Raw genomic sequence first — 64,838 nt, 5'->3', positions numbered from 1 at the left:
ACTTCAATACTGCAATGGTTAACCAGGTTTTCTGTGAAGGCATCAATATAAAATAGGTCATGTTTATACCTATTTTGGTACTTTAGTAAATAACATCAGCAGGAAATATTGGAGATCTTCCAGAATTTCTTCTACAATTTAATCAATTTCCTGGTGACTTTCTTCCCAGAGCTGAAGACTAAGGCTGGATGAGAATAGGGCTAATAGTAAGGTAAAAAAGGAGCATGGTGCAGGATGTAGACATTAGAATACTAGTGGATTTCATTTAAAGTCTAACACCAGCCAAACATTTTGTTTCTCCTCTCTTCCTCTTAGTACAGGAAGTGGCATACAAAAAAAACACATTAAAAGTAAAAAAATCATGTCCTGATGATAACCACTTTTAAAGCTATTTATTTGCATGTCACAAGGGCAAAAAGTAAATGGAAAATATCCTCATTGTGCACCAGGGGAGGAAAAAAACTGACAGTGATTTCCACTTGGCTTCTATACTATAAAAATATGGCACATAGGCTTTAAATTAGGTTTAATTATACAGCATGCTTATTTATTAATTTATGAACTTATTTCTTATTTACATTCTTAAAGTGGACGTTGATTAAATAATATATTTTGAAAAAGTCTGGTAGGGCTCCTGCTTCTGGAAACAGGTGTCAATACCAAAAAATACAAATTCCCTCACTGGTTAATAGAGCGCTATTTTTTTACGTGATAATGTTTGATATGACTCTTTTTGTTTATATCATATAGAACACCTAAATATTTCAGCTGAACATGTTATATGAAAAGTGGAGGAACTGTTTCTAATTATACCATTAGACTGTCCATCTGCAGCACATCCGTTCACAAATATTTGGATCACCTCCATGAAATGAGGTTGGGAATGTTTTTCAGGTTTTATGGGTGCTCACAATGGAGTATGAGATGCAACCACTGAAATCATCCTGTGGTTAACCCATAATCATTATTAGATGGTATTTAAAATGCATGTTTGGTTAGCATAATATTGAGTTAAACATTAGTTACTTTAGCATGATGAAAACAAAGGATTGTTTTAGCTTTATTACAAGGAACATATCCTCTCTAGTTTTTAACTTGTAGAGAATATTTTGGTTGGTGAAGCCATTCTCAGACTTCTAGCAACCTACACGTCGCTTAGCCAAATCAATGTTCAACTTTTTATTTTACCCCAGGTTATTTATGTAGCTTTATGGTTGGAAAGTAATGCTGCAGTCATGCTTTTTGCTCACAGATATTAAAAAGCATTAACCTGCCCAACAGATGTAACATTGCCTGTTTGGGTAGGGCTATGAGTTCCCAAGACATAAGAATGTCTACCAACCCAGTCAGAAGAACATATCAGGAAACCAATTCTCCAAAAGTCCTCATGTACAGCTAATGTATTACAGCAGGGGTCGGCAAAGTTTTATGGCCACTAGGTCATTTATGGGGTGGGCGGGAGCACACTAGGCCAGACTCACCATAATGGCTCCACACACTACCAGGGAATGCCCCCCGAAGTGAAATCCCACTCCTCCATATGCACTGCGTAGGAGAGGGATTTACCTTCAGGGAGCTTTCCCTTTTACCGCGGTGGTGGAAGTATCAATGCCGTCCGTGGTAAATAGGGAAGCAACTGCAAGGAGGCGGCACCAGAGCTCCGGCGGCTCCGGAGCTCCGGCGGCTCTGGCTCTGGTAGTTCCCAACGCCCCCTAGCCGATCCGCCGGCAACCCGCGGCTCCAGGCCTGCGGGTTGCCGGCCAGCATTAGGCCAAATCAGCCAGGGGGCATTAGGCTGGAACAAACTACCGGCTAGGCCATATATGTCCTAAAGGCCGGAGTTTTTCTGACCTCTGTATTTCAGGATCCAGAGAAAAACCTACTGAACAGTTGATTTTACAGCAGAACAAGATCAATGTATATAATGAGAACAGAATATAGAAATAGAAAACTATGAGGGATGCAGCAGTATTTCTCCTTCTAAAGAATCATGTGACTATTTACTTAAATTTACTTACAATTTAAGAACATATTGTTCATATTGAACTCATCACTTTAAACATGATTGATTATGTTTAACAACTATATAGAGACAGTATATTTTAACTTTATGCAGCAATGAAGAATAATGTTTAAAGTAGAATTTCAGGTATATTCTATTTACATTTAAATTTGGTGTGGGGTTAGAGCCACTATAAGTATGTATACCTGTTGGGGGATTTACTCTTACTTACTGTCCCCAAAACAACAGGTTAAAGGAGGAAACCTACTCCCAAAATGAAGAAGGCATACCTCTAATAGCTGTTGTGGAAAAAGGTGTCTCTGATTTCATAATCAACTAGCACATGGCTGGGATGTGCCAATTTTCCGTAACCAGAACAAAGAGACCAAAACCAGCATTCCAGGATTGTTAACCCCTCCTTACACTATTCCACTATGGCTGATGATAGTAGGTGACTGTATTTGGGAGTACGTGCATACCAGCAGTAATTCCTAAGATCTGCCTAAAACAGTGTAGGGTCTGTCCCAATGCACTAATGTTTAGAACTGCTTTTGAAACCGTTAATAGGAATGCAAAAACAACTTGTAGTAGATTAATGCAGGCTACAAGAAGGAGAGCAAACTACCTTTCACATTGACACAAGCCCAAAGACCATCAATATATTTACTTTAGCTTGTGAGAATTATAGGAAGTTTAGTGTAATGCTACCAAGTCTAAATGTGAAGAAGGAGAAAGAACCCCAGGGACATTGCACGTGTTATTTGAAACCCTGCTTCTGAAATTTTTGGTAAGGAATGAGAGAATTAAATGTTTATTCAATTTCAAATCCAATTCACTACACCTAGGTAAAGGTAGGAAAAAGCTTAAAGTCAGGTGACCTGGTAGCTACAAGTTTTGAGAGTTGTCTCATAATGGTGCCATAGTGCTATATGGACTATTCAGTGTAATGAACATAGACCACACTTCCCATGTGCTGAAAAAGTAGACTTCAACTTAAAGGTACAACTGAGAGAGAATGCAAAGTAAAAATCTCAAAGAAGCAATGATGGTTGAGTTTATGTTTTGAGAACCTTCTGAAGCAAGGCATTGATGTTCACAATAACAAGTGCAATTTCCTGTGTTAATAAAGGTTTCCTAAGCTAGTTTCTCAAAACCATGCTTACAATGTGATGCTGATCACTTCAAAAAACCTCATCCTCAAACATATTGTGGGACTAGTAACCTTTACATGTCAGAATTATTTTCTAACCCTGATGTCCCATATGGCATTTTACTCATTTCTTAGCCAAGCCTCTATTAGTAATTATGTCCTGCCATGTGGCCTATATGGAAAAGGTTTTTAGGGCACTGCAGACTGCATAGTTCTCAACTTATATTATGCCAGTGATGTAGACTTATGTAAAAGAGCTGTTCAATGCTAGAAAAATGATTTTTTTATGAAGTTGCAACTTCATCATAAAGACACAAAATTGCCATGCTCTATTGCAATATTCAAATTTAATTAAACTCAGATTATTCTTGCCTGTGTTTTTCTCTTTTAGTGGTAGAAAACAGTCATTTTATATAGCAACATATAAGTATTCATTTCCTTTCTTCAGTCTTGGAAACATAACCCAAAATTAATATTGTTTTACTTAGTGAATTATCTGTAATTTAGGGTCTAACAGGCAATAATGTGGAGTATGAGATTGCTTTCCATGAACTGACATAACTGTAATATTGCTTCAAATCCCTTTATCCACCTGCAAGCATTTACAAGGGTAAACATAGTTTTCTGGTACTTGGCAATAACAGTAGATTTTGTCCATAGGAGACCTTAGCAACATGGTCTGAGGAAACAGCTGACTGTCAGCGGCCTCACAATGATATTTCTGTATTGACTGTTGGAGATGTTGATATGTTTTCTTTGCAGACCTTGTTATCTTCTGATGGCGTTTTACTCTACATACAATTGTCAATAAAGGAAGATTTTTATTTTTTTTTACAACAAAATTCCAAACTAAGTAATTATAATTACTTTAGGTTTATAACTGTAAAGATGGTATGTAGTGATTCATAGCAAGTATTAAAACAAATTCTAAACACATATACATGGCTACAGGATGCTTTTATTGGATACGTTCCTTTATAGAAAAAAAACTTTAATTCAAAAAGTTCACTTCTGCTTTCTGATTACAACCCCATCACCTTCAACCTATCGAACTCTTGCCCTCCCTTGCCACATCCCAGACCTGGTCAATGGCAGAGAAATATCCGTAACTTTGACCACAACCTTTTCTCAAACAGCCTTGCGTCCCTAACCCCCGCTCTCTCCAAAATCACCTCCCCAGATGAAGCTGCCACCATGTTAAACCACTCTCTTTCCTTGGATTTGGATAAATTTGCCCCCGCCACCTTCCGCTAGCGCCGCCCTGCCAACCCCCGACCCTGGCACAACACTCACACCAAACAGCTACAAAAGACTGTTCGTGCAGCTGAGCGTAAGTGGAGAAAATCTGGCCTCAGCGCTAACTTCAAGGACTACAAAGCCAAGCTACAAAGCTTTAACACAGAGCTCACTGTCACCAAACAAAATTATTTCTCCGCAGTCATTTCCTCTCAAGCCTCCAACCCACGCAACCTACTCTCAACATATGACTCCCTCCTAAACCCCACACCTGCTCCCCCAACAACATCCTTCTCTGCCCAAGACATTGCCACCTACTTTACAGATAAAATAGACAAAATCAGACATGATGTCTCTGCTCACCAGACCACTCCAACCATACCCACCCCTTCCACCTGTAAATCATCACTGGCCTCCCTCAGCCCTATTACTGTGGACGAAGTCTCTTCTCTTCTCCCATCATCTCCATCTACTACCCGTCCGCTTGACCCAATTCCCTCTGATCTACTCCGTGCCCATTCCTCCACCCTGGCCCCTGCCCTGACTGAACTATTCAACCTCTCCCTTTCTACTGGTAAATACCCCTCAGCTTTCAAACATGCCATATTTCTCCCTATCCTAAAGAAACCCTCACTGGACCCATCCCTACCCTCTAACTACCATCTTATCTTCCTTCTCCCATATGTCTCCAAAGTTCTTGAACGCCTTGTCTACAAAAGACTCACCCATTACCTGAGCACCAACTCTCTCCTTGACCCCCTCCAGTCTGGTTTTAGAGCTGCCCATTCCACTGAAACAGCCCTTACTAAAGTGGCCAATGACCTCATCAGAGCTAAATCTCAAGGGAAATTTTCCCTGCTCTTTCTCCCCGATCTTTCCTCTGCTTTTGACACTGTCGATCACCCCCTTCTAATACAAATCATGCACTCCATTGGTATCTGTGACACTGCTCTCTCTTGGTTTGCTTCCTATCTGTCTGACCGCTCCTTTCAAGTTTTTTCACTGGTAATTCCTCCTCGCCCACTCTCTTCCCTGTTGTTGTTTCCCAAGGGTCAGTCTTTGGACCGGTTCTCTTTTCTCTGTACACCTCCTCTCTCAGTAGTCTCATATCCTTCTTTGTCTCACACTACCATCTGTATGCTGATGACACTCAAATCTAAGGTCTCATGCTGCCTGTCAGCCATCTCATCATGGATGTCTGATCGATTTTTGAAACTCATCCTGGATAAAACCGAACTGCTCATAATCCCCCCCTCAAATTCCAAAACTCCCCCTGACATATTTCTAACTGTTAACAACACTGTTATTCGTCCCTCCCCTCAGGCACGTTGTCTGGGTGTCACCTTTGACTCTGCCCTCTGATTTACCCCCCATATCCAGAACATTTCCAGGTCCTGTCACTTTCATCTACGTAACATTTCTAAAATCCGCCCCCCCACCTGTCCCCTGAGACCACCAAACTCCTTGTACACGCTCTTATCATCTCCCGTCTGGACTACTGTAACCTCCTCTTCTCTGGTATTCCACTAACCCAACTCTCCCCTCTACAATCTATCATGAATGCTGCAACCAGACTCATTCTTCCTTCACTCCGCTCCTCTTCTGCTACATCTCTTTGTAGTTCTCCTCATTGGCTTCCATTTCACCTTAGAATCAAATTCAAGCTCCTGTGCTTTGCCTTCAAATCCTTCCACAGTTTTTGTCCCACTTACATTTCTGACCTGGTAAAAAAATACTCCCCCAGCCGCTCTCTCCGCTCCTCCAATTATCTACTAAAAATCTGACTTTCCCATTCATAACCTCATCACACGCACGGATACAAGACTTCTCCAGAGCTGCCCCAACTCTCTTGAATGGCCTTCCCCATCCTATTTGGCTTTCTGCTCATTTAAAAGAGCTTTCTAAACCCATTTTTTCAAACTTGCCTACCCATATTCTTCTGTCTTTTGAAACTATCACTTCTTCCCACCACTACATATCTCCCATCCTATTGTGTATGAAATTCCCCCACCCACTAGATTGTAAACTCCTTGGGGCAGGGTCCTCTCCTCCTGTATCACTGTCTGTATTCGTCTGTCATTTGCAACCCCTATTTATTGTACAGCCCTGCATCCCTACCCTCTAACTACCATCTTATCTTCCTTCTCCCATATGAAGAAGAAGAAGAAGAAGAAGAAGAAGATGAAGAAGAAGAAGATGTGCGCCATATACCTTTCAACAGCTAATGGAAGCCTCATGGAATAAATCCTAACAGTATCACTAAGTAAATGTAAGGCATGCAGAACAAATAAAATTTGAATGCAACCTTTTGAAGTTGTTTAGAAAAGTATCAGGGTTTGGGAAAATCCATAACACTTTGAAGGGTGTCTTTGTTAAAAATAGTTTAAATGTACGACAATGTACATGCATTATCTTTGAATATCTTTTGATTAATTAAAATAGCAATGGAGTTTTACTAACTTTATTATTAACCTATTACTAATATTCTTCTACTACTCCTTTCCCCAGCTCTACCCTTGCAAACATACATTTCCACAACCTGTCATTAGGATACCGTCCTGATGCAAAATATTGACTCCCTAAAGCGGTGTTTCTCAACCAAGGTTTCTCTGTAGGTTTCTAGGGATTCTTTAAGCCATGTGTGACTCAAGTCAGTTTAACAGATACCAATGATCTTTTTGACTTGAAACTTCCTCCAAGTTAAAAGGATCAAGAAACATTGCCAAATAGTGATTAGTGAATGTAATTTGTCCTTTAAATGTTAACTTACAATGTAAACTGTTTCCAAATAGATGTGAAAAATTCTCCAATCATTTTATCTCGTAAATATTTGATAAGACAAATTTAGTCTGAATATATATACTCTACCATGTAAAATAATCATCTTTGCTACTATATTTGTATTTATTCTGTTTATATAGAACAAGCTGCAGGGAGTGGCAAAAGCAATATGCAGGAATGTAGAAAAAAATAGCTGACATTTTGAAAATTTTATTTTTGAATTGTGTGGACATAAGATGGAAAAGACAAAACAAAAACTATGTTCCATTTGGACCAGCTACACAAGTTGTCATGGCAGTTTGATAAAAATATAAAGGGCTGCTTGACTTAAGAATGTAATGTATCAGCTGCTAACATAATAAAAGTTTGTGGAAACAAAGGAAAAACAGAGGGAGTAACAGCAGAAAGATTAAAGTGATGCAATGTAATACTCTCTGGCATTGACATGGTTATGTGTTGTTTGCTCTATGGGGATAAAAACCATACAATGATTTGCCATCTTTTTAGCTCTTTCTGACTTAACCTCAGCAATTCTAACTGAAATACTGAAACTCCACCAAGAAACACTAAACAACTTGTGAAAAATGATCCAAGTGCTGAAAAGAATATCTGTCCAGAAACAACCCTGCTGGAATTCTATAGCTGTATTTATTAGCTTCATGTTTCTCAGCAGAGTATTAGAGAAATTGTTGTTGACTGTAATTACTGTTAAGTGCTGATTTTCTGTACAATATTATTATAGGCAAAGAGTTACTGTGTTCTGAAATTGCCTGCAGATCTGCTTATTTTTAGTCGAATAATGGCCATACAACATTACCAGTCTTCTAAGTTCTAGATTTTATTAATAACTTGTTTTCCCATTACTGACACCTTTTTACTGTTTGACGGAAGCTTTTTTGTTAATTTTTATTTGTTCATTTTTGGGTTTTACTAGCGTGCCAAGTACTAGCAGTAGTAATATGGCGGTGGTGGAGAATCTCCATACAGACAAAAGCTGGAGTCCTTTGCAGCAGAATGACAAAGTCCAGACAGAACTAAGTGATGGATAGGAGGATCGTTCTGCAAGGTTTTTTTATTTTATTTTCTTCTTGTGTTGTTCAATGTTCTTTGCTTAAAAAGAGCTGCACAGTTTTAGATAACTACTTTTTTGGATCTACAGGGTCCCTATGCAAAAGAAATTGGACATCCTGAAAAGCTTTAGAGCTCAAACAAAGCACATGGACAAAACTTTACACAACTTCAAAATAGGAAAAAAGATATACTGTATGAACGTAACATGGAAAAAAAAATATGTCATTCAAGTGTTTTTTTTTTTTTTAAGGTTAAAAAAACAGTTTAACAATGTGCTGAATATACTTTATACCACCGCTCATTTCCTGGCAACTGTTCATAATGAAGATATTTATTATGAAATTCTCAATATCTAAAACTGGAAAAATTCTTTTAGTGGCACAATAGTCAAACTTTTTTTTTTTTTAATTTGAAATGCTGTTGCACCATGTTGAGCAACAAATTAGTGTGTGCAATGATGATTATTTTTATATATATATATATATATATATATATATATATATATAAATAATCACACACACTGCAATACTTCGTCTTCTCCAGCACATCCCAAAGCTTGTCAGTGGGTTGAAGGTTTAGACACTGGTGGTCAACATGTGTGAAAATGATGTCTCACTCCGTGAACCACTTTCTCTCAATTTGAGCCTAATGAATCCTGGTAGTCATCTTTAAATATGCACATACCACCAGGAAAAAAAATCCATTCATAAAAAAAATGGTTATGAAGTATATTCAGGAAGTCAACTGACCTCATTTATGGGCACATAACGTTGCTGAACCTGGTCCTGACCAACTCAAGTAACCCCAGCACATAACACCAGCCCACAGGCTTGGAGACTTTTTTGGCCAGTCAGTGTATGGCAGTAGTGGCATTTCATACTACGTTATAGAAAACCGGTTTATTTCAAAACTGCAAAGCAGTTTATGCTCATTGGCGATTTGTAATGCAGTGCATTGAAAGAATGGTTTCAATGGAGTTGGGCATGTGGATCATTGGGAGAGTATATCCCCAATGGGTGTGGGGTTGACAAACTGAAAAGCTTTCTGAGCTAGTAAAAAGCACTAGAACCAAATATTTAAAGGAAATTTCACATTTTAAAATAGTGGGTAAAGACACTCAAATATGGCATATTCCAAACAAATATAGGCTGAACAGCACTCCATCACTTGCCATCTACACTTTATGATATAATTGTAAGTAGTTATAATAAATTTTAGTAACAGTGACATTACTATAGTTCACCTGCTTTTGTATTTTGACATTTCTTTGTTTTCCTAAATTAGGAACTAGAGCAATAATATGCCACACTAACTATTGTTTAAGGAAAGACTCCTACAAATCCACATGTACAAATGAGTGTCAAATGCAAATATATCTGCAGTAATAAAATACAGAACAGTTTACCAACAACTATACACCGATATCAATAGTGACATTTGCAAACATGGATTTTTAACAATCAATAAAATGATCTAGGGTATGCAAACCACAAGAAGGTTTTCCTGGTGGATACATTCTTATACCATTAATCATATTTACAGAGTATCTAAGTTCTCCTGCAATATGGTCACTGAGGTTTTCCACTAGTTTTTTTTTTTTTTAGCAGAGATTCTGAAAGTCTAACTAATGGAACATTTCATGTCACTAGACTGTAACTACCACACCCAAAAACCACAAGGAAATTTCCTAGAATGTACCAGTCTGTTTCTTAAATGCCAAATTACTTTAGGCATTCTATCTAGCTTAGTATCAGGTTGGTATGACCTTTGGCTTTTACCAAGTAAGTCTGTTCAAGAATCTTTAGAACAGCGTTTTTTTTTTTTCTTTAACATCAATGTTTGTATCAAATGTATTTTTCAGAACCATTAACATATTCACAGACAATTTATGCTGCAGTGTTAAATACTAATCTTGTGTTGCTATTACAACAAATAGAACTTTTATAATGATCTGGAAGGCATTTAGTTTTGGTGGTCTATTGGAAGTGGAGGCTTCTACACCTTGAAAGCAGATCCTCAACCCACATTTTCATCTCCCACTAGGATAACCCCAGTGCAGAGGCTGAAGAGTATATATGACCTACAAGTGCAGTATAAACCTACATGTTTTGTCCTGCATGATGATGCAAATTATTTCAAAGGACAAGGAAGTTTAAAACAAAGTATATTGACTTGTGGTTGCTCGCCCTGCAGCCTAATATTCACCATAAGGCAAGCAGCTAGTAGAACCCACTTAACAGCTGAGTACATGTTTCTGCATTTGCTGCAACAAATAAAAAGCATTGGCTAAAAGTGTTGCAAGAAACCACAGACAGACCAAGATTCAGTTAACTGAATTTTAATGAAAAAAAAAAAAAAAAAAAAAATAGAAAATATTAATATCCTTTACATTTTAACAGCTGTACATACATGAATTACGATCAAGCAAAAAGCATGCAGGATGGTTTTGCAATGTTGTGTGGCATTCATAATATATTATATGGCTATCAAGGACTTGTTGTGGCTTGCATAAAAGTTTTTTTTCCCCAGCCCAATACATTTAACATCCGAAAACTTCCCTCCATAAATACCATACCCCCTGGGCCTTCTGATTGCATTTCCAGTTAACCAGATTGGTTCTAACCAAAGAAAAAAGGTCTACAAATGATTTTTACATTATTGCTAACCTATAATGGTGTGTGTGCCATAGGACTGACTGCATGAATCATCACTGCATCTATCATATGTCTAATACTCTATGATGGTGCATTTAGACAAGGATACAAATCACATTTTTATATATATTTTCGTTACTAGAATCGCCATTCTTTAAGTATGCAAAATCATTAGTGAACCAATTTCTGGGCTAGATATTATATTCATGGACTTGTAAATATTGGTAAATTCAATCTTACAACCTCAGTGATGTCATATATAGCCCTAGTGATGTCAGACATTTTTTTACTGCAACTGATATACCATATCATATTATAGGGCTATCACACTTCAGCAGGTTCTTTAAAAAAAAATTAACAATTTATCTTTCTCAAATGTAACGTATTATAGGCGTTAGGGAAGGGAGGCAGCATTCTACCAATCCTTATAATCCCTTTTATGGAGAGAACAAAATGAGTATTTTGTGACACATAACTGCATGCAGCTAAAACTAGAAAAAGGCAGATTATATAGTGGTGTAATGCAAATACGTGGAATAAAATACATATATATTTATATACACACACACACAAACTCATGCAGTACATATTTAGAGCACAGAGATTAGGAACAGGGAGACCTAACCTTGCCTCTATTAAAATAAAATGAAAATATATACAAAGCTAAAAACCCATCCTATAGAAACTTTAAAACAAACTTTAAACAAAGTCCAAAGAAAAAGCATTTGTGTGTAGGAGTACAGCAAATTTAAATCTGCATTTTTTTTTTAGGGTTTCCTACAATGCTGCATAATGGAACCTCTTAAAAAAACAGAACTCTTCCAGATTTTATTAGCCATTTTTCAAGTAAACATTTAAATGTCCAAAAAAATGAAACATCTGCTTGATTTATCTAGTGTCCTTTTTATTGAGCAATAAAGCCAGTAATGGAAGCTTTAATATATCATTTAGAATTCTATGACCAACATAGAGCCTTTAAAGTAATCAAGAACAGAACTACTAGAGAAAACCCTGCCCTCCTTATTCATTTTAAAACCATAATTTGTAATAAAAATCTTAAAATTAAAATCCCGTTTAAAAATATTGGCTAGATGACATTAAAGTTTAGGACTTTAATAATAAATAGGATAAGTTGTCTGGCTTTAAAACTCACCATTGTAATACTCATAAGAATAAACTTAGTCAAAAGTGGCAAAATCTGGAAGACTGCATTTTTAAGGTGACCATTGATCAACATGCTAGCAGAGAATACCAAATATATTAGATACATCAAAGAGCTAGAAGACCTATCACCAAACAGATAAGCGAAAAAAAAAAAAATTAATATCTTAAAACAGAGTTCATCTATTGTAGATGGCAGTAATTTGGCTCCCTTATATATTAACTAAAGTATATTAAAAGACCTAAGACTGGCTATTACACATTGTCCAAATTTTAACTGGTAGATACAGAAACAGCATAAAGAGGTCATTGTATAATGATTTCTGTTCCTGAGTAGTGGTCTGAATGAACTTGACAGAATGTGTGGCAGATTTTTTACAAAAAAAAAAAAAAAAAGCTGGTCACTAGATGCATCCTAACTTTTGGTCCAGTCAGCATCAGTAAAGTGTTATGAAGTGCCAACATCTTAGTTCCTTTTAGCGAGCAATGGTCATCTTTATCGTAGTATGCTGACTTTTTAAAAATTCTTAGGAGTTCTTCTGTGGGATCTTTATGGTCACGGTCTTTGCTTCTGTGTATTCCCGCAGCCCATATTCACCCCTTGAAAAGAGAAAAGAAATGTGTAATTATTCCCTTCGCGTATGATTATGTTAAAATCATTGGATTGCTTTCTGATTGCCTGGTGCAAAATGTAGGACTGACAAGACTTGCCAAACAATTGTGCCAACATACTGGCCAAACAATATGGCTCTAATATTAAGTGGGTACAAATACAAGATTTTGCAACATAAAGGTTTCCATTGACACAACAACTTTGAAAATGATACTACATATACATTCTCCAGTATTCATACATCTTCTAAATAAATCCAATGTAAAAGTAAAAAAAAAAAAAAAAAGTTTTCTAAAACCATTGGGTAACACTTGGGTAACAGACGCCTAAACCAGAAAGTCATAAAATGTAGATTTTCTGACTAGTGAAGTTAGCAAAATCCCTGTGGTTACCACTAGACAGGAAATTTTTTATGGTTTTAGTTATTTAGTTTTTATATTTTTAGTTATATCTGTGTGATTGAAACTCATATTACTGGACATATGTGTTCTATGCTGCCCTTGGGTAAGTTAGCTTAATTGACCCAAAGTTAAATCTGCCGCTTACGTTTGGGAATGGATACTGCCATTGTAGCCTCTTTATACAAGTTTTGACTTTGTGAAATATACTCTGTATATTTATTTTTCTAAATACCCCATTAAAGAGGTACTGTCAAACTTTGACATGTGAAATTTGACTCCCAAAATAGTTGTAAAGATCAGGGCCCAGGAAACATTAATAAACTATTTTTTATGGAGCGACATGGCAGCAAAATACAATGTTAAAAAACATGTCTTTGCTAAAAATGTTAAGCCATGTAACTCATATGTAAACATGATGGCTTGATGCAAGGAACTTTGTGAACCAATAGGTAGACTTACATTTCTCTTCCATTTCCAGACATTTTGTATCCACCAAATGGGCTTTGAGCATTTAAAGCATTGTAACAATTTATCCTGCAAAAAAAAGAGGAAAATAACAAATTCACATTAAAAAAATATAGAATTTGCAATTTGTCAGTGGCTAATATTCCCTGTGCTCTAGATGTATTGTTTAGCACTAACCGTAAACAGTCATAATTCTGCCGGAATTAAATATTACTCTTTAAGAAGAGTATAAAGTGGTAGCCATTAAAAGTTTGTAAAGTGTTAACTCACACATACAAGGCTGGCCTCCCTTTTGTACATGCTTGCCTTGTCAATACAATAATTCTAACAAACATCACAAGGCCTGCAATGATTCAATTATTCAAATCAGACTTCTAATTTTTTTCTTCCTTCTGACACCTTTTCTGTTTATTGCATTATACTTGGATCTCCTCTCTTTGATTACCTTCTTCAGTTTATGCCATTTGTGTTCTTTTGTCAAGTGTTTGAATTCTATTAAATAATTATTTTCTAAAATTGTACACTATGCTCAAATACACAAGTATTTTACCTCAAGTTCCAATTTAAAAATTTGGCATCAGACAGGGCTTTAATGCAGAAAGGGACAGGTGATGTCCCCTTCTGCAAAATTCCTACTTGCCCGATCGCCATCCCAGCTGTCAAAATTTGCTGAGCAGTTCACTTTTGATTGCCATGATGCAACTGGCTTCCTCTACAAGTGCCGGGACTTCCCTGCCCAGCTGATCAAGATTACTGACGAATGAAACGAGGAAGAAAAGAAAGAAGCCAAATAATGAGCATAGAATTTCCAGCAACTGCAATAGTTGTGAGTATTACTGAAGCCTGTTCTTCTCCAACATATAGAGGAAAAAGGTTCTATAGTCCTCAGAGATAACTAGGACCTAAGTTCATTGTTAATTCCTTTTAGGAGAGCGGAGTATGATCCTTACAGTTTCAAGGGGCTCCATTTTTCATTTTGAGGTTCTGCTAAAATTTCTTTGCACATTAACTATAAAATTCAGTTTATGGTTGTTGTTATATAGCTCCTTGGGCTATATAAGCGGCATAAATTGTTGTGAAGCTAATAAGTAAAGCTGACGTCATTTGTGTTTTAATTAGGCTTCATTGCTAATAAAGTATTTTCATGAACTTAGACAGGGTCATATTGATCTGTATTTAAAGAAATGCCCAGAGGCAGAATATACCAATATGGCTTTTATTTTTTTTTAAAAGAATACATGTTAAAAAGCACAATACTGTAAAATTGCAAAGTTATTATAAATAAAAGTATTTAAGATTTTCAATAGCTTGAAATAATATTTATAATAATTTAAACCTAAATGATGTTTAATATTTTTGGAAGGTTTGATTTTGAAACTATAATGTACAATTACAATGAAAACAGAACTATATAAAATCTGGGGAAAAAAAAAAAATCTGTTTTTCTTACCACACTGTTCCAGCCTGCATTGCAGAAGACACGGTAAGGGCTTTGTTAATGTCATTGGTGAATACAGCTGCAACCAGTCCAAAGTCTGAATTGTTGGCTCTTTCTATTGCTTCCTCCATTGTTTTAAACCTTAGTATTTGTTGGACGGGCCCAAAAATCTGAAAGAAAGTGTTTTTGTTTAAAGAATACTTTTACAATGTACATTTCTTGTTTAGAAAAGCAAACAAAAAAAAGAATGAATAAAAAACAATTTTGGATCTGCTAGAGCAGTGTTTCTTCACCTTTTTAACATGGGGGAACAATTTAAATAGCTTAAGATCTTCAGGAATCCATTTCAATAATTACTATCTGTAGCGCACAGTATATTAGCCTGTTGGTCAAAAGGACCAACTGTCAAAAAAAAAAAAAAAAAAAAGACACTCTTACAAATGGCCAAATCACCATCAGTGTAAGTAAATCTGACACAAATTGCTCATCATTCAAGGATCCCCTAGCAACCCTGGTTGAAAAAACACTGCTCTAGTGACAATTCAGAAGATATGGGATCCCAGAAATGCATGCATTGCTATTCTTGTGAGTTGTCAATCTTTACCTCCTCTTTAGCGATTCTCATGTCATCCATCACATTGGAAAAGACGGTTGGCTCTATGAAGAGTCCTTTCCTTCCCAATGGTTTGCCACCACATTCTAATTTTGCACCTTCCGCAATGCCATTCTGAATCAGTTCCAAGATTTTATTGTATTGCTTCTTATCCGTCTGAAAGAAAAATATATATCTCATTAATAGAAGGCTGTAGAAAAACAAAAAAAAACAAAAAAAGGCATTTTGTGTTAACAAGTCTTGGTCAACACCAGGCTATACCAACTGTCTTTATTCACTCCAGAAATGCATTGGTGTTTAAGAAGGGTCAAAAAAAATAAAAAAAAAAAATATGCCAGCCAAAATGATGAAGAGGGATGCTAATCACCTCATAGAAGGCATTAGAATTTAAGGGAAACAGCTTATTACCTTTCCCTAGTCCTCACTGAAGTAATAGTAAACTTCTACTATACAGTAAATGGATTAGGCAACCTTACACATATAAAAGACAAATAACACCCACACATGCCCATTCATTGCTGAAAAGTATGTGGGTTGGTATCACCTTAGCAGAAGGCTTGTGTGTTCACACGGGTCTGATATCCCCCAGCCCCAGATCTGGGGTGGTCTTGGGGTATTTGCCAGTATCCACTACCTGTGAATCAGCTTAATCCATGTCAGATCTTAATTGACCCACATATTTAATAATAGACTTTTATTGGTTGGTTACAAGCTTACATTTTTATAGTCAGTGAAGACTTCTAAAATATGATATCTAGTAATATATATAAATTTTATCATCAGGCTACAATCAATGCCTGTCATAGAATAAGGAGTCTTATATTTATTACAAGGAGTAATATATTTATACTTGCTGCAAGCTGCTGTTTTATGATTTTCCTAATACCTGTGGGCCTTGTTCTGTAGTTGGATCAAAAGGGCTACCAACTACCCTCCTCTTTGCAAGTTCAACACTTTTCCGGACAAATTCATCATAAATTGAGTCTTCAACAAATGTTCGGGAGCCTGCAGTGCAGCATTGTCCTTGGTTGAAGAAGACACCTTGGTGTGCCTGTTCCACAGCATAGTCCACTGAAAGACAGAAATATAAATCAAAGGGGTTCAGAAATATAAAGTTGCTTTGTGAAAGAAACACCAAAGTTGCCTATTTTTCAGTCTACACTACAGGTTCAGAGGATAGAGTTATCTGCTCATTAATGGAGTTTAGGAACAAATTTAAACTCTGGCCAGATCTGCAGTTAGACAGCTGAATAGCTACTCAATCCCCCAAAATGTATGGTGGCCACTAAAACTCGATACATAAAGATATGGTTTAGGATAAACAATGACCATCCAAACACCAACGCAGAAACCTCAACCTGCATTGCAGCAGCAACACAGCCTGCAATTGTAACACCAAATACCTGGTGACCGCTTTTGAAAGGTTCAGTTTTGTTAAACATAATCGAAAGGATATGCGACTTGATCTTGATCTTTTATCTTTAACCATTGATTGTTGTGTCAGACATGGCTGAATACTAAAAAGATATCCTAATAAAGCAGTCACTAAGTTTACAAAACATGGAAAAGTGCTGATAGAATGACCACTATGCATCAGAAAGAGGACAATGGATAATAGATGAAAAGATGTTTAAGGAATGATAACCATACAGCAACAGAGGTTACCTGCCTTATTTCCTGTATCATGAAAGTAATACAATAATATATTTAACTGCTTTAGATCCTAAACATTTAGGCCCACCCCAGTATGAGCTGTCTCCACTAAATATCTACTTACGATCTGCATCTGCAAAAATAATGTTAGGGCTCTTTCCTCCTAATTCAAGAGTCACTCTTTTCAGATTGCTCCTTCCTGCCGCTTCTTGGATCTGTTTGCCAACCTAGTACAAAAATACAAAAAAAAAACCACTTGTTGAATTGCTAATTTTAAAAATCGTTCATCTAGCATGTCTAGATATGTCACTGGGACAGGTTTACATTATTAATACACAGTATTTATATAGCACCATCATATTATGCAGCGCTGTACAAAGCCCATAGTCATGTTACTACTAGTCCCTCAAAGGGGCTCAATTTATTGTCCCTACCATAGTCTTAGGTCAATGTTTTAGGGGTGGAGAAACTAATTAACCTGACTGAAAGTTTTTGGAAGAAATAAAAAACTACTATCTAAATTTGGCATGGAGGGAAAAAAAAAAAAATAAATAAAAAAAATTATGAGGAATGATACCCACTTTAATTTACAGGAAACACCAGACTGCAAGCTATCTATTTGAATTTGTTGATTGACCTTTTCTGGAAGGAAAGGACTATAAATCGCTATATAAAACAGTATAAAATGCACAAACATTTCATAAAAATAAATTATATAACACTAAAAAACATTTTAAATCTACTTTAATTCATATATTGCATAATACTTAATTTAAATAAATACATATATTATTGTTTGAGTATGTAGCATATGGTGGTAGCAATACATAGTATTTTACGTGGTACTGGTTTGTCTCTTTCATCTTACTATATTTTATTTTAGTAAATGAATAGAAAGAAATTAAACAGGACATGTAAAAGCCTTACTTCCAGTCCCAGCTATGAGGATTAGGAGATAATTGTACCAGGTATGGTTCCATTTCTTACATGAAATTAGATTCTTTTACCAGGGTTTTCCTTAGGCCCATAATATGAAATTGCTCAGTAAGGGGTTATGATATCCTGCATTTTATTTTCTTCCCTTCACATAAATCTATTTCATATATGCTCTGCTCATAGAAATATTTTGACTTTATTAACAGAAGTAATTTAAAAAACCATGAAGTCAACTAATGGATGTATATTACATTTAGAAAAAAACAGAGCTATGAAAAGCATATGCACAACGGATAGTAAAGTATTTATTATATAGAAAAGTGAACATATTAGACCAATATCACTAATTATTACAGCTTTCTTTGAACCATACACTGGTTATTGTCACAATATGAACCAATACCAATGTTAAAACGGCTATCAAACAACAGCTTGAAAAATTATGTCTTTTAATACCCTTATATTATAAGATTACTTTCATAACCTAAATAACCAACAGTAACCTAATTGGTCAAACAAGGTAAATTTATAGCCAACTTAAAATGAGAACCCTGAATTTGTTTTACAGTGGGACACACAAAAGCTGCTTGCACATTTCACTAGACAATGTAGCGGCCACATGTGCCCATTGTCAGAACATAAATAAAAGACAGGAGCAGTTGAGTGACCAGAGCCTCCTTGAGCACTAAACACCGCTAAGGCAAGAATCTCTTCTCACTCAAACACTGCTCCCCGAATCTGAGGTTTGTTGGGCTGAATTTATTTTAGGAACAGTAAGATCTGTACTGTGCTGGCGGGTACTAAGGAGAAGATCTTTTTTGGAGGCTTATTAACTCCTGAGCCCTTTATTCTTCACATATACACTTTTGCTTCCTGCATTCCGTGCATCATGACTTGTGTTCTACCGAGCCCTGCGATTGATGTGGATTGCATGCCAGAGCCTTGAAATCATGTTTTACAACCCTGCACTCATTACATATTCTTGAACCCTACACTTAGTATAAATGTTGTATATTTTATACTCTACTGAACTCCTGATCATTAAAAGTACATTAGTTACTACTTATCCCCTTTACTTTTTTCACCATTTAGGTTTTACATATTTTTTAGGTTATACATAGGTTGCTTAACAGTTGCATGTTGCCAAGTAGTCACTGACTATATTAAAACAACTCTTTATGCAGAAAAGCATGTATAATGCAAGAATTACATTTAACCCCTCACTGTTAGGGCAATTTGTCAACACTCATCATTTTGCTAATTTTTTTCTTCTCCAGCCAAAAGGGCATCAGGTCTTTCACACTCTTAGGAATACCCTTGAACTGTGCTGTTTTGAGAAGTTACTTTGTTTTTTGGTACACAAGTCTATACAACAGTTACAACAAACTACGACTGTAGGACCAGTAAGTGCACCACATGCGTCTACTGGAGGTTAAGCCCGATTTTTAATGCATCCTGCTTCTGGCTCATTAGCTACCCAAAGCATTGCACAATAGAGTTAAGAACTCATTATTTAGCCAGAGGTCAGAAGCTCTGTATATACTATACATGACATTAATCTCACTTAAGAAATGAAAGGGAAATCCTGCTGAGTAAATTAGAATCAGTGGTAATACAGCTGTTTGCTACAAACATTTGTTTGGCATTAAACACTTGCAATTCTCCTGTAGTGCACTTTGATGGCTTCACTTGTATCTAGTTGAGTAATGATGAGATCATGGTTTGTATAAAGAAAACACATGGCCAAGCATAACAGAATGTAAAAATAGGTTTAACAGTGTCTGCATAAACTTTTGTATCTAAATCACCAATTGCCTTTTTAGTTTTGTGCTGTGAAAGCAAATTGTAATTTTATATATCAAAAACTGCTTTTTTATTACAGCCATTTAATTTGCAAGTTGAACTTTTACCTTTTATTTGTTATAGCTGCCTAGTACCAACCTTGGCTTTATTACATGAAGTTAAAATGCAGACAACTAGCAAAAATGTTCCCTGTAAACTTTCTGTACATTCTGTTTTTGGGCAGGATTAGGGAACCAGGAGATTAACTAGAGGTTATGTTAAATATGTTTTCATTTAGGAATGTGATGTTAAATTGGTGCCTCCATACTCTTCACCAACATTACCACTTGCCCTTAAAATCATATCTGTATGGATCCCGGGACCAGTAACACTATATACAAGACCTTGATATTTTTACAAGCGATTCTCCAATACTGCTACAATTGTTACTTACTAGAGAATTTTTACAATTACTATCTTTGAGAGACTCAAAAGAAGAAGAAAAAAAAAAAAAACTACACATGCTTGGACCACTGCTGCTTTGGTTAACACTTAGTATAGTTGTCACGGGTAAGAAGAAAGCCTTGCCTTGGATGAATCTTTCTTCATTAAGACATAAGTAGAGCAGCGCTAGGATACAAAATAAACCTGATATACATTTTAAGTTGTATATATAGATACAGCTGTCTGTTTTAATATAAAACCATGAAATGGCAATGCATACTGGTCCATAAAGCTAATCAGTAAAGTCCTTGAAAAAAAAACAAACAATTAACTATCTTCCAGGCAATGAGTTTCATAATCTCTTACAATCCTTGGAAAACAAAGCATGGAAACTTCAGATTAGTTTAAGCTTCAAGCAGTTAAAGCTGAATTCCGTTGTCTTTTGGCCAATATGATTTGCTAAGCTATAGAAATGACATCTCTAAAAACCAGGTACATGGAGGACTTTGTAGCTCTGGAATTTACAAGCTGCGGCTTTAATCTGACAGTTGCTCAGTGAGAAATAAACCTGTCATGACAAAGGGGGACAGTTTTCTTTTCCGCAAATCATTTTTTTATTAATTGAAAATAAAGTCCTGTGTTTACAAATTGTTATTACAGTGGGTGTATTTAAGATGTGATAATGTTGACCACTGTCACAGGAAATCTGGAATATGGAACAGTTTATGTTAGCCTTGCATTTAAAACTCCCATCTGTTCTTGCTTAGCATCTTAAGAGACCCCTTCTCTCATATTAGTGTTGCTTGCCACTTCCTATTACAAAGCCTGTTGTATTACTAGCTAAGAAGCTTCCCTCTAAAAAACTATGACAGCTTTTGATCTTTAAACCCTCTTAACTAGTTTCAGCTGAAACCAAATATTCTGTTATGAAGGAACTGTGGTCTCTAGTCTTGACACCAATAATTGCTTTACAATTAAACTTTTAACCAAAACAATACTTTTTTTGGACACTGGTCAGAGAGAATTATGAATTGTTAAAAGTGTTGTGCTTTGTGGCTTCAAAGCAGAACAGAGACATATGTTGGCACGATAGTTCTTCCTAATGACAGCCAAAGTTTTATTCTGCAACACTTTAAAGAAGTGGGTTTTAGCTTAATGCAGTCACTATGCAAACTAATTTACTATCCCAACCATGACACACAGTGTAGCCATTTACCTGCTACATGTAGTTTGCAAGTCCATTTGAGGGACAGTTCGGACTATTTCAGACCCGTGGTAAGCGGGAGTGTTCTGCTGCGAGCTTAACTGTGATCCCAACCTCTTCCACTTGTGCATTGGAAAGGTTGGGAATTGGTTTTTGCACATACCTACCCGCAGCAAATTGCATTGTGGTTCACAAAAGTGACAAGTCCCTTTTGCCTTCAAAGATGTTGATTGAAGGTATGCACCAGTGCTGCAGCCCCATGCAAACCTGGTTGCTCACAGTGCAATTTGCCTCCCCCTTGCCACACAACAGCAATTTGCTATATAATCATAGGTTGTACACAAAGGGTCCAAAAGGACCCTATTGGACAAGCATGAACCTTGTAAATCATTGCACAATATATTGGTGCTTTGTAAATACAATGTATTAATTATATTAACTTGCAAATGTATGGCCCCTTAAAAAGGACCTTCAGCCTGTGGTCTTACTGGTGCTGAACTCTTTCACATAAAAAGCTTAGCATGCCTTGCAGTGCACCATGTCTGTTCCTGGTAGAAGCAGGGCTTTGCTTCTTTATTGAATAATACACTGGCATAACTAAATCTAATTAAACATGTTGAGCGTCAAGAGGCAGTGGTGACTTAGATCTCACCCTATTTATAAGGCTGTGGGCACAGGAGTGCCTAGGTACCCTCACATAAAATGCTAGTTTTCAGATGAATTCAAGACAAAAAGTACAATTTTCAGAGGACTGTAGTTACAGTAACCATTTTCAGATGGTAGGTATGATCCAGCAAATCTTTGCTTTAGGGTTGAAGCCCACTTTAAAGGCTTATGTACATAAGCAACATAAAAGGTGGTTTGGGCTCCCGTTGGCTGTTGGTTGGTAGGGAGCACGCTCTGATAATACAAATTAGCAATTAGGAGGATTGGTGGTAGGCATACTGCAAAGGCATTCAATGGACAAAAGAATAGGTATTCCCATTACTGCTTGGCCAATATATTGGTTGAACATTGATCAGAAAAGCCCTAGTTTGTAATAGATTTACATTAGATTTTTTTTTAAATGATTAAATATAACATTTATTCCGGTTCAACCAACAATATATGGCCACCTTAACTGCTTGAGCAAGTAAAAAGCAAATCAAGCAACTTAAATACATATGGAATATCAAAGCCGCTTAGCAGCTTCTGTAAAAACAGTGCACTTGACAATAATACTTGTATAAATGAGCCATGCAATGACTGTATTAGTTAGTGCCATGGTGTTTTCAGTAAATTGTGAAAAATAGTAAATTATTGAGTAAATGATTAAAGGTGGTTGTCTAAGACTGGTACTGAAAAAGATCCAGCATAAACATATAATTCTGCCTCAGCCAAAACCTACAATCCCCTAGTTTAAGCATTTAAAATAATGTAGGAGTTCCCATATGTGACGATTTACTATGGTTTCAAAGAAAATAAATTCACACTCCATGCAGGAAGCTAGACCATCCATTTAGAAAATAGCTGAGACAAGAAAAAACTATCATCCTTTACATACAGAAAATGTACATACCTCTGTAGAGCCGGTGAATGCAATTTTATCTATGCCAGGGTGGGAAGTTATTGCTGCGCCTGCAGTTGGCCCATATCCTGGCACAATATTCACAACTCCTGGTGGAAACCCAGCCTAATAAAATAAAATTGAAGGGGAAAATGGTGTGTGAAAAGTGTCTGCATGTTTAATTTAAAGCTTTAGAATTTGCTATAATATCCTAACGGCTGTATTTTTTCTCTCTTTACCTCTTTGATGAGCGCTCCCATATAAAGTGCAGTGAGTGGCGTTTGTTCAGCCGGTTTAATCACCACCGTATTCCCACAACAGAGAGCTGGTGCCACCTTCCATGCAAACATCAACAAGGGAAAGTTCCACTGCAAAATAATTAAAACAATGTAGTCAATATACTAAATACATAGAGGCTGTCCATCTAGCAAAGGGAATGTTCATTCAAAATCTGTTGGCGAGTAAGGTGAAACCATGTTGACCATATCTACCAAATTAGGTGCAATCAGGACAGAAGTAGTAGTACAGAAAAGTTTTCTTCCCCATTTTGTTCTTTGCTTTTAGAAACCTGATCACCACTTATAATACCATATAGAAATGAAAACAGGTTTTGTTTCTGGAAGATCAGCATTACCTTTAAAGAGGCAATTAGAATTTCTTTTTACTTAAATAAAGTAACTGTTAGTCATTAGTTCTATCTGCTCTGGCTAGTACGTGGCCCCTTGAATTTTATTTGTGTCCTTGTGCCATCATTTTTCTATTGCTCTAACTCTTCCCTACAACCTTTAAAATTAATAAAAAAAAAAAAAAAAAAAAAAAAAAAAAAAAAAAAATTCATAAAACACAACTGAACTGGATCTTAGGACACCTTGAACTAGACCACAACATTTTAATTTGATCTGAAAGCATTTTGAAAATAAAAGTACAAGAAGAAAAAAAAAAAAAACACCTTAATATAATGCTTAACTTAGTATCAACTGCCCCTATATTTTGCAATCGTTTCAAAGAATTACTAGAAAACAAACTAATGGTTTCATTTCACCAAACACCTAATTTACTTATAACACACAAATGTTTATAAGATCAGATATTAAACAATTTATGTATTTATAAAAAAAAATTCCATTAAAAAGTTGTATTTAAAACTGATGTGGGCAGCTTCCATTTAGAAGATTTTAGATGCCAGATCTCCAAGTAAGCATTAGGCAAAGGCCAAGCTCCTTGCCAAATACTACTGCTGACTTAAGGGAAAATGAGTGACTACATTAAAGAATGTGGAAAATGTGTTATAGCTATTTTTAACATTGGTGGAAAAAGATGGCCATGCCACCCTTGTTTTAAAAAACATCAAGATTTTAAACTACTTTTATTGATGTCCATTTAGTTCCTAATTTAGAAATATTGTACGGATAATGAAAGCTCTGCTAACCCAAATTCAGCTACAGATACACCTACAATGAATGCTTTAGTGGGTATGCTTTAGGCTTTTAGATTATGTATGATGATTTCTTTCATACAAAGTCAGCCATGCCTTTCAAAGCTCATGAAGGCGAGACCAGAAAGAATGGAAGAGGATTAGAGGTTTGGTTGTGTGCGTCACCCTCAGCTCACCTCCATCGCCGTGCTCTTAGTCATAGCTGGGTGCAATCTGAAGAGTAAAACGATAGGCTTGGAGTCTTTACTTATGAGTGCAGGTTGTTCATGTTATTTCTGCCCACCTTTTGTAAATGAGTAAGGGCTTTAGAAAACCTTACTGTGGTATCAAAACAAATGTGATGGAGGAAAGGCAATATTCTCAGGAAACTACGGGAATAAGGAAAATGTTTACCATAAAAGCCAGTGTTCATGCTTGCTTTGATATTGCAACCATACATGCATTCCTGCCACAAGAATTTTCCATGGGTGTGTTAAGGGGAAAATTGTATAGATCTTAAATGTTCCACTGGCACAATGGCACAGTAATTTCTATATACTAGATCAGTCTGTTTTTGATTATGGACCTTAAGTTAATTGGACTGTCTAATCTCGGAGGGTAATGTCTATAATAAAGAGGGAGGGGAGGAACTGATCAACCTTCCAAAGACTTTTTACAAAAGGAACATGCCTGAAAATATTCTGTAAATAGCAAAAGAATATGAAGGATCTGTAGGAAAAAGAACAATGCAACAGCATTTGTAGTAAGACCACACTGCTGTCTACAGCTATGGGATATGTAGTAACTGCTATACTGCTACAGAGTGAATGCAGTTTCATCTGGTATGTGATAAAAATGAATATATAAGAAATAGGTCTATGAAATAAAAACATGCATACCTGCCAGGCACACATTACATGACATACATGAAGGTACAAGCACATGCATACACACTAACAGTTCCAGGATCTATTTCACCATAAACAGTCAATGTATTTATTTTCATTTTATTCCTAGAGCCATAAGAATCCCAGTGCTTGGGAACAGCTCTCCAAGTTACAGAGTTAAATCCCCATTAACCTGTTTAAATAAGCAGCTGTAGGGAGGCTGATAAAAAATATGCCAATAGAAGCTGAGGATTTTTTTTCTCTCCTCTTGCTTAACAGAAATGCACAGCTGCAAAACCCCATGTTGTGTGCAAACTGCAAGGAAAGTCACTCAATGAAAATAAAACCCTGCGATACTCACCGGGATGATCTGTCCACAAACGCCAATTGGTTCCTGCCTTGTAAATGTAAAATAATCTCCATCTGAAAACATGTTGTTACAATTAATTCAATGGCAATAAAAAAAGAAAAGTATAGGCAATTTCACATACATCAAACATAGTATAGACATATATATATTTATTGTTAATAATGCATGTTTGGCATAGAAAGAAGACCAGAATACCAGTGTTCCACCCGACGAGCCACTCCGATCTCTCAAATAACAGAATTCAGATAACCATATTGTTTATGTATTATTGTATTCATATGACGTGTATGATAAAAGATGTTCAGACTGACTGGTACCATCTAATAGCCATTTGGTGTTCCAGTGCCTAAAGGTCTACCTTTCTAGTCCAATAAAGTTGATCATTAACACAAGTAAAATTCAGGTACCGAATGACTGCTTGAAAGCAACCGTGTTTGTCAAAATCTTGATATTTGGAACCTGGGAATGTCTCATGATCCAAAGTCAAGGCTGCACACTGGGCTTCCAAGTACCTCCATGATGGAATAATGCCACAGGTTCACTTGATGATTTTTGCCAACATGTTAGGTAATGGTAAATAAAAGCAGATTCTGTTTACTGGTGTTATTGGTAGGTTTGTTTTTCAATATATCACTGGAACTGGAGTGTAAGAACCACCCTGATTGCACTCCCAGGGCACACAAGGGTGTTGAACAAAGGAGAAGACCAATGACTGTAGCAGTCTATATCAACCAAATGTCACTACCAAAGTTATGAATACGGACTGTTCTTCCTGAATAAGTCTATTAGGGTAACCAAATAAAGCTGCTGGCAAGTCAGTTCTCATTTTTAATTTCAGTGCCAGTAAACAAATATATCTAAAAAAATTATTTTGTTATGAACACAGTTAAAATGTATATATTTGTTGCCAGTTGTGCCTCCACCCTCCCATATCATTTTTCCTCAGAGTTCCTGACATATTTTATATAACAGTTACAGCAGGTGGTGGGTGGAGGAGAAAATATTTATCCGGTGCAATGACTGCAAGATATTCTGGTGGGTGGAGGAGAAAATATTTATTCGGTGCAATGACTGCAAGATATTCTTTTCTCAACAGTGACATTATTTGGCACAACATTTTACAGATTGTGATCATCATAGATGACGATGCCACTAGAGCACTTCCCTGCTGGGAATGCTTTTTGCAGAACTTTGCATCTGTTTCGCTTCATGTATAATCAATATATACATTTTCTACAAGAAAGTGAAAAAATTTTTTAAAGAACCTTAAATTACCCTGTAACAAACATGAAAGCTCAGAGAGCATTAATAAAGGACAGTAAATATCTCGATAAATAACAATCAGTGGATCCAAAGATGCAACTTTGGCACTTTCAATGCAAAAGGTATGCCTATTCCTTACTACTTTTCAAACCTTCTCTTAGCATAATAAGGGGCTTCAAAGACAAGTAGGCAGCCAGAGATGGTGGTAGGTTTTAGTTTCAATATTGCAGAAAGATCCATAAGCTATCACTACCAATAGCTGTGGACTCAAAGGAACCTCTGACCATACATTGTTTTATCATACGGCCACTATGAATAACCAAGTCTTTGGACAATGTGCAAAAATTGCCAGTTGACAGCAGAAAAGTCAGTCAATGTGATGTCTATGTTGTCTTGGTCTTATCTATGACACTAATCAGGCTTCACATGTTACGGATTCACTTTCTTGGTTTTATTGTCTTTTCCGGTTTTAACCATAGCTGAAAATTTAGTATGCCTGCATTGTGATTTTATCTTCGAAAAACAACCTAAACCAGTGTATTTGTCTCAGTGACTTTTAAATGAATGTTTCACATTATTCTTTGAAGCACATTATTTTCGTCATGCACAAAACAGAAAACGGAGAATGGTGGTTGAAGAAGTGAACTGTCTCAGCATCATAATTCTGTGGCGCCAGTGGCTACAGAAAATTAAAATGCATCCTCAATACATTTTAACTGGAACCAGCATGTTTGATTATTTTAATAGACATTTAGAGATAAGAGTTTGCGTGTTTTAAAGTAGTATCAGCTCTCTATAGGTAGGTAAAACACAAGGATGTAACTAAAGTTTTAAGACAAGGTAATTTACACTGGTGGCTTTTCTGCTGGTGACAACATGCCAAGGTCAGAATTATCAGAATGCAAATGTCTCTAAAGGACATTTCTTGCTTAGTTGGGCAGCAAGCAACGCCAATTTGAGTTTTGGAGATTTTCCAGTGATGACACCTGGGCAGCAAAAAAAAAAAAAAAAAAATCTTTGATAAATGTTGGGTGTATCTTGCGTAAAATCCATCAGAGTTCTGTGGAAACCCAGGGTTCCTCCAGAAGTTGTTAGGGGTTCCTTGAGCAATGAGCAGTTTATGACACTCCAGTCAGTTGAACTTTTTTGCTATCTGCAAGGGTGACATTTTTTCCCCACTGACCAGCAATGTAGAAGGCATTTTTCCTAGTCACCACCAAACTAATGTACGGTGAGCTGTGAACATAGTAATTATAGCAGGGGTTCCCTGAAAATTATTTCAAGAGGACCCCCATGTTGAAAAACCCTGCTCTAGTTGTTACTAGATGTTTAACTGTGGCTGACTGATCCCCAATTTGATGAAGGCATAGTTCTGGGGCCAACATCATTTTATAAAGCCGGCATGACTGCAATGATGGTTTTAGTTGTCTATTTTAAAAGATATTCTACCCACTGCTGTAAAGAGTTTATTCTTTCTAATGGCAATCAATTTAGTAGAGCCCCCCCCCACACTGACTGCCAATAAACTTTACCAAGGGCTCCCCAAGACCAAAGATTATTGTAAGGATTCCTCAGGGGTAGTTTGTCAGTTTACCCCCTTCCAGTTTAAATCGATAAACTGTAAACCTGAAAACCATCAGAAATTAAAGACTTGTTTTGAATGAAAAAAACAAAACGAAGTATTAGCTCTGCAGCAACGAATCCCAGTGTCTGAATCATTCTGTACTAAAGAGGCACCAATTACATGCAATGAGGCTGATGGTGGGCACATCCCATGTTTGTCCAGCTATTCATTGCATAATTATAAAAAGGACAGTATGGAAACATTTATACTAGACAACTGGCCTGATTAGAAAGATAAAATTGGCTACAGATGTCCAGTGAGATTAATTTTGTCTTTCTCTGTGTCAAAAATATTGTGTGATAGGTAGAAGACGGATATATGTCCATATACCCAAACTGTTTTTTGCTATGCCGGTTACCTGACATACAAATGTGTGCCATTCACATAAGCCAAGTACATATAGTTTTGTAGGGAAAATGCAATATGATGTTACCTACCTGCAGGTATAGTCATGCCATGTATCTTGTCTGCCCAGCCAGCATAATAGCGTAGAGTTTTAATCACACCTTGTAGATCCACATAAAATGACTGCAGAAAAGGTTTGCCACTATTCAGCGACTCAAGTGTCTGAAAGGTAAATTGGAATGTTATAGCTTCTAGTTCTTAATAAACTAATCAGTGTAGAATAAACACAGATTTTAGGAGATCAGTTTTCCTAAACTGATTAAATCAAATGAAAAACAAATCAGCCTACTTACAGGAAAAAGGTGTTATATATTGCATGAAATTAAATTAAGCTAATAGCCTAAATCAAACAGTTACAACTGACGCCTTGTTTCAAGAGATTTTATTCCAATAGTTATATTTTCCGCTTCAAATTTAAATGGTCTGTAAAAGTTACAGTAGCAAGCAGTCTAGTAATCAAATTGACTACCTCAAAAAAAGAATTCAACCTCATTTTTAACAGTGGACAAAATGTCACTCCATCAGCTTACTAACATCAGTGCTAAGAGCAATGAAAACACACAGTAACACAACCTCTAGTAATTAAAAACTATTTAACTAAAGTGACCATAAAAAATTAAATTTGCATTTGGTTGCTGAATTTGCCATTTCAGCCTTAGTTGCTTTTGCATAGTAAACCTTACAGTTATATATTATGCTGCAAAAGCACAGTGTGAAATAAAGAGTATGTATGTCCACTGGAGGTCTATAAACTATTTGTGTTTTGTCTGTAAAAGTCATATTGCATTATTATTATTAGATTATTATTTAATAATCTCACCAAGTTCTATGCAGCAAAAAGTTATCCAGACACAGTATCTTTGCCAGTCATGCCTGACATGCTTTAATGAGCATTTACAGCAGAAAGCAACATCTGCTAGTTATTATAGTCACCAAGTACTTTTGTAGAACATGAAAGATTTAAAAAGTGAATGAAGATCCGGCAATGGCAAGCAGTCACTGTTATATGTATGCTGTACAGCATAACCAGCATTAGGCATTCTTAAAACCCTAAAGCAATGTCTTATATGTTATCTGATATAGCACACATAAAATAAAACACGAATGCAAAAAGAACAGTTTATGTCAACACTACTCAGTGAGGCCGATTTATGAAAATTGGAGTAAAATTTGTAACAATTGCAGAGGTGTTGCTCCTTACAACCAATTGGGTTAAATCTTTAGTTTTCAGGAAATAAAAAATTAGAAAGCTGAATAATTTCTAAAGGGTCAGACAGCCTTTTATGTAAAACATACATACCTTCCATAAATCTGCCCCTGAAACTTTTATAGTGAATCTAACAAGCTTAAAAAGAAAGTTGTGGTGCCTGCAGGTAAGGATTGATCAAATATCAAAAATCTGCTCCATCTCTTTAGTAAAATAAAAGTTCTCTAACGTTCTACTTGAACTTGGAATAACAGTGATCCCTATATGCTCTTTCTGGCCCCATGGGCTACTATACTGATTTCTGGCCAATAGAATTCCACGGATGAATCACCCCTTCCCACCAAACTTGGGCTTGGATCCTGCCAGGAATTCTTACTAAAAATCTTCCATTTTTATGTTGTGAAGCATTGCACCGTGACTGCATTAAGGGTGTGGTGCTACTGGTTTGGGGTACTATTTAAAAGACACCACCATTCATCACACATAGCACGCAATTGCAAAGCAAAGGTATGAAATTTTAGCCTGGGTAAACTCTCAGTATCACCTAAACTATTGGCCAATAGTTAGTTTAGTGACTGGACGGATTGATAACAATGGTACATGGAAACTTCTGATATCCTTGCAGCCCTTAATACTTAAATTATTTTCATTTAAAGGTTATATGAGCACAAAGGACTGCATCCAATATCTCCAATACTTCCAAGAATTTTGGTGGATGGGATGATGTGCATTGAGTATTTACTTACAGCAAGAATTGCTCTCTCTCTTTCAACCAGATCAGCTAGTTTATCCAAAAGTCGCCCCCTCTCAGATGCATCCATTCTTCGCCACACAGAGCCCAGAGAAAACGCTAAACGAGCGGCTCTAACTGCTTTGTCCACATCGGCCTTTTAAAAGATATGAAAAATTATTACGGTTACCTTGAAATGGACCACATTAAAAACATTTATAAATACCTAACCTATATGACTGCTTTGGTAGATTTCATTTTATATTCATTGGTTTAGCCACTTGTTTCTACCTCTGTATTTACAGAATATTTTGTTTAGCATATTTAGAACAGATTGACAATAAAATTAAGTTTTTCAGTAGTCTGCCCAGGTAGTTTAGTTCCTAAAGGAAACTAATCACAAGAGAACATGGTAGCCACCTGTACAGATTCGGTATCCCATCAGGGCCATTTCATCATCTAAAAATGCATGCATACCCCAACACTGTGCATGAAGGCCTGAATCACAAGGGCAGTTCTTTTTTTTAACTGGGTGACAATATCTAGCAAGTAGAAACACTTACCTTCTCAGCTTCTTGGACCTCACAGATTTGCTCTCCTGTTGCTGGATTGTAGACTGGGAACACTTTGCCACTCTCAGAGCTCTGCCACTCATTGTTTATAAAAATCTGAGATTGGAGAAACAATAAATTCATCAATATCTGTCACTTAATGTATCAATATAGACATTTTGTATTCCTATTTTAAAATAGATATTTTATATATTCATATAGCATCCAGCTGGGGTGCCATGGTGTCAGACAGGAACTCCACTTAGCGCCAATTTAAGACTGCACTGACAAAGATCAATCAAGAGTAAGCTTTGTGTGAAACATGCAAGATTGAATGCAAACTGGTGGACAATTTGTATTTTAAGCAAGATTTTTGTTCTTTTTAAGCAAGATTTTGTCATCATTCATTTATTTTGGGATCATATTGTGTGTCATTGAGGAGCTGGAAATGCACCCGGCAGAGAGCAAGGGTAGACCAACCTGGGGTAGTTTTGGTGAATAAAAGCAGACAAGGGTTTCAAAATTTGTGTGCATAAATCTTTGCAATGTAACAAAACTAGTTTATCACCCTAATAAAAATAATTTGTAGTATTCTGTACCAAAAAAAAAAAAAAAACAGTATTTTGTTACCTGCCTGCTTTAAAGAAAAAAAAAATCATGAAAATATGAATATAAAAATGTACAATACCTGAGCAATTGGAAGTAAACTATATCACTTTTTTTTATTTTATTTTTTAGACAACATCATTGTTCTTTGCAACAATTGGGTCCCAGGTTCAAATCTTGGCTGGACCGCTATCTGCACAAAGTTTGCATGAGTTTCCCCTTGGCATTGCACAAACATGTAGTTAGGTTAATTGACTTGCCCTGAAAATTGGTCCTAAACTGTTGATTAAAAATTACTATGGTATGGACAAAAGAATGTGAGCCCCTTTGAGGGACAGTTAGTGACACGACTATGGACTTGTAAAGATCTGTGTAATATATCAGCACTATATAAAAGTTATTAAAATACAAAAAACTAATATTTGTTTCTGTAGATTTGTGTACTTTGTATATTTGATGTGTTCTTTATATTTCCTGGTTGAATAAGTTCACGTTTATGTGGTTGCTTGTGGGGCCATACTTGGGAAGATTGTAAAAAAATCTATTGGGAGATATACGGACGTGTGAATGGTCAGCTTCTACTCTGCAAACTACTGCTGTATAAAATGTTGTCACTATATAAATATGTGAAAGTAAATATATAAATACAAACTCTACATAAGCTAATCACAGCAAAGCTCTACTGTACAAAGATAAAACCATATGTCAGGAGGAGATGCCGCTGTTAAGTTTTCCTTTAAACTCAAAGCAAAACACATTATTGCCATTATTTTCTTATTAATACAAGTTGATCACATTTAAATTGGCTGTAAAGTCCTACCATTTACTCCAGTGTGTGTAAAGTACCTCATCTAGCATCCTGGAACAGTTTCAAGTTTTGAAAAGCACCAGCTGTTGGATTTACAAGCAAAACCTTACACTTAAGTAACTTTCTTTTGAAAGTCTTAAGTGTTCTGTGTCAGGTAGTACCAGCCTGCAGACATCCATACCACCAAGCCTACATTCTTTTGTAATAAAAGTAAATTCACTCGGGGCCTTTTTATTCATATACAGAACTCGTCCAGCTATACAGATTCCGATGGTTGTCGATTAAATGTATATGTAGCCAGTACATTTAATCTGACTTTCATTATGGTCACTTCATAAAAATGCCATGTAGTGGACAAGTGATGACACATGGCAAGAAAACACAAGGAATCCCTGCGAAGCTTAAATTAGTTTCCCCACCAACACACGTTCTAATTTATAGAGTGTGGGCTAAGGGCAGTCTGTAAATCAGATAAACTATGACATGAAATCATCCTGTCCACTGAATATATATAGCCATCTCTGAAGGCTGCATGACAAAGAAATGGGAACCCTCGGGGAAGCAGGGCTTGTTTCCATGTAAATCACCCCGCAGAAGCCTTAGAGCCCATTGTTCAAGCTCAATAGCAAAAGCCATCCACTATAGTCATTCTTCTGGATTCAGCGTTAATTAAGGCCGACTTTTTACCATAAATCAGTCCTGGTGTTTTTACAGCTTAATTCAGCATTAAGTACACATATTTAAAGAAAAATAAAAGTAATTGATTAACTACAGCGTGTGGAGGGGTTATTATTCTCCAGTATCATATCTCTGGATAACCATGTTGCAGGTAAAGACTATCAAAGTGTGAGATGAGGAATGAAAACAAAGCATATATCCCATTTCTAAAACTGTCCAAAGCAAGGCCAATTTAATAAAGCAGCAAAAATGGGCATTTGTCCCTGGCCAGTCAAGAGACTTGCAATTAGTGTGATTGTAAAGGAGTTATTTCACCCCCACTTCCCACATCTTGAAAGCCCTTAATTTCAAGAAAGGAGTATCATATTTCCATTATAGGTGCAATTCAGTCTTGAGGGTCATTGGTTAATAAACAAAGTTTTATATAGGTATTTAGTTTTTAACTCAAACCTAACCAGACTCAATGAAAAGTTTGCATAGGTGCAATATCCATAATTTACTTAGATTAGTTTCTATAGTAATCCTAATTCTGCAATTGTAATCTTCATTAGTATAAATGGTTCATAAATATTTTAGTAATGATGAACAGAAGATTTATTCAACAGGTGGTGAACAGATCCACTTTATATTTTAAAGGATGAAAATTGTATGTGGTGTGGTTTGCAGTACTTGCATTATTTTAGAAGGCAGATATACAGTGAAATAATGATATCCAATACACCCAGATCATCATTAATAGTAAACACTTTCTAAAGCACCAACATATTATGCAGTGTTGTATAATAAATAGGGGATACATGGTAATGGTAATATTATTAGGAAATCATATAGCTTGACAAGGAACTGTAGTGTTGGGTTTAATAAAACCTGTACTAAACTATTTGGAATGTTGCAGCTGCCATGCTGTTCTAGAGTCTGACAACCTAGACAAAAATATTCTTACTTTAATCAGTGATTTATTAGAATCGAAAGTCGTGTGCTTACAAATAGAATCTATGACTGAAGTAGCAGAGCATAGGATCAACAGATAGAATGGGAGGACAACCGAGTACAGCGGAATATCCTGGTAGGAATAGATAAAGTGAGCAATGCTAGAATAGCAAAATAATCTAACTTTTTCTAAAATTATTAGACTTACAGGACTGTTAGTCAAAAGCCGATTCATGCCCCTGGAACATTTTATACGTCTAAAGCCAACATTGTATCTCATTTTGCTAAGGTTTTCACTTATGAAAGATTCAGATGAGCATTTTTTGCAAGCAGTTTACCTCTAAAAACCACTTGCAAAAAATATTACCATTATATTGAGTGGGTCTATTCTGTATCCTTTATTTGATGGGTAGTAGCAGCATTGCTCCGATTTCGTGGGCAGCAAACTGTGGTAGTTTGCCGTTAACTGCCGCCTTCATAGGCTTGAATTATGCAAGCTTTTTTAGGTGTTTACAAGCAGTATGAGCAAGAGGCTTCAAATTCACAAAAAGTATAAAAAATGAGTCGCTCTTCTAAACTTTTGCAGCTACTTGTACATAAAAGCAGAGTAGCGACAGCCTGTTAGAGCTCCTGGACTTCTAGTGTTAGGCAACCAGGGGCGGCAAAGGCCGCATTAAAACATTGCCAGTATGAACATTCTCAGTAAGAAGAAATCTTTCCAGTGTAATGAAAATATTTTAGACATTTTTCTCTGATAATAATTGTCCCCTCTTCTTTTTTGGTGTCTTCACAAAATTAGGACTTTTTACGCTAAGGATGAATATTTTTTAAATTATTTTTTCTAGAGTTTATAATTAAACCATCTGCTTTAACATTTAGCTTTTACACAAGATCAATGAACACTGCTTATCGTCACATTTGAACACCGGATAAACTTGATTCTCCATGTCTGATGTTGGGAAGACATTTGGTGCATTTTGCATGTGCATTACACAGGATGGGAGGTCAGTACTGTTTGTTTTCCAAGCCACAGGGGGCAACTGTTGAAAAACACCATGGTACACAAATGTTTTAGCATGCTTGAGTTGAAGTCAGATGGATTGTTTAATCAAACTGCTCAGGAGTTGCTCTGGAACAAAACTGCTGAAGTGTAGGGAAAGGCTGAACATGATGGGCATTTGTCTTTCTTTCAGCCTACATAACAATAAAACCAACAGCTGTGATTAATTTCTTATAATTCCAATGATCAGTTCTAGCTCTGCATTGTAGCTTGGGGTAAAATACAGGCAGAAACTGAAAGCGTTATTAAAAATGTTTTCCATTAAAATTCTGATTTTTTTCTACGAAAAGAAGTCTTGTAATCTGGATTTATTAAAAAAAAAACCCACAAGTTTGAGTTCACCAAACAATATAAATTAATTTACATTTATGTTACACATTTAGACTGGGATTACTGGGATCCAAAAATGAACCATGGGCTCAACCTACATGTTTCAAATGCCACTTACACTTTGGAGGCTCAGATTATAATATCATAACTGCACGATTACGTGGTTTAAAGGATGATAAACCCAAATTTGAGGTTAGTTTTGGTAGATCCTGAAAAGTTAAAGCATGTGACATTTTTATATATCTTATTGGAATTTAATTTGTGAGCAGTGCTACTAAGATCAAAGGTTGGGAAGGGAGGAATTCTGTTTTACCAAATACTACTTTTTGTTACTGAAAAGCAGGAGACAGGAAATACATGTATTTTACACCCTTCCATCATACACAGTTTCCAAAGTGCTCTATAAACCTGTATATTAAGCCAAGCATGCACATTTATTTTAAGAATGGAGTGCTGGAGGAATGAGGGCACACTATTCGCATTGCTAATGACAGAATTGCTACCCCTGTCCAGTTTATTGGCCTCAGCCCTACCCCCATCCTGTTTCTCTTCTGCCATTATTATGCAATAGTAAGAATGACATGATCAGATCCCGAATTCAGAGTATGGTATTATTCTTTTACTGGTCACCATGCTTTAAGCTGCTACAGGAGCCAAAGCAGCATCAGCATGGCCCCTTAGACATTTGTTATAAGCCGATGTTACACAGGAAGGCAAATAGGGAATTGCTCCTACATTCTGCTCATTTAAAAAGCACTCCAAACCCATTTTTTCAAACTTGCCTACCCATCTTCTTCTGTCCTTTGAAACTATCACTACATATCTCCCCTCCTATTGTGTGTTAATGCCCCAAGTACTAAATTGTAAGCTCTTAGGGCAGGGTCCTCTCCTCCTCATGTGTCTCTGTCTGTATTTGTCTTTTGCAACCCCTATTTAATGTTCAGCGCTAAATAATATGTTGGTGCTATATAAATCCTGTTTATTAATATTAATATGGACAGGGATATAAAGTTATCACCCCATATTAGGACAAGGACGTTTACGGAATTAATGAAAGATCATCTAAAAATTACCTTTGAAAAGCAGAGTCATGATAAAAAAGGATTAGAAATTTGTGATTGGGTTTACATCAGATTAAGACAACTTGAGTCATCTGCAAAAATCACAGTTCTGTACAATTTCTTATAACACATTTGATTTAAAAAAAAAAAAAAAAACAATGAAACAAAGTCTCATCATTAGAAACCTTTCTGTAGCACACACACATCTTGCAGGATGTCACTGCTGAAGGTCATTAGATCACAAAGCAAAAAGACCAAAACATTATATACTATCAGCACAGTATTATTTGCTATACAATTTTTTAAGTTTGTTGTTTCTGGTGGAAGTATCTAAATTAAGTACAGATTAATTTACATTACGCTAAGCTGCACAAACAAGCTATTTAATTGAAAACATTCTTAAATTCTGGCTTGCTACCAAGATTATATGAAAAAAAGAGAGCCTTTGCTTATTTTGCAGTATATACATTCTTTCATTGATAGATTGTATATTTTAAAGATGTATTCTTATCATAGTTCTTATAGGATACATTCATGAATTCAAATATCACTTTTAGTATCCAACATATTGGTCCTATTTGTGATGGATTGTATTTGCTAAATTAAAATAAAAAAAAATCTAAAATAAGCAGCAAGTTTACATGCTAGCACGTGCCTTGCTGCAACGGGTCCTTGGCTTGACTACCATCAAGGAGGTCATCTGAATTTAGTTTTATATCCTTTCCATGGTTGCTTGACAAAATATGCAGATTAGCTTCCTTTACAGAAAAATTAGCTTGTGTGCTTATGGCTCTAAGTGCACAAAAAAATTATATACCAACTATTATCCAACCTTTTAACTCTTGGAATAGTTTTTAGGTCTCAAGGAACCCCTAATAAAACCAATATTTGAGGGTAAAAAAAAAACGCCTAAATTGTTGATCAGTGTAAAGAATGTCCCCTACAATGGTAACTAGAATAACACATTTATAGACACCTAAAAGCATCATTAGAGTCATGCAGCTGGTGCTTCCAATGGCCGTTGGCCCCAGAAATATGCAAGCATCAACTGGGAGGTCAATCAGCCACAGTCCAAGGATCCCCTTGCAACCTCCATGGAACCCAGGGGTTTCCATGTTTGAGAATAACCATTGGATATGGACAACTTGTAAGCCTCTTTGGGGAAGGCTAGGTTCAGGGTTTTTGAGGAATGGATTAAGTACAAAACAGTTTAAGTATGCAAGCGTACTTGCATACAGTATGGGAGGATTTTTGTGGATTCTTTTGCAATGCACAGTGAATGCCACTTTATACAATAAACAATCAAAAATTGAGGGGGGTAACAATTGAGCCATGTTTAAACATAATAGATAAAGCATGCCACATTAAATACAATATCACTGCACAAGCACAGGGTGCTGATAAAAAGATTTAAAAAAAACAAAAAAACTCTTTTGTTAAATGCACACTGGCCTCCCTGCTGTTTATGTGACAGAATTATGTCCAGTGTTGCAAACACAATGACACATAATTACTGGAGAGTTAAAACCACCATTGTAGCATTAATCACCCAGATGGTAGAAATGGCTATCAGCATGTAAAGGCATGAATAGCTGTATTAATTACGCTACCCCATGCAGCCACATAACATTCTTTTAAAAGTACACCAATAAATATCCATTTGTGAAGGTTAATTTAATGCAGTTATCTTGTACTATATGTGTCGCCAATTTCATCCATTAATCAAGTAGTAAATTCTCCAGAGGGCTAGCTAAAGTCACATGCTGCTATTCGAGGTTCACAGCCTTTACAGTCCCTTAAGACTGGTAAACTAGAGTGGACTAATCTACAAATCATTCCAGTTATATTTTCTTGTTCATGTACTAGTCTACAGTCGTGTATGTAAACATGTTTTATAATGGCCTTTTGTAGATTGGATGACCAGGCATTGCTGTACCGGCCATCTCTTTAGTCTAGTGCCCAATGTGGACCAATATATTATTCTTAACCTTCAAACCATTCAGTTTAACCTTCAAATGATACTTTATAAGTCACATCTGAAGCATTGAGGCTTTCTGCTCATCTGTGTATGAAGCATGGAAGCAGAACATAGTTATCCTTGTTTTTAGTGACCATGGATATATTTATTTTCCATATTCAGATAGTATGGGGTATATTTCTCAAAAAATTGTCCAATATATAAAAAACCCTTTAAATCCTACACTATTCAAGAGCAGCTTTCATATAAACCCTTGCAAACAATCAAAAAATATATTGCTTTTGGTGGAAGCCAGTTAGTAAACTTGGCAGGGTCTAGAGAAAACAGAAAAAGTTGAGGGGAAACATCAAAAACAGAAGCAAAGCCTACAGACGCCTTGTGGTTAATCCAGCTGATTGCCTAAAAAAGTGTAGAAAAGAGAGCCATCCCCTAGCTTATTGAAAAATGTGAAACAATGTTTGTATCAATCATCCAATCACATGCAAAGGCAAAATCCTAAAAAAATCCCCTGTGCATGATTGGTTGTTCATATCAATTATAACGTTGCTTTATTTACTAAACTAAGTGAACATTTTTCTACTTCATTAGTAAATCATCATTGGTGAGGTTTCAGCCAAGAAACCAAATCTGCAGTATTTAACATGCCTCTGTGTATTTACGGTTCAATGCATGTGCTACAAATTCCCCATAAATTATAAACCACAGTACAAGTGTATATTCACAATTACTGTAGAAAATAACAAATACCTGTTTAAAAAAATTCCACTTGGCCTTCAGCCAAAGGTCATCTGCCCATCTTTACATTGTATATTTTATGCCATAAAATTGTACTTATGACAGCATGTGAGTGTGGCAAGTACAGAATAACAGTGGTTGTGTAATTTTTCTAATACACTACAAATTAAACTGGGTCTCTGCCCTCCCCTCTAAATTCCTTTTGTACTAATGAAAATCATTACAATGTAATTCTACCCATTAATTGTAACTTTTAGCACGTTTTCATTGAGAGCTGCACGATTACTAATACCATAAGGAGTATCAATTTAATAAATTGTAACACTATTCAAAAGAGAATAAATGCATTCAATAGACAATGGCAACATAATTATGTTTGTACTGATAGCTTAATATAGAAATTGGTTTTAAATAGTATCACTAATCCATTAATAAGCTAAAAAAATGCAGATCTGTTTAAAGAATAGATAGAATAATTCTAAACCATGCCAGTTTAAATAATGATGCACCTCCAAAATGTATATATAGATTGTTTCATCCCAAATAAATGAGTTCAAGGAGGACCAAAATGTTCACATGTATCATATTAATTTTAAATCTTTACCTACGGTCTATTGAAATATTCCTGCTTTTTTTAAAAGAAATTCATTTTAAATAAATCTAAATATTAGAATATATTACATGATGTTCATACTAATTTAACACTAGAATTGTTAACTATTTTTAAAATGTGTGCTACTGAACATTTTTATTAATGCCAAAGAGCAGAAATATTGTAACCACCAATACCAAATCTGTTTTTTATATTGATCTTTGTTAATTTAAAAGATAAATATTAGTTAATATCAGTTACTCCCCTTAACATGTGATTATTAGGCTTCACAACAAAATAATTGCATACATCTGAACAATTAATCCTGAGGATTCCCATAATATACAATGCAGTCATTACAAATCCCAACAACTGTTACTTATTTGCAATACAAACGTTGCATCTGTATATTTTAGCACAATTCTACATTAAATGCCGTTTTCCACTTTTATTGCAATAAATAAATGTGTGATCTGGATGTCCTATTTTGGCAGATCTATAGTTACAGGGTCAGTGTAACCTGGGATTTGTGTTTAAACATCCTCTGATCCCCATGCACAGATATGGATTAAATCAGGTCACTTTCTCAGGACCTTCTGAGTTGTCTAATAAAAATCTGGCAGCAGGTTAAATGTGTCATCTTTAGCTTTTAATAAATCCCACCTTTAATTGATAAAAAACAGAAGTGCCCATGAAATTTAAGAGATTTAGATGTTCCTTAATTTACTTTCTGCTCAGTGCGGAATGAAGATAGTAAAAGCAATATTGCATTAGTACTTATTAAACTTATTAATGATCGCATATTTATACAAAGAATTAGAAGTCTAAACGATAAAATCCAGTGGGATTTAGTAATTCTTAAATGGGATCATATAAAAATACTATGCGATAAGAGATCACAGGACAGATCTTGAATAGAGATTGAAGAGATTGAATACAGATTTCACTCATGGACAACCTGCACACATTTCAGATCTTTTTATACAGATTGTAAAGGCAGATCGATCCTCTACTAATGCGTGGCAAATTTATTACCACTATAATAGAATTGCTACCACTTAAATAAATAGAATATATCTTGCAGGTTTGCATACATATCAGCTATTATGGGGAGTTACTAAAAACAAATATACTGCTCACAAAGTTCATTTTAAATTCCCAATCATATGAAAAAAAAAGTTTCTTCACACATGATTGCTTGTTAAAAGTGAACACTTAAAAATGCATTTTAATAACTCCTAGAAATGGTACACTGCTACAATCCTCATAAAGGTTTACATACCAGGACCATTGACTTGTTACTTAGATTACAAAGTAACTATTAGAACAAAGAATAAATATAAAAGTGCCAGTAAAAGTTGTGTCTTTTGATGGGAGATCTGTGTGCAGAGTTAGGGGATGAAGTCCCTGATCTTCCCAATGTTGGCACAGTATAGAGAAGCTGGAGGGAAATGTGAATTCCTGCCTGGGATAATGGGAATGTGGATCAGATTTCAGTGTTACAGCGCAGCCTGATCTCTTCCATTAGGACTGATGGAGTGTGCAGGAGCAGATCCAGGCTGCTCAGCCCCAGCACAAGGCTTCTTACCTTGGTATGCTTAACCTCCAGGTTTGGGGTGGGTGAGGGCAGAAGATGCAAAGAGGCCATCAGGGCAGCAGGGTCAGTCTTCACTTCTCCAGGCATCTCTATCTTACTGGAAGTCATAGCTGGATGCTGTAATGTTCCTCCTAACTAAACCTTCTCTGGCTCTTTTGCAGCTGACCTAATATTTGTTTGTAGTGGGAAAAGATGAGTGTTCTGGATATTAGCTCTCTTCCTCTGTATATAGGCAGGTGTCAAGCTGGCTCTCTTCTTATTGGACATAGTAGGAGAAGCAGGGGGGGCTAGTTCATCCTATGATGATATAATTACAAACCTCTATTTACATAAGCCTATTCAGTCCCCTTGGCCAGTCAATAGGACTTCCCTTCCTTTTAACACATTCAATGCTGTTGAGTGTGATTAGGGTTCTCCTAACACCTCCACTTAGAGTGATGAAGCTCTCCTTGGCTTGCACATTGCTCCATCCAGGCATGGCAGGGGATTACCTGGCAATAATTAAAAACGAATTAGCACCTCAGTGCTGTGTTCACTTCATCGGAAAATAACCAAAAGGGTTTAGACAATGAAAGGGTGTTACACACCTATTGCCCATTACAGACTCAGAACCTAATTAGATACAATCTGTAAATCAGGACCTGGATCCTCTGCAATGCATGGCTGTGAACAAGTGATTCCATTTGTGTTCCTAATCCCTGATGATCACTCTTTATTCTACTTATGAAACTTCTCCAGCATTGCCTTTACCTCTGCACACTTTGGACTGGCAGGTTACAAGCTGTGTGATGTGTAGTAAGTACAAGCTGTACAGTAGGAAGTGTTGAACTTGTGTTTGAGGGTGTCATTTTTAGGTCTGCTCCATTGTACTCCCATTCTTCTAGTTTTTATAGATAGTTTGCAATCATAAAATGTAAGCAGTATGTACTGTGTATGATGATTATATAGATAATACATGAAAGGTTCACATATGCAGTATATTTGATTATTATATATTAAGAAAACAATGTACAGATATGCAGTATATTTAATGATTACAGAAGAAATAAAAAAAAGATGTAGCTGTGCTTTATTTTGCTGGTTATATATGAAATAAAAATATATTAATATATAGGAAATATATAATCTATAAATAAAAGGTGCAGATATATATGACTGTATATGAAATATATGAATATATTTATGGGTATACCAATTTACAACTCCATAAAATAAGGTGCTATAGTAATAAAGTGTAACATTATGGAAACATTTTAGACCACCTGCACCATGGTGATTTGCAATAGAAGAAACAAATCTTAATAAACTGAATATTCACTATATATATATATATATATATATATATATATTGTATACATTTTTAACTGCACATGATTCTATAACTGCAGCAAATAATCCTACAATTTATTGCATGACAGTTCAGCTCAAGTGATCTTAGAATCTTTGAAGTATTGGAAAACATTGTCTTGCTCAATAATATATATAAAACAGTATTTCTGAAAAAGAAAGCAAGAGAAATTTAAGTTGCATGTACTTTTTTTGAAATAACAGTCAATAAAACAAAATCAATTGTCTATCAGCGTCGGCACTATATACATGCAAGTAAAATAAATCAATGAATGTGCACAAATGGAAATTGCATTCAAGTACAAAGTGATCTTCATATACTGAATGATCTCTGGGAATTGTTGCAGCACTGGTAAATCTGATTTGTAATAGGAATACAGAAGGGGTTTCATGTAAATAAAGTTTTGCCCTAGGTTTGTGTGTACTTACATGTTTTCTTGAATGATATAAGTTGTAATGTGATGTTATTTGTGCACAGACAATAGAATTAGGCTTTTGTTCAGTTCAGCTACCACATGGTTTGTTTACAGAGTGACCAAATGGGCGATAGTTGGACAATTACCATTATCATGCAGGCCAAGGCTTGAATGAATTAGGAAAAGATCAGCAATGGATTCTCTCTGCTACAACGAATTTAGAAATAACACCCATTCCCTCCTTTGAAATGGTGCATATCTCAATTGAAGACCTCCCTAGCTTGCTACTGGGGCTGATTTTTAAAAGTTGCATCCAAAAGAAATGAACATGTTTGTCATACTGACCAACCAGATTTCATCTAAAATTATTTTTAGTGGTATTTAGGGAACAAGATATATACTGATATGTTGCTGTGAGAAACAACTCAATTCATCATGAATTTGCTGTTAACATTTGAAATAAATCTGAACCCTTATCAAATAGAAATTTAGCTTGTTACATATAAAAAAAAAATCGCCATTTTTGCACAAAATATTGTTTTTTTTATATCTTGTTCTTGCTGATCTTATCCAACCTGTTTTTACTGCTTCCTCTACACAGCCATTCGCTCAAATGTCCACTGCACATCATTGCTCTAGACCAGCGGGGCCCAACTTTTTTCATCCGGGGGTCAAAGGTTGGGCACCCCTGCTCCAGACGAACTATTTGTGTTGGCACAGCCACTTGTACTCTTCACTAATCTTGGAGCACAACCAACAGACAGTTGTCACCCATAATAGGAAGATGTTAAACATAATATCAGGACCACCAGGGATTATTTTAATTATAGTAAAACATTTAAAATGATTGAACATAGCTCTTAAAAAATAAGGATACCATAATAAATCTTATATGATATGTTGGTAAGCAGGTTTAGAGTTACTAACATAGAATAAAATGTATATTGCAAATAAATAGGGGGGGGGGGGGTTAATCAATTAATAATCCATTTTTGCTGCCCAGAGCTATTTTGCCTGTCTGAGAGATGGTGGATTCAATATTGTAGGAAGGAATCCACATATAAAAGGAATTCCTGCACCAAGCTTTGAAATCTTCACTTCAATTGAACTATTTATCTTCAAGGCATATATGGTGTGTCAGATATATGGTATTGAATTACTTAGAAAGCTTTTAAATGGGAGCTAAAGCTAAAAAATGTGAGTAGGCAAGTTCTCATAGGCAGGCTATGTCACTTCTGAAAAAAAAAGAAGCTTACCTACTTGAAATCCTTTTTATATTGTACACCGAGCTGCACATTCACAGATCACTGTACAATGTTGGCATAGCTGTCTTGCAGGAATAAATGAACTCCTGTGCACATGTGTGGAAGTGATAATGTTCTGGACTGGTCACAGACCCAAAAGAAGACAGGGTGAGAATGCCAGGGGAGGTAAGTTTATTTAAATAATTACAAACAGGCAGGTAAGTTGTCTTATGGCAGTAGAGACATAGTATTCCCCTTCTGCAATAAAGAACCTGTTCTTGTAATGATTGGCATCTGATTTAGTTATCAGTGGTTTAGATACCAATTGGAGGACCTGGGATAATCAGGAACTGTAGGTGTCAGGATGTGTCCCTATTCCTGCCTGCATGGACATAAATGTGAATGCTCTGACTTGGTGACTACTAGTGCCTTTTTATATAGCACTCAAAAAAGTGCATTCAGGCAGTAGGCTTAACATCCAGGAATAGTTCAAACACTGAAAACTAAATAAAATAATAAGATAGTATGAGATATATATGAGGGAAGATGACCTTGCATCAGCATCAGTACCCGAACCTGACCTGACATCAGCCTCTCGCAGTCTCTGTACAGCAGGGCTAGAATGTGAGAGGAAGAAGCAGTACACAAGGCCAATACATGTAGGTGCTGAAAAAAAGCATACAGATACGAAGAGAAAGCAAAAAGACTGAAATTAGCTCATAACTGTTCTTTTAGGGACCAGTCAAAAGTTGGGGCAGTTCCATGACAAACTGGACTCGGGTACAATAAGGTGTATGCTGCAGAGTGAAACAAAATTATGTTTTAATAGTAATTCAAATGTTTAATTTAGTACAGGTGGCCTATAGTCTATCATAAAGCGATGTACCAGTAAAATATGCACTCTGTTAGACTGGGTTGTTATATCTCTAAAGGGATTCCAGTAGTGGAACACATTGGGCCTAATTTATTAAGGCTCTCCAGGGCTGGAGAGGTTAGACTTTCATCAGTGAAGCTGGGTGATCCATTGTGTCAATCCAGCTCGAAATCAAGGTAATCTGTATTCCAAACATATGAAGGCTGCCAATGCTGACTTCTTTTGCTGAAATGGTGGTAGGGATGGTCATTCCTGGGCAGCTCCAGGTGGTTTGCACCTTGCCAGCCCTATGCACCAGTTCCTAATGAACCGTCATTTCAACATTTCATAGGGGGCAGTACTGAACCATTCACCAAAAGGCTCCTTTGTTCCCTTTTGTTAGTCGATAGTGAGAAACTACAATTAGCTATTCGTGGGTTTGAAGAAAAGTGACCACACTGCAACCTCGCCACTGATGTGAACGGTCACTTGAATTATTTAAAAAATAAAGACAACCAAATTTTAACAAAAATTATAAGAATGTAATCTCACAAAACGATAACTATGAACTTTGCTAGTTGCCTTATTGAAAAAAAAACGAATATAAGAGTTTTGCAGGACATTTCATTGAACAACTTTTTAGTTTAGTTTAGTTCATCCAGTTGAAAATTGTGATGTCTGCTGGTAGCAGAGTGTTATTAGCCATGAATCAAAGGAGAAAGGTTGGACTAAATTCTCTACTGTCTCCCAGGAGGAAAGATAAGCCTGCTTGAATTTTTAGAAAGTTATTTCCACACAATATCAAAGATCAGTACTTCAATGTTCATAGACCTAGATGCACACATTGCTAAACTGAAATGCATTTGAAGTATCTTTGTCAGTATTAATGCCCAATGTCATTGGGCATACTCACTATCTACAATTAACTACAGTTATCAATTTTCAGTGAATTTTTCCAGCATGAAACTGCCTCTATTTTAATTCTCTTCAATAGGCATGATATGTACTATGCAAGTTTTATGCCCAGTCTCTGATGCACAAAAGGGCAATATATGGCCAACAGCAAGGAGTCTTTTAAGGAACACAAGGCACAAGCCCTAGGTTTGGACTTTAATTTGGAATTGGTAGAGGATACAAAACAAAAAGTAAAACATTTCTAAGGATTCTGAGATTGGTTTGATATAAGAAAATGTCTTTTATAATAATTCCTTGTGTTAACATAAAACTGTAATTCAACACAGAGCTTTGCATAAAATATTGGATTCCTCATTTACAGCCTGATATATCTTTATCTACAATGTTCAGCACAGCCACATTCAGCTCAGTGCCATATTTGGATAGCAAAACCAATGAAAAGGCTGTATTCTGCTGGGGGCTCCATTAATACTATTACAACATAATTATAATTAATTAACAATAGATTCTACTGGTTTTCTACCACAAGGAATCTTGGGTCAAAGAATTGTAAAATGATGTAAGAAAACATTACAATTGCCTTCAGGGCATTCCTTGAGCCATTGTTCCTTAGTATTACTATGAAGTTAAAGTGGCAGCACCAGAGTGGTTTTTATTTACCTGTATGGAAAAAGAGAAAAGGCATGTAATGAAATATTTATTGTAAATATCCTCATGTATAAATATATATATATATACAGTTAGGTCCATAAATATTTGGATGGAGACAACTTTTTTTCTAATTTTGGTTCTGTACATTGAATGCTGCTCTAAACCAACAAAACATGTCGGTGGTTTACTCACGGTTTACGTCTGTTTCGTTGCTGCATGTCCTAGTATTAAAAATGTTGAGGTTGACCAGAGCTGCTACAGAAATGATTATTATCTTTAGGTTGTAAAGCACCAACATATTATCCAATACTGTACATTTATTGGGACTGATGATGACATATTTGTATTTATAACAAGTATAATTTATGACACAGTAAAATGTCCACGTGATCATCCTTTCGGATATGAATGCAAAGAAAGAATAACATTGAACTTGGTTATCATTACACCATTTCAGGGTTGGTAAGGTAAAACACCTACTGTATTTGCCTTTGACATATTTGGATATTTTCTAGGACTGAATCCTTTAAATTGTGGTGATAAATACTTTGTAAAGTTTGCTGTGGACAAAACAAATGGGTGAGAATGCTACCTTGGAACTGCACATACTGCTGGTTCCAGTATCAAGTACTCATGTGTTGGATAGCTGAATATGAAAATCATGGACACATCATTTAAGCCAGTAGTGATGAATAAAGGTTGGGTGGAAAACTAATTAGTACTTTGCTACCAAGGAATTATGTGCAATATATAAGTCTAAGAAGTCATGCAAGTTTGTTTGGTATCTGTAACCTTTGTTGAATTTGCATTTAGACTCACTGATTAATTTTTGGGTGTGTTTTAGGCTTTCAGCCATGACTAGGCTATCATTTATACTTCATTTACACTGTTAGATTTTTTAAAGTAGTTAAATTGAATGCTGTTTGTAATATTAAATTATTGATTTTTGGCCTCTAGCTCCCTCATATTTCTCCTTTTAAATTCTGTAGTACATGTGGTACGCAGCTTTTGTAATACTTAGTCTCTTGCTTATCACTGGTGGACATACTACCAGAATGGCCCACATTTGTGTGTGTGTGTGACCCAGCCAGGGCTGCATTGATAAAAAAAAATGGGCCCCAGCGGCCAACCCCTTGTAAGGTTCCATCTATGTCAAAGAACACAAGAGGAAGCAAGTAGTGGAGACTTTCTTTACCAGCTAAAGTTGTCACAGCTGTCACATTGGGTACTACATTATGGGAGATCTGGATGGGGTTGACCCAAGCAGCTGCAGAGGGTAGCCATTTTTATGGTGCTTTGTATCGAATCTTCATTGCACCATCATGTGTTGCATTACCTATCCTGGGTTCCTCATCCCCTTTCTTATTCCACTTGGCCCCATTCGGTTTTCCCTGCTATATGTGTTCTTTTCCACACTCCCTACGCCATGGTGTACATTTGTAGGACTTGAAAGCTCAAGTGTTAAACAAAATAATTTATTGTTTCCCATTTGATGCCAATACCTGTGGCAGCTGCTCAGTGTGTCATATGGAAAAGGCTCTTGAGGACGATGGAGGAATGGAGGAGGAGCCTGCAGGAGGAGCAAGCAAATAAAGTAAGAAAACTTGCTAAATGAAGCTTTAAAGCAGGTTGTGATGTTACATTTTCACAGACAGCCTCAGAGCTGTCTTGATGGGGCTTTGGAAAATATTTTTTCTTGTACAAAAGTATTTATGGGTTGCTAAAACAGAGTTACAACATTTTACTAGAAAAGTTTCTGAGCTCCTTTATCTGTCTTGTACAAATAATTCATCCTCCCCATTCCTAATCTGCATATACATATCCCTATTCATTGTTCAATAAAAAATGTCCAACATGTCTGTCTGTATTCACCCTCCCCCCAGCAACTCTCTTTCTCTGAATTCTCCCAGCTTTTTCTGCCTCTACATTCCAAAGATGGAAGCAGTAGACCGAGGTTTCTGGTTGTCCTGATTTAGCATTGTGTCTTCCGCTTCTTCTGGCTAGGTCGTTCAGGTTGCACTCACCGCTCACCATTTTAGTGATCTCCTCAAAGGGTGCCAAAAAGGTGTTCGCATCCTTGACAATAATACACTATTGGGGTAAAACCCTACAAACTACCCATCTTTGTGCCATACTCACAAAGGTACTGTGTAATTGGTTCCTGCTGTAGCCTCTGCAGTATTTTCAGGGTAGTAAGCTAGTAGGCTGCAAGGGTTGCATATTTTTTGACAGCCACCTGGTGTTAGCTCGGCATTTCTGCTAGATAAACTATGGTCAAGTAAAAAAGCTGAAAGGCATAAAAAAAGCTTTACTTGGAATCTAAAGTATTTTAAGAGAAAGTGCTGCACATGTGTGACGTTCTTTAGATCAGTGGTCCCCAACCTTTTTACAGCTCACGGACCACTAAATGCATGGACTCCGGCCCACGCATGTGCGGGGATCTGTGTGTCACTCAAAGGGGTAGAAACTTCCCCCAGAGTGATGTCATGATGCCAGAACCCACCCATTCTCCCATCACAGGGATACCCGCCCATCGCCCTGAGCCTGCCATGACGGGAGACATGGTTCGCGGCTCTGGACGGTGCGTCCCCCCCAGTGGGGTCTTTTTCCTGACCCAGTTGGGAGGTGGACTGGCCCGAGATGTGGCCCACCTGTCAGACAGCCATTAATCGTGGACCGGGAGATGGGGAGCCCTGCTTTAGATGAAGGGTGAACAGCAGTTTGTGCCTTTATCACACATAGCCTTTTCTGTTTTCAGCTGGCCTGATCAACAGTGCAGTTCATTTTGAAAAATACAATTCACTACTATAGTGGGAATAGACCCTGAGTGATACCATAGATGTTCCGAATGTTTGCACAACCTATCCTAGTCCTTTACCTATACTACACATCTCTTCGGGGATATAAATGGGATTTAAAGATTTAACAAAAAGCTCACCCTTAGGATGAAATGTTGTGTTATTCGTGCACAGCATTGCATTAAACCCAGGAGCCTGCTTACCTTGGTAACATCTTTCTGTGCTCTGCATGGCCTCCGCTGGGAGGATATTCAAACAATTTCTTATTCAAGTTCATATTTTTATCAACACCTTCTTAGTTAAGAGAGGAAAGTGGTGATCCAGAGAAAGCTGCTACTAGCTTATTTTGGTATTCTCTCAACTTGATATACTTCATCTATTATACCAATTTACAATATTTGGTGATTCTACTATATGAATGACTTTTTTTCACAGAAAGCAAACATGTTTTTACCTATTTTCCTGTTACATGTTTCTTCCTTGCAACATTTGAGAGTAGTTTGGCCACACACAATTATTAAGCACAATTTCCCACTCTACTTTAACTATTGCTATATTGAAGCTGATATAATAAAAACAGCCATGGAGATGCAATGTACCAAAGACACTGACCTAGTTAGTTGGGTTGGTACATCACGGAGAGCAATGTTTTCTACAAAACCTATTATGTCTGGTGGGAAGGTGTTGGATGTTAGGAAATACATATTTGGTAATGTTGTAAATGTATGGACCTAAAAATATATGCAATGGTTTACTTTATTTTGTAATAGGGTGTGATCATTATAATGTAATGCTAGCCAATAATTATTTCCCAACTAAAAAAGCAAGGAGTAGACAATCATAAAAATATTGACATAAAAATTATTCAAAACTCAAACAATCTTCTTTTGAAGCTGTTATGTTTTTATGTGTTATGTTTATAGTAGATTTTACATAGGTAACTGTGATTCAATTTGCCAATTGTTCACACTGGTAACATTGTTGGTAATGACCAAATGCCAAGAATGCCTTTCCCTCATGATGGAAATTATGGAAATGAAAGTTCATCAAATCTTCTTTTGGAACAGATGAAATGGTTAACTGCTTTTGGCCAGCATAATTGGTTCTATTTATTTTGGAGATTTAGGCTAACAGTTCAAAAGTAAGTGAGTGTGACATCTCATATAGTAAAGGGTATTTAAATATCTTCACTGGTATTTAAAAAGTGTCCTAAAAGTCTATCAGCTCTGTGTAATGGGACAACAAGTGTGCAGTCTCAAAACAATTAGAGACATGATATTATCTGAACTGAACAGAAAGCAAGAATTGCTCACAGGAGTTTATAATCTAATTAGGGTCCTGCTATCCAACTACAATCTACGGGGATGATGGTCCTCCCATTGTTTTGGATTAAACAGACAATAATAAAATAAAGGCTTGTTCTATAACCATATTGCCATGTCTGCCCCATAATCTACATTTAAAGTATTACTTGAGGTCTACACATGATCAGACTGGATTCACAGAACATTTTAATGCCTTACAAGAACATTGAATCTGCCAACATGAACATAGGGATTTACAGTTATAAACCATGATGGTTGTTTTATAACTGTTTATGCTCATAGAGAGATGCATTTGAGGACACATGAAAGAAGAAAAATGAATGTTATGAAATCTATCCTTGGACTAGATTTTTAACAAGTAATTAGAAGTTGACGAAAATTGCTTTGAATGGAAAACGGGATAGGTAAAACATGAGAAATGTTTATTACTAGATCTGTGCTTGTGCAATACGACGGCTGATTTGGATGTAATGTTGGCCACTGGGGTATGAAAGAATATTTTTCAAGGCTCTTTCCAGAGATTTTAAGATGTCTTGTCATTTGGTTTAAAGCTGCATTTCCTAACCAGGAATCTGTGGAACCCTTCAGAAATGCTTCAAGGGGTTCCTTGAACAGTGCTAGAATATTCTCCCTGCATAGGAAGTATGAAGTTAACTTTCCAATGTGAATAACATCCCTTTCTAGACAATTGGCTTGGGAACATGTCTCCCTGTTGGAAGATTCCTCCCTTATTCCAGATCTGTTGGCAAATCAAGATTTTAGATTTACCCTCACTTTCATTCCCAATTTTTCCCTCAAGAGGAACTAAACTGAAAAGTGCCTGAAAAAACAAAATCCACTTACCTTCAAATCCACAGGGCAGTCCCATCCATCCAGAGGTGTCTTGCATCGGGTCCCATGTTGTCCCGGCATCTGTCCCCAAGCTGGTGCTCCGGGTGCTGCCAACTTCTTCTCTTCTTCCTGATACTTCTTCCTCTGTCATCCAACCCTGGCGCGAGACCCAGTGACATACGTTGGAAAAAAAACTTGCCCATCTCACTGCGCATGCATGAGATCTGCAAATTGTCGTCTTTGCACGAAAAGGCATGGCCAAGATGCAAGAGCACCCAAGAGCCGGATGTTGTGACGTAGGTATCCCGGGAGGCTTTGCGCCCCCGTTCATTCTCGATTGCCTAGAATTTTTTCTACCCTTTTATGTAAAGTGAAATTTCTGAGTTTAGGTACGCTTTAATGGGTGACAAAGAAAGCAAAACAAATCTGGCTGTTTTATTCTAATTCAATCTGACTAAAACTGTTTTGGCTTTAGTTAAACTAATAGTTAAATTGATTTTTTATTCAGAAGGGGCATCACTGAAAATCATGTGGAAGAATACTGTGAGTAGAATGTTTTTGCTAAAGTTGCCACATTGGTAATTATCCCTCCACCTCTGTCCCTACTACTCTCACTACTTGGTAATCCTTCTTTTCAACCTGGCCTTATGAATCCTGGATAAAACTATTTAGTAGAGCAGTGTGCTTCATATGCCTCCTCCCTCCTGTATAGAACCTCTTGGCCCTGAATTCTGGAGATAAAGGATGAATCTGTTTTTGCAGCTTTGAGCTTCTGGCCCATTTTCTGTAATTACTTCTGCTTCCAGATCAATTTAGCCGTCTTTTAACTATTTTTGAGCGACTTTGTTCGGACTGAGGCCCTGTGCGTCAGGGGATATCTCTGTCATATGTGGTTTTGATCTCCCCAGACCCTAATTCTCATGATCAGACTTCCACGTTTTTTCTCCTAGTTCACAAATTCTCTTTTAGTACCTCTTACCAGGAGCTGGGCCACAAAATCCTCACTTGGTGGAATAGGAACCTGAAGCTCCTGCACATCTTCTCTTAAGGGTATACAAGATATTTTAAAGTAACAAAGGGTTGGGCACCCTCCTCCACATATTTTGGGACTGTCCCAAAAAAAAAAAAAAACCTTTTGGTCTCAAGTTTATTGTAATGCATAAAAACTTAGGGATCATGAAATTCCTTTTGAACTGGTATTCTCCCTGTTACATATTGTCAACTTCTCTGGTACTGCTTATAGTGGATCCCTGTTTGCTCGTCTGGTTAACACCGCTATGGAGTGTTTCCTGGCTCCTGGGCGTCAGTCGTAGACCCCTACTATGGCTCTGTGGTTTTCCAAAATGAATGTGTTAATATTGATAGAAGAATTGACTGCTAATCTTAGAGGTACTGGGGAAAAATGTGGGTAATAGGTGGTTCTGCTGGGTGACTTTTCGATCCTCTGCAGAGTACTGGTCTCTGGTATCCAGTGATGAAATCTAACCCTGTTGACTTACAGATAATGTGGAACATTTATATATCTGTTTGCTGGTATCCCTCCCTTGGGTGTTTTTTTTTTCTTTACCCATTATTCTTTCCTGGTATTCCCTGCTCTTTAATATGCCATTTATAAAATTCTCTTGTGACCACCAATGTTTATAATATATATATATATATATATATATATATATTATATCTTATCCCCATAATACTGTTGATATTTTGTTTACTTTATTTTGTGCCACTATTTTATTTTGACTTATTGTGCTTCACTTTCTTTAAATTCTCAAAAAAAATTACATCTTTCAAAAAAACCCACTGGCCCACTGGCTTCCTAAGTTCTGTTTGGTAGAAGAAATACTGTCCACAGCTTGCACTACCAGGAGCTAATAAGCGGAAAAGCTGTATTTAAGTTGAACGGAGCATTTACAAATATCCTCTGTGTTACAAACCAGGAGATCCTAATTCACAGTATGCCAGTGGGAATCATTTGTATAAATCTATGTACTATTACTAATAAGAAAACACAGATGTTTATGAAATTGTGACCTCTTTTCTTTAAACAAAACAATACTGTAGTCCTGCTTGGTTCCTGATGGTCCCATCAAAGATCCGGACAGGAAAACCCCAGGCTAATGTTAGATATGCAATCTTTGGTTGATGTTATTTTTTTATCAATATTGCAATATTACAGGTAGAATGCAAAAGAATTCTTTAGTTGTGGCTATTTTATACATAGAATGTGTCGCACCCCTAGACCTGTGGCTCCTATCCTGTAAATGATTTTTACCCCCCAAGTGGAGCAATCTGTGTCAGCGGATGAAAGGCATGGTAACTTGTGCCAAAAACTAAAAAACGAATAAAAAAGAGTGATTAGGAGATAGATAAAAGGATTAGATCACTGATTACATATTTGAATTTTGTGATTGTGTATCTTAATTTCCCTTTAAAAGGAGGTATAAAAAATTGTGTCTCTCTTTTACCACGATAGTCATGCTATTGCATTCAGTAGTCTATAAACCTGAATCTGTGTAATCTTCTTAAACCTCTTATGTGAAGAGGATTTCATTATTTCTTTATTTATTTTGTACAGCTTGGCTTTACTTCCCAAGAGTGGCTAAAGAAAACAAAAATGGCAAAACTTCCCTTCTCTCCAAACTTTCCAGACAATGGAAGGCTTAATAAACACAGAGTTGTGATTAGAGGGCTGAGAGGCTGTAATTTGTAAATCAGTATTTTACCAGATCCTAATCTTGGCACATTATCTGCACTGTCTTTATTCTCAGCAGGCCTGATTACCAAAATGACTTGATTGCTCGCAACACCTTACATCAAAGAAGCCAAACCATGTATGTGACAGTGATTGATTTAATCAAAACACAACAAGATAAATTGAATTATTTTATGTGACCATTCTGTTGAACACCTCCAATTCCATACAACAGATGGTAATGTGGAATTGTTGAGTTGGGGTGCCCTCTTCTGGCCAGAGATTAGACTTTACACTTACAAACTAATGGAAAGAGAAGGAAAAACTTTTATGTGGAGTTAGTAAGGAACACATTATTCACCTTTGGTCACCTTTCTGAAATTGTGTGGTTCTGCCTGTGTTAGGCATGTGGATCAAAGATTTGTAATTTGCTTTTCCCCCTCATATAAAGAATAGCTATATCCAACACTTTTTATTTTATGTTTTCTCTATGCTATGGATAGATTAAGAAAAAATGTGCTCTCAGCAGACCGCACAGATATGCAGCAGATTCCCTCAGGACTGATCGTCTTTCTGAAAAGAAGAAAGTTATGAAGATATTTTTGAGACATAGGCCCTAATTTATTAAAGTTCTCCAAGGCTGGAGAGAATACACTTTCATCAGTGAAGCTGGGTGATCCAACAAACCTGGAACAGATCTGGCCCAGGACTGAAAACATTTGCTAACAAATAGCTTGATTTTAGGAATCCATTCCAGGTTTGCTCAATTACTCAGCTTCACTAATGAAAGTGTATTCTCTCCAGCCTTGGAGAACTTTAATAAATCAGGGCCATAGAATGCAAGATATAAAAAGTTTGAAGATGAATAGCACAGTAGCTCAGAGGTAAGTCCTCTGGCCTAGCAGTGCTAAGTCCCAGGTTTTAATCTTGGCGAGAATACTATCTGCATGGAGTTTGCAGGCTCTCCCCGTGTTTGTGTAGGTTTCCCTTGGCTACTCCGGTTGCCTCCCACATCCCATAAACATGCAGTTAGGTTAATTGGCTTACCCCCAAAATTGACATTAGACTGTATTAAAGACATATGACTATGCCAGGGACATTAGATTGTGAGCGCCTCTGAGGGACAGTTAGTGACATGACTATGGACTTTGTACTGCACTGCATAATATGATGGTGCTATTTAAATACTGTATAAAATAACATTACTCCTCTAAAGTTCAATGATTACAATAATTAATTTCAAAAGATCTATGTCATCCTTTTTATACATATGGACATTTTGTCTTGATAAATATTTAGCTTAAAAGGACTGATCAATATTGTTTTTGTGATATCCCTTGCCTCCTGAGAAAGCAATGCTTGCGAAACGCGTAGAGAGATGTTAACATCTATATTGATATAATCTATGGAAAAATTTTCAACTGATATCCCACGTATGCCTTTTAATGAATATTAAATTATTTTGTAATTGATGTTGTGTAAGAATAATTACTTTTGGTGCCTTTAAAGTCCAAAAAATCTGGAAAATAAACATTGTAGAGACTTTAACTATATATGTGATGCCTGAATTTTATAGTTACCCCCCAAATTGATAAGTTTTTTTGTAGAATAAGAATAGTTAGAACCTTTGCCAGGTTTTACTGGGCTCCAATACAGAGATTTGTTTTCCCTGTAATTGCAACAAACTTTTACCGGATAAGAAGTTGTGGGATAATCTGCAAAAGGGAAATAGACAACAGATTGACATTCTAACATTCCTCTACTTATCTTAATAAACCTAAACATTGTCATTTTTAGGTCTGCCAGTTTTACAGTCACATACTCTGATATTAGCTTACATACAAAATTAGGAAAACTGGGTTGCTATATACCAGTCATGTTATAAGCTATTACCATGTCAAAAAGCCTATGTTTGCTGTCATTCATGAGTTCGGTATTATCTGTGCTATGATATGCTGAATTTCCATATAAAAAAACTGTAAATACAGCTATGCACCACACAAATCAAACAGACAAAGCAGTTTAGAAGAATGCATTTAGATGAATTGTTGCACAAATCTAGGACAATGCATAACAAAAGAAACACATAACAATTCTTTTTTTGAAACTACTATAAATTCATTAAAAAGCTAAAGAAATGTTATCTGAATCTTCTTAGTCCTATTAGTGATGCAGGAAGGTGATGTTGGGCTTGTGCTGTGATATAGAGCTATGGAGTTATTATGTAGTTATCTGCTATGGTTAAACTTTGAGTAACCCCTTAATTAACGCCTATTTTTAGCAGAACAAGAAAGTGTACTGGTTTTTCTATAGATAATTTATAGTTTAAGTGGTTTATTTGAATAGGCTTGCAATTATTATGCTGTGTGACAGCAAATGACTAAATAAATAAACCTGATATTAGATGTAGCTGGACGTTAAATAGGGGTTGCAAATGACAGAGATACAAACAATGGCAGAGGAGGAGGAAAGGACCCTGCCCTAAAGAGCTTACAATCTAAGAGATAGGGGAATACACACTGTATGCAATAAAATCAAGAGTGGATCCTGTACAAGTGTGCAAGACTAAAAAGATAATAACATGATTTGTATATCCTACCCTAAGGGGGTCTATTTATGATTTTTGGGTATAGAGTACTATGTATCCCAGTTCACATTCCCCAGGGTTAATGGATAGATATTTGGGGTGGCTTAAAGGTGGCTTCCAGATTCCAAACAGGCTTTAAACCTTCAGACCCCCACAACACTTGGGTAATGTTGTGGCACTGAGGTCCTCTTCCCCAATGATGGCCCTTGCCACTGTTAGAAGAAAGCGGCATCTGGAGGTTGTAAGCCAAAAAAAAAGGGGGTACATGCTTTTTGGTCTGTGACTCTAGTGTTAATCCAAACTAATATGGTGCAAATTTGGCATTGAATGGGCAAAGATGGGCAGCACGGTGGCTCAGTGGTTAGCACTCTGGCCTTTGCAACACTAGGTCAGGGCCAGGACTATCTGCATGGTGTTTGCATGGGTTTCCTCCCTAATTCCAAAAACATGCAGTAAGTTAAATTGGCTACCCCCAAAATTGACCTTAGACTGTATCAATGACATGTGACAATGATAGGGACATTAGATTGTGAGCCCCTTTGAGGGACAGCTAGTCACATGACTATAGGGGAAAAGGGGGATTTGAGGAAAAGTAAAACTGATAGGGCAGCATAGTGGCTCAGGTATTAGCACTCCGGCCATTGCAGCGCTAGGTCCCAGATTCGATTCCCAGCCAGGACATTATCTGCATGGAGTTTGCAGGTTCTCTCTTTGTGGGTTTCCTCCCACACCCCAAAAACATGCAGCAAGGTTAATTGGCTTCCCCCTAAAAAAAATTCACCTTTGACTATATTAATGACATATGACTATGGTAGGGACATTAGATTGTGAGCTCCTTTGAGGGACACTTAGTGACATGACTATGGACTTTGTACAGCACTGCGTAATATAAACACCGTGTAATAATAAAATCTGCAGTTTGGTAGAATTTCCATGAGTTTTGTTTTGGGTGGGGGAATTTGCTTTTACTTTGCTTTTAAATTCTTGCCTGGAGACATTGGACCTGATGTATTAAAGATTTCCAAGGCTGGAGAGGATACAGTTTCATCAGTGAAGCTGGATGATCCAGCAAACTTGGAATGGATTTCTTCAAAGTCATTTGCTATTTGCTAATAAATGTTCTGAATCCTGAACCAGATTCATTCCAGGTTTGCTGGATCACCCAGCTTCAATGATGAAAGTGTATCCTCTCCAGTCTACCAGAGCAGTCCCATTACAGTGAAGTGGAAGGAAATCTCTCCAAACTGAGAAGCAATTCCCTATTATTTATTGTTATCATTATTTACTTATATTTATATAGTGCTGACATGCCACACAGTGCTTTACAAAGTCCATAGTCACATCACCAACTGTCCCTTCCATAAACATATGTCATTACCACAGTCTGAGGCCAATTTTGACTGGAAGCCAGTTATCCTAACTGCATGCTTTTGAGATGTGGGAGGAACCCGGAGTACTCGGAGGAAACACATACAAACACAGGGGTAACATACAAACTTCTTGCATATAGTGTCCTGACTGAGATCCGAACCTGTAGCAGCAGGCTTTTTTGCCCACAGGTTAACTTTAAGTGCCACTGAGCCAACCATAGTACCCGATTCAACCTTTGTCACCAGAACATTTGTCATATGTCCAAGATTTCCTGTCAACCCCTGTTCCTGTAAAACTGTATTTTACTGCTGGGCTGCATCCTGTTTCCTTTTTATGTCCACAGGTATAGTAGTAGTAGTATATATAGTAGTAGTATATATGTATGCACTGCCTGGGGCCTATGTTGCATACAGGCCTGAAAGCAAAGATGTACATAAGTGCTTCCTTTGTAGACAATGCATCATTACATATAATAAATATTGCGCAACTCAAGCATTAAACATTTCCCTCTCAATCTTCACGTTTGCACAAAAAAAGGTAAATGCCAAGTTACTGGCCCAATAATTACTAATTGGCTGAAAAATGACTGAATATACGTGGCCAGTTAAATTTCTATGTTCATTAATGAGTCTACAAAGTACAGCTTAGCATTTTCCTTTTCTAGTGTAAGTTGGGGAGCTCATTGGCCTTAGCAAGTAGAGGAGATCACCCATACTGTCCTGCTGCTGCCCAGTCTTTATCAAATTATACATTTAAAGTTGTCTTAGTACTGCATGAGAACAAATTTGCCTTTGCAAAAAATACCTGGAAAAAGTCTTGTTTAATTAATATTATTTGAATTATTTGCATCAGGGGTGTCCTGAGTACAGCTAGTATAGGTAAACTGATGTACTTTTGTTTTCAGTCTATAGTGCTATAATATAAAACTTATCTGCAATATCTTTAGGAATTGTGTAATGTCATTTGCTCTGTCATAAGAACAGGCGGGTCAGACTTGAAATAGAACACGGTGTAGCCAAACCAGAATAAAGTGGTAATGATATAAATTACTCAAGTATACTTGCCAATTTATTAGGTTCTAGTGCCTGAATTAAAAAAAATGCACAGACACTGGTAATTTACCATGCTCAAAAGATTATTAGGGACAACAGAACATATGCACACAATTTACTGCAGGTGTACAAAGTAGATGTTTGTTTACAGTGCTATAGGCTGTATATTTTGTATCATGATAGTGACTCGTAAAACTGTAAATCGGCTCTGGATTAAAAGGCATAGTAACTCAATTTTAAAAAAAAATGAATTGTAGAGGCAGACATTTCTTGTGACATTGATTTTAAGTAAGTAAGTGATATGGGATATGTCACTGTGTAATGACTGTGTCAAGTGTTTAGGTCTTGGAACTCATTAAAAGTACAAAAATCACACTGATGGATCACCTTAAAGGTAAGGAATAAATAAAGTTAGCTAACTCCTCTTCCCTCCTGACTATTCCTGGACCTCCTCACCTAACCTATCCCAACCCCTGCACATCTGTGGGTATCAGTGTGAATCTTACCTGTCCTAAAAACCATGGTTTCCAGGACTCTGATTTACCCTGGATCCTTAGTGCAGACTATACACATAACTTGGCCAGTATAGATTTTATCTTTTGACAGTTGAGTTATGAGTAGGCTTTGCATGGTGAGCAGTGGGGCTTACCCTTACTTTAAAGACTGAATCCAATACACTTTATTCTGACTGAGCCTAGGCTTAAAGGATACCACCTGAACCAAGGGTTTAATATGAATGATAACATAGGTACCTGCAAGATGCATTGTTATCTTAGGCGTTATGTAGTGTAAGTTACAATTGGAGATGAACATATAAAATACCATTTGAATTTCCCAACACTTTAGTGAACTAATAAAAGTAGTTTAAAGAAATATTCAGCAATATAGTTGTGTGTTCTCCAGTCATTGTAAGAGTGATCTTTGTGAAGAGTTTTTAAAGCTGAAGAATTTCTAAAAGGTTCCCATCAACCACTGGCAATATGGTTGTCATTAAAGGTCAAACAGAGGTTGGCCTGAAAGAAAGGTGAGAGAAAGTAGACAGTTTTGCTTTTTGCTGGAGAGATCCAGTCCAGCCAGAATTTGCACAACAACCCCAAACACATTAAAGGGGGCACTGCTTGCACACTGATGAGGATTATCATGCAGTTTATTCAAACTCATTAAGCTATCCTTTGAGTGTTAAAAGGTACTTAATACGATTATTAATGACAATTTGGACATACAGTGGCACAACACTGTGGTATACTATATTACTGGTATACATGTTTTCTCATGGAACCAAGAGACAGATTCCTGCCAGCAAAATTATCTGAAGCCAGGATTCCTCTGCTTTCTCCGGAACAACGCGATAGTTTGTGTGAATCACAGGAAACTAGATCTAGGTAAATGAGCTGTGTGATGACAACATTTAATAAATCAGGAGCTAAAAGAAAAAAAAAATTGCTTCTGGTGGTGGCCGCAGCAGTGGTGCTGGTTGTGCTGATGGCAGAAGTGGATTTAGTGTATTGCAAAAACCAAGTCTCCAAAAACAGTAGGTAGACAAGCAACACCTAGGTTGCAATTTTTTGGCAGTGGTCAGTGTCAGACATTGATGATTTTGTTGTGAACAAGACATGGGAACTAGGTGGGAGTGATGAGGAGGACAGAGGTGGTGATAAAGAATAACTAAATAAAAGAACTTTGTTCTCATACTTGTAAGAACTTGTAAGATGGCTTCTCATAAAATTTGCAGGGCTACTAGGCACACTTTTTCAACATTTCCCCCAAGCACATGAGGATGCATCATCTGTTTACCTGGGGGAAACACTATGTCCAGCAAAACATACGTTGTTCTTCCCTACATCCTCAAAAGGGTATCATATCAAATGCTGGTGTTGCTACTCCTGATGCTGCCCTACTGTTGCCCATTGGGTTTAGTCATCATCACGGCAGGTAGGTATTTTGTATTATAGATGTACAGGGAAGGCCATTTTCATTCCTCCTACATAATCCCCTTTCTTCTCCTTTCTTAAACAACTTATGGAGTGTGCTTTGCCCCACTAGAAGATATCCAGCTTCCATTATTTTTCAAACCAAGCTGCCTCTGCACTCCATAAACTACCCACTTGTGTGTCCATTTCCCCAAAATTGCAGCCAGGTTCATTTAAGGGCAGATACCAGGAGCAGTGGGTATGGATAGAGGCAGTTTTTCATGGCACATTGGTGAATGTTTTGCATGGCACTTCCACATGGCAGGATCACATTGTGATCACACAATAGAGTAGGCAGGTTGGCTCCTTTTCTTATTATTTTCCTTTTCAATAAAATACAATTCTCCACTGACAGAAATACATCAAAGCTGTCCCACTTCTGAATACAGCATATGTAAGCTCGGGATCTGCCATGCAATCCTCCATTTAGTCAGTCACACCGCATGCAAGCTGCTTTCCAAAAACAAACTGCACACTGGCTGGTGCCTTCAAATCAGCCAAATCAATAGAGTCACTGGCAACAGGACCAATGTTTAGATGAGCTTCAGAAAATTTACTCATGCTCCATGCTTTGCATAATGCAAACAAAGAATGAGAGTGTTCCTCCTGTTTCCCATGCAGTATGGATTTGATGCAACATGGGAAGCAGAAGGAACTCTCATGCTTTGTTTGCATCCATGAAGGTGTTAGTAGTGTGTGGGCCTTTCATGAAGAGCAGCAGGAGGTAAAGGGAGGTAGGCTATATCAGGAGGATAAGAAGGAAGAGCAGGAAGAACTACTAAAGGAAGGATTATCAGGTAAGACAAGTCATCAGTCTAATGCGGGTTCAAACTCATGATATTGAGGAGGATGAAGGACCACAGTGGGGTGAAGAGGGAGCAGATTCAGCATCTACCTTGGCAAACACGGCAAAATGTATTCTTACTTATTTTTGCAAAGGCAAACTAATTGTTGACATCAGACAGATGATTACTGGATGGCACCATTCTAATGCTACTGCCTAACAAGTACTAGAGAGTCCCTACTCTTATCCTCCCTCATCGCCTCACTGACATGCAGCAGCAGGCTTTTTTTTTCTACAGGGTAACCTTTAGATTTCCCACCACCAGTGATGAATGACAGTTACCATAATAAGTTAATCTTTTCAGCAAGAACATAGGCAGCCAAAAACATAAAACCATTAAAAGGTAAAAGTTTTGGCTTTGAGTTCCCCATGTAATTGTACAAAGTATCCACCAGAGGGCATAAGTATAAAACTATCAGTATCAACCAGTGGATTGTCTGTTGGAAAATATATATTTATGGGATGCACCTGCTTGGTACTTTGAAAGCTTGGCTGGTAAAATGGGACTGCAATAATATTGCAACTAGGAAAACTCAAATTGCATTCCACAAAAGTTGCACCCTTATCTTTAGCAGCCAAGTAAGGTATTAGTAATGAGACCAACCATGGTTTCACAGTGAATTTACACCCCTGAATTTAAATGTCAATTTGCCTGTTTAAAATAATTGTGTACTGCCTGGCCTTTGTACTATGATGTGCAGGCTTAAAAGGGTCAACCGTGGGGTAATCAGAAAAACCATCTCCATGCATAAAATGGGGGGCCTACAGCAGCTATATTGTCAGTGTGTGTTGGAATTGTAGGAGAATAAAAAATGTAAAGAAAATTGCAGTATATAGGCAGACCATAGTGAAATTTGTGCTATTTAGTGCTGTGTATTTCACTGGTAGGCCACATTTTATCTTATTAGGAAGTTGTCCTTTATTTGGCCCCCAAAAGAATCCTAAATATGAACCCCAGCTGGCCCATCGCTGCATTGAAATAGCGCTGCTACTACAATTCCCGGCATCACTCGCTTCTATGGACCAGCGCCCTCCCTGCCTATGCGTGGTCCCACATTGGACTGTTTTATAGACGCATATAATGCCGGGAATTTTAGTAGCGACCTTATTTCAATGAAGAGGGAGTTTCAGTGGCAGGCCACTCATAAGATTTAGCCCCGTATTGGCCGCGTCTGGCATTTCCAGCACTCTCCATCAGCTGTACTTTTCCTTGCTACTCCAAGCCATGGACTTGAATGGTTGGGTTTTCATGGAAGAATATTGATATTATTATTGTTAGCCTGTGCAAAAAGGTTACTATTGAAATTGAAGGCTGCAAATAAAGGAAGAGACATAAGATTTTTTCTTAAATAAAATTGTAAAAAAAACTGTTTATGCCTCTTTCTCTATTAAAAGCTTGTTCCACAATTGATACATGGCAAATTATTGGGATCCATGCCTACATATAAAATAGCGCAGACAGTGGTAAATTACAATGCTCAATAAATTAATAAGGACAACAGAGCATATGCACATAATTTACTGTATCCGAACATAGATGAAGCTTATTATTATTATTATTAGCAAAAGTGGAAAAAAGAGCCTTAAATATCAAAAAAATTTGTTTGTATTAATTCTTCTGGGGGCCATTGGTGTTACAAATATTGACACATGGGGGAGAATCATTAACATTTCTATAGTATAGGTAAACTAAGGTACAGTACTTTTGTTTTCAGTCTCTCTAATACAATAAAAATGAATCTGCACAATGCCATTTAGTATTGTCCAAAAGTTTCCTATGCTCTGACTTTGGAACACGCTGGTCTGAACAAGGTGTAGTAAACTAGAATAAACTAGTAACTGACTGTCATAAATTGTTCAGGTATACTTGGCAATTTATTGGGTTTCAGTAGCTAGATAAAAATAACACAGTGGAAATTTACCATACTCTGTTGATTATTAAGGACAACCGAACATACACACGTAA

At 36.7% G+C, this 64,838-nt stretch overlaps 1 protein-coding gene across 1 annotated transcript; it reads right to left on the bottom strand.

Annotated features, from left to right (window-relative positions):
* Positions 1-10,615: 10,615 nt before the first annotated feature.
* Positions 10,616-42,173, bottom strand: ALDH1A2 (aldehyde dehydrogenase 1 family member A2). Its single transcript, XM_072402326.1, has 13 exons — positions 41,968-42,173; positions 31,614-31,718; positions 31,067-31,207; positions 29,146-29,275; positions 25,813-25,874; positions 23,390-23,518; positions 23,163-23,276; positions 17,363-17,465; positions 16,472-16,656; positions 15,577-15,741; positions 14,985-15,142; positions 13,529-13,603; positions 10,616-12,655 (listed from the first exon to the last, which is right to left on the bottom strand). Exons 1-13 carry the CDS (start codon positions 42,082-42,084, stop codon positions 12,583-12,585), a joined length of 1,557 nt encoding a protein of 518 aa, XP_072258427.1. The 5' UTR covers positions 42,085-42,173; the 3' UTR covers positions 10,616-12,582.
* Positions 42,174-64,838: the final 22,665 nt, after the last annotated feature.

The sequence above is a fragment of the Pyxicephalus adspersus genome, chromosome 2, assembly GCF_032062135.1.
Source record: "Pyxicephalus adspersus chromosome 2, UCB_Pads_2.0, whole genome shotgun sequence".
In the NCBI taxonomy this organism is placed as follows: Eukaryota; Metazoa; Chordata; class Amphibia; order Anura; family Pyxicephalidae; genus Pyxicephalus; species Pyxicephalus adspersus.
This window is presented reverse-complemented; position numbering and strand designations above follow the sequence as displayed.

Excerpts from the sequence above, each read along its gene's own strand:
- ALDH1A2 (XM_072402326.1), bottom strand. The coding sequence starts at position 42,084 with ATGACTTCCAGTAAGATAGAGATGCCTGGAGAAGTGAAGACTGACCCT. Across the intron at positions 23,277-23,389 it reads TGGGAGCGCTCATCAAAGAG|GCTGGGTTTCCACCAGGAGT; the intron begins GTAAAGAGAGAA and ends TTATTTTATTAG. Across the intron at positions 15,742-16,471 it reads CTACAGAACAAGGCCCACAG|ACGGATAAGAAGCAATACAA; the intron begins GTATTAGGAAAA and ends TTTTTCTTTCAG.